Below are 68,036 nucleotides of genomic sequence, written 5' to 3' on the forward strand. Positions count from 1 at the left end.
CAAATAGTACAAAACTGACAGAACATCTAAAATTTGGTAAACTTCAAGAATTATTATAAGTCTTTATATTTTTCTCATTCAAATCTCCAAATTCACATTAAATTTGCCAACACTTAATGATTAACTTTCAGTTGTATTTTAAGCCAATGAGAGCCTATAACACCCCTAACCCTTTGTCTTAAAATAAATTAAACAGTGTTGATAACGATTTTAATACCTATGTCTATGATTTTCTGTTGTTTTTTTTTTATTTTTGTTTTATTTTTGTTGTTTTTTTGTGTACAGATATACACTAAAAATGGTGTAGGTTATAAACTAATTACATCAAAAACAGGCCTATAACTTTCATTTAATTCTTTTTAAATATGTTTTTTTTTTTGCTGTCATGTATTCCTTAATTGGCAGTAAATGAAGAGTATCATACCTCAAGTATCAATTATTTAAAGTTGGTTTTGACGATAATCTTCCACTAGATGATCAACGTGGTATGTGGTATCATTATACTTCACTTCGTACAATGCCCCACTTTTTCATCTTTTCCCTTCACAAGGGAAATGACTTCACTGGAATGCAATCGGTAAAAGTGGGAAATCTTTTTCCTAACAAGTGAAACATTCCTGGGCAATCGTCGCTTACTACAATATGAAAATAAAAAAATTATGAAAAAAATCATGTAGCATTAGGGCATTCATGGAACTAAAGTATTGGTGAAAGATAAGCCATTAGTGGAACGACCTTAAAACTTGTCCACGGGAAAAGAATTGAAAGAATGATCAGTTTTTTGAACTATCATTTTCATGTCCAAATGATTAATCTGTCAGGTATACAATGTCATCCCTTCTAAATCTTCTTGGCATAAAATTTCTTTGTGTCTATTTTTAAAGTTTACAGAAAATTACAAATACCAATACAATTAAGATTATGACTAGTATCGTTGGAGTTTCGTGTTATTTCCATCTTTAGCACATTCTAAACCAATTACCTCCCTTGATAAAGGTATAAAATGACATGCTTGGTAAATTCAGTTGTTTATTAAAAAAATTAGGCTGTGGCTATTTTGCCGGATCCGGCCAAACAGCCTCTGAGACTATTTAGCCGGATCCGGCAAAATACCTTATATAATGTTATTTGGCTATTTTGCCGTCAAAATTCAACAAAAATACAAGACTACGTACATACAAAACTCACTTTCCTTTAAAAACATAAAAGCGGTTATAAAATTTGAGATGTGATGTAGAATGAATTTTTATAATAATTCATAAAATTTTAAATGAAAAGTATTAAAAATTTACACATAAATAATAGTATAATATGAATTCTTATCATTAGAAATTAAAAAAAAATTCTGTCATAAAAATAACTAAATACGTTGAAATTTTGCATAAAAATTTCTAAAATTTTACACATAAATTAAATTGAAATGGAAATTTTAATATTCAAAAATTGACACAAATTTCTTTACATAAAAATATAAATTTTCAATAAGTTGACGTTGAGATTGAGATTGATTGTTGGGGTTTAATGCCCGAGCAGCAATATTTCAGCTATAACCAGGCGATGAACATAAAATCGATGATAAGATGAACATGAAATGATGATGAAATGAAAAAGGGATGGGACACAAGGGTAATGTGGTCGACAAATTTTGATTGCCACTAGAAATAAGAAGTGGGTAGGGTCGGACAATTTAGCTTCCTATGGTACAAATGTAAGTTTACCGTATTATGGCCTGACGACCTTCAGCATGTAAAATACCAGTAATACCCCATTCCACCACGGAGCCGTCAAAGTTCGGAATAAAAATGGATAAAATTTAACACAAAAATTAAAATACAATTAGAATTTCAAATTTTTAAATTCAATACAGATATATTTATGTTTTGTATATCAAAACTGAACTGCAGTTAAAAATGTTACAAGTTATCTGCAATTGATTTAGAACCAATATATTACGCTTTGGGCGTTTGCTTAATACATATACATGTAAGTGTACAGGAAAATGCTGCCATTCTAAGCATGAACTGCACTTTATGCTGTTTCTAGATTATCTGCATATTTTCGTCGCTAATTTGCCGGATCCGGCAAAATAGTCTCCCAGGCTGTTTTACCGGGTCCGGCAAAATAGCAACTACAATGTAACAAAATATTATTGCGCTGATTTGAAAAGATATCGGGTACTTTTTCTGCACGACACTATGTAGTTAAGGTTATTATTACTTTACAGATCTAGAGCACATGTAGGTTTTAATTTCCCATTCTCATTACCTTGAATTTGATTCATTGATGAAAGATTACTGTATGTGCATTTCATGAGTGTTTTTAATTTCATAAAATAATTTTCAGCTATTGCAAAACTTGACACTTCACCAAAATTATTTCACATATTTATCACATTTTACTTGATTAAAACTTGATTATAACAGAATAACGTTGGGTATGGTGTTGCATTCATTTTTGGACTTAATGTCTTGCATGTACATGTATATATGAAGGTAAATACACTGATGTTTTAGAGTTCCAGGAAGCCAGTATTTGGCATGTAAAATTGAATCATTTTTAAGTCCTAATATAGTTGGTGACTTCTTCCACTTATGATTTCAGTACTGTACAGTCGTATATGATTTGCAATATAGAATGTACTACACCACCTTATGTTGAAGATACATATTGTTGGTGCCATATAACCGTCATTTCTAGCTTAATACGAGATCAAAATAGACCTCTTAAATACCATAAAAGGTCACATGTGTTCTATATGACTGTGTTTTTTACTTGTATACGAGAGGGAAGTTTACAACAAATGAAATGATCGGTTAGCATAGAACTTTCTGTAATGTAGCTGTGAAATGCCTGGTGACGGATTCAGTGGTTGTCAGTTGTACTAGTTTATTGAGGTCACGGTTACAAAGTTACCTGATTTTAGAGCATGTCGCAACTTCGCTTGAGTTGGTACCATTTCGGACTCCCTCAAATTTTGCCTAACATATCACATAACAATCGAAAAAAGACCTATAACTGAAGAAATAAGAAACGTGTATCCATAAAAATATCATGCGGTGGAGGAGATTCCTTGACCTTTCCACTTACATGTACTAATAAAACTACTTTTTCCCCTTTGACGAAATGAACTGAAATTGTAGCAAACACCTGGAAGACATAAAAATAGTAAACTGAAGATTTTATTTATATAATTATCATTAAAGTGAAAATAATGAATTTTATTTTGAATTATTTTTATTTTTAGTAAAAGCAAAAGGGTTAGGTAATTTGTTTTCAATACTTACAATGCATCGATAGAGTATAAGGCGGGGAGCGTCGGGATGCTGGGATATCGCATTCTGTTACAGACAGAAATTTGTAAGGGGGGGTCTTTAGACTGGCATCGTGAGGTGCTATTGACTTTAATAAAGATCAAACAAAACTTCAACTTCGTTTATTCGCGCTTATTCGTTTTTTAGGTGAGGTCTTAAAAACGAAGTACTATTACTGTACTATTTAATGTCGAAAAACAAATTAATTTAACTTGAAACTTCTTTCCTATTATATGACTGGTTGATTTTAAGATTTTAATGTATAATTTGTAAAAATCGAATTGAAAGTAAATAGCACTGTACTGTTTGTAATGTAGAGGTATCAATAAAATAGCTAGAGTGACTGGTATGGCTAGCCAAAGTGGACAAAAATATTTTTTCAATATCAAAAATTTCTTTTCTAATATTACAAATTAGATTTATTATATCAAAAAATATTTAAAGTTAAATTGATTTTCTAATATCAGAAAATGGATTTGTTGTATTTAATTACGATGTTTTAATATTAGAAAATCATTTTGTAATATTAAAAAATTGAATGATTTTGCAATATTGCAAATTGATTTTCTAATATTACCAATTCATTTTCTAATATTACAAATGCATTTTCTGATATTACAAATTTAATTTGTAACATTACAAAAATTGTGATGTTTTTAATATTACTAAATCAGGAATTTGTAATATTAGAAAATGAAGTTTTAATATTACAAAATGAATTTCTAATATTAAAAAATGATTTTGTAATATTGAAAATTCATTTTCTAATATCATAAAATGTTGATTTATGTCCACTTTGGCTTGCCATAGACTGGAATAATTTGTACTGCTTATACACAAAAGCACATAGTTAATAGCCTGCAAACATGTGTTTGAACAGCTTATTTCAGTCGGCTTAAAATCCATTCCGAACACTATAATTGATTAGTACCTATATCCTTAAAAATTTCTGGTACAATGTAACTGCTTTCGACTTCAGTAGATTGACAGGTGTACGGACTGATGCGATATGATATGATGCTTTAGCATTCGGCCTTATATGCATGTATGCTCTCGGATGCCGGCCGGAGTATTCATACTCGGTTGACATTACAAAATACTCGAAAAGGAGCAAACATGTCCTAGCTGGCTTAATACCAAAACAATTACAAGTAATTTTTAACATAATTATATACTCAAATACTAGGGGCGGATGCCGGTGGGAATATTCATACTCGGTTGACATTTCAAAATACTCGAAAAGGAGCAAACATGTCCTAGCCGGCTTAATACCAAAACAATTACAAGTATGAATGAAACCTTCATTTAAATTTTCCCGGCATAAAACTTTGAATAAAATTAACTAATAACGTATGGGTGACCTAATCACAATTTTACCTAAAAAAAGGGAATTGACTCTACAAATTAAAGCTATCACATAAATAATTTTAAAACTATTACATTTTAACTAATTTAAAAATGTGAAACGTGTCTGTTTCTTAATGAAAATAGAGGTAATCTAAAAATAAAACTTCCGGTTAGATCTATACCAGCGTGCCGACAAATTGAAAGTAGTCAACGATTTCTCTTTTAAAGTAAGTGCAAAAATGAGCAAGAAAATTATTAAGCTGCAAATAGCTTGAGTCTTTCAAAAGGTAAACTTTCATCTCTAGACACACGGAATTCCTAAATATCAATAAATAACCGATATTACTTAATCCCGTAAATCTTTTTACTTCTGTTTTTGCACGGGGGTAACTTAAATTCAACGGGTAGGTACAGATGTGCGGCCCATATCGGTGTACTTTTATAATAAGTGATATATGAAAAGGGTAGACATTTTCATTTTCAGAATATATGAATGGGGTGGATAATTTGTTTTTGTCGCTGCACACCAGTACCCATTTTACCTGTAAAGTTACCCCCACCCCCCGTGTGCTTTTGAAAATTTCTCAGACGAAATCTTTCCCAAAATATGATCTGAATAAAAACACTTTAAGCTTTTGATAATGAAGTACTGAAGGTAGGCTTCCTTGTGGCTATTACTATATGGTCATTGTGGTGTGCTTCGTAAATCATAGGTAGATGTATATCAGGTCTATTCACCTCATGTAAGCAACAGTAACTGTTACATATTGGCCTTAGTGTTAACTTTAACATTATTATATACTCAAATACTAGGGGCAGATACAGGCGCGAGTGCTATGCTCGTTGGAATTTTAACTGCATCCAACCTAATCTAAACTCCTGGATCCGCCCCTGAATACCTAGTAAATACATGTACACGTAAGTCTAAGCATTTTACAACAAAAAAGAATGTGTAAAAATAAATAAATGTATTTATTTTTGTGACAGTTATTACTATCATAATATATGAAACTCAGTTAGTCTAAATCATAGACCAGGAAAAAATACATAAGGCAATGGACTAAAAAATGATAAATATATCACAATACGAATATGAACTTTGTACTCATTAACATATACATGAATATATGCATAGTTTGTCATCTCTTGAAATATTATAAATGTTAAATATTCAATGTGTTAAATAAACCATGCATGTATGATTGTACATCATCTGTTAAGAACTATATATTGATAGTAATATCAAATCATATTAATCAGCTAGTTTAGTTGGCTGCAAAAGTTGTTTATCTGGTTTGATTATTGGCGTAAATAACACAGAATTAAACCATAAATACCTACAAAGGGACCTAACTATCTGCATTGAACCTTAACAGGGTATGTTAATGGAACCGTTTTCCTGCCAATCCTTTTCACAAAGAAATCTTATGATAGATTTTACTCTTAAGTGAAAACTTAAGAATTTGATGCTTTTCACAAAATAATCTAGGAGAAAAAACTATCTTAACTTAACGAGTGGTAATACCCTGGTTTAAGTGTAATATTAAGAGAGCACAGCAATCTTAAGACAGAACACAAACTATGGAAAACAACGGACATGCAGGCAAAAAACAAATATGTGCGTGTAATATACTGTACAATTATTTCCTATTATTTATAACCATGGGTTCTTTTTTTCAATTTATTATTATTTGCCTTGCACATCATCAAACACCTCATCATGTGGATGTTAAACATACAACAGGTTATTATTAATTGTTCTTTTGTTCGTCCTTATCTATTGACGATTCTCAAATGTTAGGAGAAACACAGAAGGCACCAACCACCCATTTTTATTTCTTGAGAGGATAAAAAAGTATTACTACATTTTTTAAAATTCAAGCTCCCAGTAGGACAACCGGAAGTGCATTTTAGGCCGAAAAATGTGATCTGCCCTAATCAGGGACCTTCGGCAATGTTTGGACTATTTTGTATGTATTGGCTGTTCGAAAATGATGTTGAAAATGACAATGTCACATTTAAGCCATTACTGTGTTGCATCCACTTGACGGAAATCTATGATCGTTCCTATTTAAATTAGTATTTCTACTTTTCTTGTCCAGAAAATAATTTACGCGAATTAGGTACAAAAAAGTGTTACCTCCTGGATTTTCTTGATGTCATGTTGAAAAAAGTTTGACTTTGATCTCTCTCGTATGAAAATTTTCTTACTCAACACTCAGCAAAAATCCTATGCCCCTTTGAGAATTAAAGACACTATGATCCGTACCTAAAAATATTGCAATACACACTAAATGAATGTATAAGTGTATTTTTACTTTTTTACCTTTATTAAAAAGGGGTAACCGTCATTTTAGATAAGAAACTCTCATGATTTATACAACTAGGATTACTATGATAATCTGTTCATACGCAACATTAATGAAAATTCAGGGTTGCTAAAATGATAAGCATTATTATTTCTTTAAGTACTTGGCATTTGGTACTAAGGACCTGTATACATGGTACATGACAAAAAAAGAAGATGTTTAGCATGTCATGATAATAGTTCTGTCCTCAATTTGTTGACCGTTTTAAATAGAAGCCAATTGCTCTTAACATGTAAATACACTAATTTTTGTTCATCTGAAGTCTTTGTGAAATTTACATCATCTATTTCCGGTATATGTTTAAACAAAGATTCTCTCAAATTCTGGTTGACTTTGCATTTTGTATAAAATGAACTTTATCTTATGATCAATCACTGCACAGTTTTTGAATAGTCTCCCAGCATGTGAAGTTTTATCATAGCGACCTAATTAACAAAAACAAAAATGCTTTTGAGGTCCTGAAATCTCTAAATTCACAAGGATTTTACTCTTCGTACACACCTGTAAAAAATATTGGCAGAGAATTTTTGTGTTACAGGCATTTATGTGGTGCACTCTTTTAATTAAAAGCCTCATATGACGTAAAAAGCACGACTGATTTTCAGGCAATGAAAAAGTTGGTTATAATTTAAGTCAGTTAGAATATGATAAATAGGTGGTCGCTCACTTATTTTCGGTTCGGCCCTTCTTATACATTAACATTTTACTCAATATACTCTAACTTATACTCAGATTTTACTCAATATGCTCTAACTCAGATTTTACTTTCAGTTGATATTTCATGAAATTGGGACTACAGTTTTGACAGTGTGAATTTATTCATGTGCAATTTTTTTTTATCCACTGCCTTTCCTTTAGTTTTTTTTTCTGATTTAATTTTTTTCTTATTTCTTTATTTCTATTTCAGTGAGTGAAACCACAAGTAACTTTCCATTTCAACTCATAACAATAAAACATCACTTAACAGCCTAGCTGTTTTAAGCGACACCATTAAATACTGAAGATGACTTGTAATGTTGGCAGAAATGTTTTAGTAAGTACTGTACATGTTGTTCAGGGTCATTAAAATACTAATCAGGCGATTATAACATGCCAACTTAGCGAGTGCTCAATATTAAACACTTGCCAAATGCAATTTGTACTTTCCTTTGATGGGTTGTACAGGGATTTCACACACTGCATTTAAACAGCTGAATACAAACATTCCAATGATTTGTAAGAGTTGTGTCCGTTACCATAGGTCTACCTCTTTAAGGCAAAAAAGGTTAACATTTAGCTGTATTATAGTCATAACTATTGCGTAATTTGTATTTGTTGCGTATTATTGTTGACTTTGAGATACTTCACTTTGAAGAGCTTCAACTTAAATTGATGTTGATTGCATTTAAAAATTAGAGTTGTCTTTCTTTGTATGTGTCTTTGTCTTATTATGTGTTGTTATCAATTTAGATCGAAGATCAGAACTGATATAGCAGTCACCAGAGCCTTCAGATTTGTAAAGCCTGGTAGCATCTGTAATTTTCTTACACTACCGCAAGAAAATAGTCCCATTGGCATGCCCCATTAAGGTTCACATGCAGATAGTTAGGTTCACTTCTAGGTATTTCTAATATAATATGTTCATTTCAATTCTAGGTTATGACAACAATAAACAAACCCAATAAGCAACTTTTACTGCGAACTTAATATGCTGATTAATTTAGTTTGTAATTTAAAATAGATGACCTCTTGTCAGTACCTGTTTATTTATATGCATTTACCCGAATAAACAAGTTGCTCAGTGTCGATATATTCAAGTTGCCTATTTAATTTTAAACGCGTAATAAACCATTTGATGTTTAGCTAGAAATAAAAACCCTGCAAGTATATAAATACTACTCTTCAATCATAGAATTGGAATATGAAGAGGAATGCTGAGTACCAATTGGAAGAACTATTTTCAGATATCTCATGCAGGCCCTGACGGATAAAAAGGGCAGTTGTTCCGACCAAGAAACTTGTATAAAGAAAAGGATTTCATGCTATTATTTGCCGCTCATGTTTTGGCCTTTTTTGTTACAAAAGGGTAGCACAACCCTAGAAACCATCCTGATGTATCATTCACTGTATCGTGTATTTTATTAAGGTAACCGCCTCGTGACATCGGAAGCCCGGAGATGGCAAACACAAATGAAACTTTGCATAGACAATGGCATAGGAATTTAGATAATGCAATTCTCGGGAATAGTGTCATTTTGTTTTGGTCTGGTGTTATTGCTTTTTGCAATAATCATTCTATTAAGCTATTTTGGCCATGTGTAAGCTATTAAAATTGAGCTGTAGGTGCTCCAGGGCTTTAAAAGTGCACGTCTAATGTTTTCTGCTCCTGGCATGATTGGTGAAGATGTATCACAGGGGCTTGCTCCCACTATCATATATGCAACCCGTCTGTATATAATGAGAAGTATTTGATGGTGATACCTCTGTTTATTTATTAAATTGGTTGTAGAGCAGTATATAGTAATGTTCGATTTTATTAGCGGGAAATGAGTTGAAGCGAGTTACTCCCAAATCTGGAATCCCCCTTTTCGTGTTATAGACTAGTTGGGCTGTATATTTGATATTTGGAGCAAGCCCCTGTGATTATATCGTTTATGTTAATGTACGTGTATCTGGATAAGGTGCCCAGAAACTCAGCGCTTTTACATGACGCATAGGTGTCTATGACTAGTAGCATTTGAGCTATAAAGAAATATATCCAGTTGAGAGGAACATAATATGATTTTAATAATTGTGGCTTAAGTTTGAATAATTTAACAGACACTTTCGACCTGGAGGTCGATGAATTGAATTTCAACCTGAAAATAATAATAAAAAAAAACTGGTAATGGCTAATTAGTAGTTTGTAGTTCAATTATGCACTATGCCGGAGAGTTTTGTGTTCATTCATCTAGGTGTTCCATGTAAACTGATATCGAATCTGAATATTACACAAAATGGCGCATTGCTACGATGCAATATGAATTTTGATGTTTGTGTTTTTAAAATGTCTTTCGTAATCAAGTGATGACATCAAAAATAAAACAAAGAGTTCAGTATTAACCATTAATAGAAATAATCTTATTTCCAGTAATTAAAGTTTGAATTCGATTCCCGTACTTTCCTTTTATCCCATATTTTTGTAATATGACGATTATTTGAGGCGTTAAAACTCAAACGATCGATATAAATTGATTCAGTACATGAGTACTTTGATTTTAATCGTAACAGGGTTATATTTGTTGACATGCAACAATAAACTAAGAACCTTATAATTGTTTGATGGTTTCTACAGTATTTGCAATAATCAGTAAGTGTAACAAAGGATTAAGTAGTCAGTAGTCGGTATTCAGTAAGCAGTTAATAAGACTAAAGATGAAGTAATAATCAGTAAGTATGTATTACTTACTTTTAACTTCCCATACAGAGTTTCCGGCTGATTTCGGAAAATTTGCCTCGATGCTAATGCAAGGTTTTGAAAAAAAAATCTGAAACTTGATGTTTTCAACATTTACGATTTAATGACTTTAATAACTTGTGATTGTTAGGCGACCAAACAAAATAAAAATTAGCCTCCCAAGACGAAATCATTATTTGGGCTAGGCCAGGAAAGCTTTGATGCACTGATGTATTTTTTTTGAGACGCATTTTGCAGACTTTCAGTTTTATACTAATATCAGAAAGGTGGTAGGAGGTTCAGTGGTAATTTTTTAAAAAGTTTTTGTTGTTTTTTTTTACATAATTGATTGATAACCTGTAATCAAAACATGCGATTTACCACATTTTTTATATTGAGCGGGTTGAGTCCCTTGCAATAACTACAATAAGTGACACCTAACCAGGCTCCAGGAAACTTAAAAGAATTGACAGGATATAAAGTTCGTAAAAAGTAACTTTAATACAGCATAGAAATCGTGCCATTCTCAATTAAGTACTCCATTTTCACAGAGGTTTAAGCTTGTGTATTTAGCTGCATACATCATGTTAAAGGCAGAGTTTTGAGATATGACGAATGCAGATAAATATGTTTTTATATGATTGAAGACTGCCTGATTGTTATACTTCTGCCACAATTGTGTCCCCGTGCAGGTCCGGTTGTTTAAAAGAATGGGCCTGCAGCAGCGCTAAGCTTGTCGTAAAAGGCGACTAAATAGTGCTCAGAAACCTAGCCGGGGGTTAGGCGCTCTGCCCACAGAGCAACTGGGATGTGTGCCCCAGGTGGTGGAATGGGGTACCCCTTGTATGTTACATGCTGGGGTTGTCAGGCTATAATACGGAAAACCTGACTGCAAACCATAGTGGTGCACCGTGTTGGGAAAGATGCCACGTTCCTCGCACGTTAAAGAACCCTGCTGTGGTATTCGATAGGAGTAGGAACCTTTGCGATCCGCCACAGGAGGCTAAATTGCCCGACCTTACCCATCCCCCTTTTTCTAGTGGCAATCAAAATTTGTCGACCCTGTTGTCCTTGTGACCCATCCTTTTTTTATCATTTCATGTTCATTTTATCATCCATTTCATGTTCATTGTCTGAATATAGCTGAGATATTGCTGCTCGGACGTTATTCATGTATTTTTATGAAACTTTCAGAGAATGCTAACAAGGCAATACATCATTGTGTGCCTTCTACTTTTATTTTTATTTTTGATTCGAATGGGTTTTTTTATCCTATTATTGTAACTAGGACAGAAATTTTAATGGGGGTATTTTTTTTTTTTTTGGGGGGGGTCCCGAATTTATTTATGGTTGCTTTATGAATTTTAATGAAAAAAAAAATAAAAATGATGTTTGCTTTGATTTATGAGTTGTGTGTAGTTTTAAGGACCCGGTATTTTGTTCACTAAAACGTACTAACATGTAAATGATATAATTAGGCATTTAAATACGCCAAGAATCGAAGATATATTTTGTTGATTTGAAAACACCTGGAAAATAAGACAATTTAACTATTGCCATTAACTCCGATGAGGTACTCTATCATGAGTTTGGAAATTTTTTTCTTTTATATGAAGTTTAGATATTTCAAGGATGTGGTGATATGTCCTTTTGTGAAGCTACGCCCAGTCACTGTCGTCTTACATCTAGTGTAAAACATTCGATAATGTACGTTCAATTTTTTATTTTTCTCTTTGTTTTTAAACTAGCAAATGGGCCAGCGAATGTACACATTACATTATATGTGCATGTGAAAAAATGAGATATGGTAGATTGATTTTACTACAATAAATGGCTACCTACACATGTTTTGGGATAGCTTGCATTGTAAGTATAATTTATATTTATAGCCTGTGAATCAAAACAGATTTTTTAACTGACGGCAGTGACCCTTCTTACCTCATTGATTCTTTATTTGGAGGTAGAGATTATAAATACACACACACATAAATAGATAACTCAGTGTAAGAACAGTACATAAAAAGTGCATCATGTATGAATAATTATATTTAATAATGATAGAAAAAAAATTAAAAAAACTAATACTTGTAAATAATAAATAACAAAGAAAACAAGATATTAATAGATATGCATTAGACATGGAGTATTGTATAGCAGTACTAAGCAATATAAGAAAAAAACTCAAATGTACATGTATGGCACCATGTCTTTTTGACGACATCAATGGAAAGCAGTCTATCTGGCCTAAACATTTCTCTGGATTTCATTGAATGCCATGTGTACAACACCAGCTGTTAAACTCCAACAGTTCAAAATCACAAAAAAAACCAAAATTTTCTAACTAGTCAACATATACAAATGTAAATCATCACAAAGTTTACTCAACTATCTGACAAATAGATTGCAAAAATAACATTACATGTATTTGAACATGCATGTTAATTTAGTCCATTTTCATTTTATTTTTCATTTTTATTTATTCGTATTCATAAAATCAGAACCTTCTTTTGATTACCGTTATAACCTTGGTTCCCTTGATTACTCTTTCTAAAATACCACAATACTTTAAGATGGCTGCTTTGATAATGGCATTGCCAGAGGCTCGGAAGTTGGCCTCCGCTATCTTTAAAACAGAGTGTTGCATAACATCTAGGGAGCGATTCAGGGTCTTTAGAGCCTCTAGTTCTCTATAATTAAGATTAAACTTTCCAAATTGAATGTACAAATTGTTTTTGAGATGGCATGCACGTTTGGAACAATATGCTTTTTTGTCTTATTAAGCCTTTTTTTGTCTTAGTTAGCAATTTTCCACACACTGTCTGAAATATTGAATAACTTTTTTTTCAGATAGTGCAATTTTTATTGCCCTTTTTAAGTCTGGTGAAAGTAGTTTATGCGGAGTTTAGAAGAACCTGTCCAGAGAGAGCTCTCTGGGATTTAGTAGGAAATTCATTCTGTCCTTCTCCGACAAAATATGTCAAATATCATTGTTTAGAAATAGCAGGGGAGAAAAACTACACAGAGACATGTTTACCTTATCGACGAGTTGAAAAAGGTATTTATTGTTTGAACATTAGAATCGAAAAAAAGTAAATCTGAAATGATGTTCCAAATTCCGTGTTCAAGTTAGTGTGAACTAGGGTCGTATACATTTCTACTTCTACTTATGATCAAGTGTTAATCTCCATTCTGTGATATCTATACCAAATTTAATGATGAAATACCAAGTCCACCTATGAAACAAACCATTGATAGGTGATTTGTAAAACAGCGAATTATTCAAATCTTACCTTCCAACATTATGTGTCGATTACAATACAATACAAAATCTTACGGTTTTGGTCAGAATAATTTTTTTAACACTTACGGTCATTTACAGAAAATTGCAAACTTGAGCAAAACCGATGAATTAGGAGTGTTGGAAAATGAGTTTATAATGCAAGTTGATGTGTTTTATCAAGTAAAGCTTCACCAGCAACTATCGCGCGGAAACAGTTAATAGAAAGGAGGCATTAGGACCGTTCATGATTTATATTTTAAGTAAATTACATACAGCACTGATGGTATTGCTGCAACACCTCTGACGTCCCCAGCTGATGTCATCCTTCATCATGTGTTTTGACCCTTTGCTTGGTACACTCACAGGATAGCGGGGTCTACAGTGGTGATCAATCAGTGTGCATCGTTGGTGCGTTTCCAGCAGCTGATGTCCCTCTTCAACCAATTTAAGCAAGATGACTTTTCCACTGCTTTTGCCCAGTCTTCGAACTGCCTGTCTTCTAGATCGCTCTGTCACTCCTAGTTGCAGAAAACAATCGCCACAACGACTGAGCAAGAAATCCTCTACATTCAGTCTCCACTATGAAGTTACATGTTTTCCATTTTTTTTCTTTACAGTCTGCAAACATTTCATCATACCTTGTCCCCCTTCTTTCACTCTACTATAACTACCATAGCTGTGTTCCCATGGAAATGTCAAATCGATGACTATAATCTTCTTAGTCCTTGTTGACCTAATAATGTCTGGCCTAAGATTGGTTGGCACTATGTCAGGGAATTTCAAATTATTGTCCAAATCTATCGCTAACTGCCACCCTTTTCCCTGATCTAAAATTCCTAGGGTTCTTGGCCCTTATCTTCCCTTGTTGTTCGCCCTCTTTCACAAACTGTATATGTACAGGTTTTTGTTTGTCTTTTTTACTCCTTCCACTGTTCTTCAACCATGTGTGCTCACTCCCAGAGTATGTAGTTGTGTCTCCAAGTACACCTTCCCTGTGCTAAAGCCATGATACATGCTGTTAGGATGTAATGCAAAGTTCTTCTGTTACCACACGGGTGGATTCTGTTGTATCTGTTAAGTTCCATCTGTTTAGTTTTCCTGGTATTGGTAGCACGTCATAGACCGATCTAAGAAGGAATAGAAGTTGTAATTGTGAATTCTGTCATATTTCTCACGAAGTGAGTGAGCGTTTTCATGGTTCCCATCTTAACCACGTGCCTTGATTGCCAAATTCTACAGATTTTGCTGGCCTGTTTCCCTCTCCTCTTAACTTAATTTCTCACTGAAATATGCTTCATATCTCCGGTATGTTAGCTTTCTTCCAGTACAAGTTTTTTGATGTTCCTAAGCCTTTTCTGCTACGGTCCTTACGATGTCATTTTTCCTCAATCTGTTTTCAGCTTTAGAAGCTGATCAATTTTGTTCCGTCTTTACTTCCACTCCTTCCGCTCTAACTTTTTCATCTTTTGAGTCTTTCAAGTTCATAACAAGTCTTGCTTTTTTGGAACATCAATTTTTTGTGGTGGTTAAATTTCTATGTAAATTGTTTCACATGCTTCTTTAATATGTACATGGCTTGTTTAAGGTATACTGGGATTTGAGGTATGATTTTGCTATTTCTATGAAAGGAATGTAAAATTTTGGATAAATGAAACGGTTTGTAGGATAATAATAATAAAAAAAAATTAAAAAAATTAAAAATATACGTGTAATCTTTAACATGTATTGATTTTAACAAAAGAAATTTTGTACTTCGTTTATATTACTTGTATACAAAGATGTACGTGTAATGTATGCAGTACTACATTTATTGAAAAGAGGGCAAAGGCACATCATGAACATAGCCATCCCTTTAGTGAACAGCAGCAACCATGCTCTGCATAAAACAATTTTTTACAACAGTTTTCCGTGTTCCTTTAATTTAAACTGAAGCATCAAGCCAAAACGAAGGAAATTACCTGCGTCAATTAAAGCGAAGTCTGAAAATTGTTCGGGTAAAATCAATATGGATTTAAAATTTCATGCAATTTCTTTCCCGTACATCCTGTTTTTAGTGAGACCCATTTCATATTTAAAGCAATGATGCAAACGCCTTCAATAAATGAAAATATTCGTTTTTTAATACGAGCGCAAATATTGTTTTTCGGTGTTAAAATGTCATCATCCTGTCGTTGTCGCCTGTTCCTGTGAAAGTTATTTTATTCGTGGGTACAAATTTTCATGATTTACAAATTTCGTATTCAGTTCAAATATACAAAGAAATGGTTGATTTCCTTTTCATCGGGAACCAAATTGTGTTTTTACACCCAAACCACGAAAACATGCAATAATTTGTACCCCACGAATAATTGTAATACTTTCACATAAGTTTCTTTTATAAATTACGATTCTCGGTTTAAGACATGCCTGCGTTTTCTAAGTCAGAAACTAACTTTTGTCAAACTTTTAATCAAATGTTAAACTTTGATTGAGTAAATGATTTGTTGACAATTGCTCAAACTGTTTAGGACCAGATCATCGCAGCCATATCAAGCTGACACGATAGGGCTTTTAGTTTGTTTCAATTTCAGGAGTATATTCAGTCCTTGATCCATTATACAAATTAAATATCGATTCTCGACCATGTCCATCTGATAGATACCAGCCTAGTATTTCTGTTACCAATGTTGCAAACATTTGTCTTAATAAGAAGTCGGCTTGTGATGAGGAGGGTCAAGTGATCTTCAGTAATGGTTCTACAAAAGAGGACCGTAGCTGTAGATGTGATTACAACAGAGGTTATACATACGTAACACCTCCTAAGAATAGCTGTTCCTGTGTACCATCAGACGAAGATTGTTCCTGTTATTACAAGTTCTGTGGAGTGGATCAGGGCTTAAACCAAGGTTTGTATGTAGTACACATATAAATGATTGTTATAATTATTATACACAAGCTTTGCAGAAGGTTCATAGTGTCTCTCCCTTGTTCACTCTTCTATTTGTTCGTTCTTTCGCGCTCCTGCTACAGGAGGCTAAATTGTCCGACCCTAACCATCCGTCCCTTTTATCCTGTGGCAAAAACATTCGTCGACCCTGTTGTCCTTGTGTCCCATCTCTTTTTTCATTTCGTCGTTATCGTTTCATGTTCATTTTGTCAACCCTTTCATGTTCATCGCCTGAATGTAACTGAAATATTGCTGCTCGGGCGTTAAACTTCATTAATCAATCAATAATCAATCGAAAGTTTTTAATATGTACTTTATGGTGTAGTCCTGTTCAGGTTCAAGAGGATACGCAAAATTCCTAGTGTTTAAAAAGAAACATCCACCTTACAAACCTGTCCATACCAAACCAATTTTTGACTATAGAATATCTCCGGTAAGAAAGGTGTTCTGTTTACTCAATTTTTTATAGTATATTTAAACTGCAATGATAGGGCTTTTAAAAGTGCTGACCCTCTTTAGGTAGTTTATTGGGCAGTTAGAGATATTGAAATACCTCCTTGTTAATTAAAGGCCCGCTACGAAAAATAGTCGTCGCCTTAATAGTGATCACTCTGTTCGTCCGGTCATCCGTACTTGTGTCCGTTACAAACTCCGTCCGGGTTGTAACTTTTGATGTAGGCTTTCGAGTTTTTGCATGTGGGAAGATTACCTGAAGACAATGTGTTGCGTACATAGAGAGTAGCATATAACCTTGTACTTAGACCCCAAAGTCAAATTCCCTTTTTTCGGTGACAAACTTGTGTCAGTAATATATTCGATTCCATATTTCTTTCTCAACTGGTAAATATTTCTATTGAATATGAGTGCTGTATTAATAACTGAAAAAATGGTCAGCCTTTAACAAATTCATTTTGTGTATATATATGGTTTGAATACCACAGCGGGAACCACAGAGATGGATTCCATCTCAATGATTTCTGGTTATCCAATCAACTACGTAGGCAGGGCATATATTGTAGCAATTTTTGTTGATCTCCGATATCAACTTCCTTTTTCGTGGGACTTTGCCATTATTCCCTATATGAAATGATAGAGAAACTATCCGTCACAAAAATCTCGGCCCCCATATATGAATTGAATAGAAATTTTGTGAATGTCTGTGTTGACGAAATATATCTTGGAAGCAATATTTCTTGCTCTCTAGTATCAACTTCCTGTTTCAAGGGATTTGCCACTTGTCTCATAAGGAATAATAGAGAAAAGTTTTCTCACAAATATCTCGGCTTTCAAATTCGTGGTGTGGCTTCTTGTAAATAAGCCATCAATTATAAGTGATTTTGGTTCCTGTACGAGATGGGATGTGCATAGCATGACAACAAATGCAACTTCATGCTTAGACCGGGGTAGACTAACTCTATTCCCTGAAAACAATCTATATTACTCGCTGTAATATAATATCATGTGCAGTCAATTGTTGAATATGTTTTATTTCAGACTATGTTTGTGCAGACCAGAATGAAATTTTGTCTGAAAATAATACTTACAAATGTCCACAAATTGTGTAAGTATTTACATTGTTTTAAGAAGAAGTGATTTAGAGAAATAAATGTTTTCTACTTTCATCTGCTGAATAATGATAAATAAGATTGGAAAACATGTACATAACCATACTATGTTTTGATCACTAATGAAATATCAAGTGTACAGACATACTGACAAAAAAGACAGATTGGTTTGCTCATTTCCATTTCATAACCACACATTCTACTTAAGTATTGAAGCAATCCATCAAACAAGTTATATAGGAAAGATGATTTAACAATATTTTATAATGTTAAGTAATGTTGATATTAGTAAAAGTCCCATAACTCAAACATATTTGAATAAAAATGTTTCAGTAGTATGCACATCTACTCTTCTTAATAGTAGCTATCAAAAGTGGATGCAAGTTGCCTCGCAGTTCAGAGGTTATGCATCTAGAGAAAATTACATATATATGGTTACTTTTTCGGGAATCATGAAAGTCTGGCCGCATTTTATTCAACAGAAACTGAGACGTGAGTAGGTGTTTCAGTCCTTTGACCACAAATATGAATATTTTCAAATACTGATAGAAACTAATGAGCATTGTCCCAAGCAGATTTTACTGGCCTCAGTAACACTGTCACATTTCAAGGACTACGTTTTATAAGGTTTTTAAATGCTACGTTTCAACCAGGTTTTGATTAAAAATGTCCCGTTATTTTGAAAGTTAGGTTTTACTAGGTTTGTAGAACATTCTTTTTACCTTTTGCAACGTTGTGCTACGTATAAGAACATGTACCTATACTCACGTTCACATCACGAACTGTTAAGTTTCGATACCCTTTCCACAGTGGGACGAGGTGAGAGAAGGAGGGGAAGGCGAGGAAGAGGAGGAAGAGTAAATTAACCTATTCCAAGCCAGTTCCCCCGAAAGTTCGTTTGCCCCGATTTTGTCATACCAGCAGACAAAGCCCAAAACAACATTGTGTTTCTCTGTACAACGTATAACATCCAATGTTTTTTTTATTAGAGATATAAGTAATAAATAATAATAGTGATAATAAAGACGGTACACTTAACCACAAATAGGTATTTCTTGGCAGAGATTTCTCATACTTTGTTAAAAATAATTCAAAATCATCTTCCAAATATACCGAAAATTATGTTTTCAAAATGCTTGAATTTCTTCATTGACAGCATATTTATCCAGTGGACGAATTTTTCAACAAATTGTCGAGATTCCATAGGGACCAAATGTGCTCCTCTACTTACTGACCTATTCTTTCACTATTATGAGGCAGACTTAATAGCTGATCTGTTCCGAAAGAAGAAACATTGTTTAGCTAGATACTTTAATATCAGTTTCCGATATATACATGACGTATTAACGTTAAACAATACTAGTTTCTGGGATTTGATACATCGCATCTACCCCTAAAGAACTTGAGATGAAGGATTCTACAGACATTGTGAAGCCAGCCTAATATCTTGACATACACTTCGAGACCAATGGTAAAGGAAAAAAAAATTACCACATTTTACGATAAACGTAATGACTTTTCATGAAGTATTGTCAACTTTCTTTCATCTGTGGCAACATTCCTTCAGCACTTGCATAAGAAGTTTTCATATCACAACTCATACGTTATGCCAGAGCTTACCGTTGCTACACAGACTTTTTGTATTGCGCTAGACTTCTTACGATTATACTTTTGCAACAGGGATATGCTCCTGCAAGATTGAAGTCATCACTATAGAAATTTTATGATCGTCATCATGAACTTGTTGATCGTTACGAAGTATACATCTGCACCACGAGAACTGATTTACTCAACGTGTCATAGTTTTCCTTTACTCTTTCGTGTGCCGGACTTGACTTTTCTTGAGCAACTCGGCTGGTGTTTCCAAAGAAGCAGAGGATGCTTACATTACCGGTGCGCCTGGTCCACGCTCCAAGTTTTCGTGTTGCTCATTTACTTTTGCTACTCTGTATGTATTTTGTCTTTATTTACTTTGTGTTCTTTGTTGTGTTCGTCTTCTTTGCATGTCTGGTCTTTGTTTCTGGATTACATTCATTGGATTTCCGCTAGAATCTTGGTTCCCTTGATTACTCTTTACCGTAATATTATGACTAATTTAATGTAAGAATGACTAAATGTACTGTTTCATTTCATTTTTCATTTCATGTCTATTTTTTCGATAAGTTGATGTAGCTTTACATTTTGAAGACCTAGATAAAGAGTAATTTTGTTATCATTCGATGAATAACAAGGATATATTAAACAAACGTTTAATATCAAATGTTACTGAATAATGCTGTCCAGCTATGGCACACTTCTAGCTGGTGAAGAATAGAAATGTTTCAGGTATATTCTTTGCTCTTTGGAAGCTTTTGTCTGAAATATACTACCTCGAATATGCACATCGTCTAGGTTGGTTTCACCCGGCCAGACTCCTGTAATTAATTCATGATCTTCATTTTCGTTGTCCAGTAGTACATTCTGATCATCAGGGTATCGAATACGCATTTGGGTGTGGAAACATACATATGTTAGTAAGATAAAGTCTACGTGGGTTCGAGTTTGTTTAAGTGTACTTATTAAACACTGATTGATGAAAATCCCGAAGACATCCCTGCGGGCCCTAAAATACAATTCAGCATGATCCATATTTTTCGGCAAAAACGGTTTCATCAACCATGCAGCTTTTAAGTGCAACGGCTTTATCACCTGTGATGAAATTAGAAAAAAGTCTTGTCATCCCCAGGAATAGGTTCGGCTGGTGGTATGTGGATGTTGTCTTCAACATGGTCAATGATCAATTGCCTTAAATCACTTTGATTCCATGTTTGATCATCGGAACGTGCACCTAGTGCCGCGTCATCCAATCCAAGGGAATTGGTAGAATGAAATCCCCTGTAGTTTTAATACTGTGAACCACCACCTGAAGGAGGTCATCTTATGGCCACATGTTTAAAGCGCCAATGGCATGATGGAACTGCAATCTCGAACCAAATAAATCAGCAACATCACGCTATTCATTTTCCTCTACTGGTGTCTGGAGTACTTCTTTTGAGTATTGTGCTATGATAGCATTGCAAACATTTACTTCAATATAGTAAAAGTATAATGAGGTACCCTGATGGAGTACACTAATGATTGGTAATTATCACCGTTGGCAAGATGACGTAAGGTGGTGGCAACCCGTAGCTCAACTGGATGCGCCTTTCTAAACCAACTGTCCATCTTCTCTAAACTCGGTGTGGCGTGTCAACTAGTTCATGGAAGGTTGCTGGATCAACTTTGAGAAAGTTCTGAAACGATGTCATGTGCTTGAATCGTTGTTTCTCTAACAATTTTTTAAACACGCCAAACTGAGATCGACGCCTGTTCCATTTTCTGATCTAAATAGGTCGGACAGTGTACAGCTTTTTGAGACGTAACACGTTCTGATGAAGTGAAACTCCCAAAGAAAAAAGCTCCAGTGTGCCCCTGATATTTTTTTCGCTGGGTGGTGGAAATCGAATAACCATCAGAACACAAAATGATTCGTCCCAGTTTTTCCCCTTTTGATTGATATTGAACGTAGTCACTTGTTGAGACTCATATAAGAACGAAACTAAACTTAATATAATGAAATGTACAAAATCGTAGCGAAACCTGAATACGTCTGGTAACTAAAGCATAAAAAACGTACTAGAAACGAAGTAATACGTACACGATACTTAAACTTGATCAATGGATATTTTTCTTTCAATTTTATTTTAATTAGCCTTCAAGTCTTAAATTACTGTTCATTGACATGAATGTCATCTACTTAATATCCATCTTACAGGTACAACCACAAAAAAATGTTTTTTGGAATGATCGGTATCCGCCATTTTGTGTTTACATTAACAAACAATGCAATATTATCAGTCAAATTCATAACACTTCAATTATTTTCCAAAAATTAAGATTAAGCTTTCATTCAAATACCTGGTAGAAGTTTTTTTCTCACAATTTTCTGTTGATTTAACACTTAATATTTACAAGATAAATGTAAATGCTTCTGTATAAAATGTATTAATATGGAATATAGCAATGACATATCCAAATATTCTAATTACAAAAATGGGGTTCACCCCAGCTACTTTTTTTTTAAAATTTCAATTACATAATCAAATTTAGAAAAGCTTAACATCACCCCTTTTTACAGTGTAGAGAAAGAAGTTGTTCAAACAAATTACACCCAGAAGGATGAAGGAAGAATGTTGTATATAGCAAAGTTAGGTATGCAAATTTAGTTATGAAAAATATTTAAAACAAGAGGCTCTCGAAGAGCCTATATCGCTCATCTTGCAAACCATGCCCTATGAACTAAGTAAGTAAATGGATTATGCATAACAATGGTGAAAAAGGGTCTATATTAATAAATGTTTTCAGTTCAGAAGAGTATCTATGGCACAGTAAAATGTGGAAGTGCATTCCAAGTGTTTTAAGAACCTCTGGAAAAAAATTGGCAGAGGTCCCCTTTGCCCTTTTATTCTATCGGGTCTAAGGTTGCATTAGCGCAGTGCACATTTGCCAAAAAAAGAACACAAGTTAAACCATGAGTGTTCAACATTTTCATTATTACCATTCATATCAGGAGACCATGTTTACTGTATAAACAAGTTATCGTTTAAATCAAAGCAGGTATAAAAATTAGTAAGAAAATGGCCGTCCAGAACCATTCAACTTAAAACACATAGTGGAGTTTGAGGAACCTATTTTCACAAATACACTGGGTCGCTGGTGATATAATCATATTTGTAAACCCGCTATCGAAAGAATTTATGATTATTTAACCCTATTTATTAACTAACCTTTTCATATTTAATAAAGTACTTACCATACAGTTTTACCAAAATTCTTAGTATGAGTTAGGCAGAGCCTACAACCGAACATTGCACTTATTTTACACCTTTCTTGCGTTTGTAAAGGCATTGAAAAGGGAACGATGAGATAGAATAGGTAAACCGTAGTCTATTTTTGTCTATAATTCTCTGTTCCGGATCTGAAAGTCTATCGTTAGCCTCACAAGCGATGCTTGGTCTTTGTTTATGCCATCTCTTCGTGTACTTTTTCATCTCTAAACTTACACCCCATTTATAATTACTAGTACTATGATCCATTTTTTTTGTCCTCGGTTAAGCAGTTTAGCTGTCCACAATGTGACCCGTTACTTGTGTAGCGCCTCATGAGTTTTTGGGTGAAAGCAATCACTAAAATAACTAACATTGAGCTCGAGTCAATTTCTTCAGGATTTTGACGGAAGACCAAGTTCAAAAACTGTTTTCACTTTTATTTTTAATGAAAAACTGTGTACAAACAAGCTTTTTAAATCAACATGTTCTATATGCACTAATCAATACTACAATATGCTTTTTATAATGATGATAGTGACAGTTTATAAAGGTAACATTAGTTTTAGTAATAGGGTTTTAAATTGTTTTAGAGGCAAATTGAAAATATAACAGTAGTCACCGGTCAGTCGGTGGTAGTTTTCTACTGTTTCTTAACACTACACAACAATATTGTCAATATATATGCACTTCATTTTTATATTAAATGATAATCAGTATTCTTTACAGAATTTGTATAATGTTTCAGGTATTTATTGAGCTTAATAATAATTCATGACTACGTATTAAACTAATAGCTAGTATGCTAGTCAATTGAAGATTTGAGAGACTTTTTTATTTGCCTTGAACGCTTTGCCTTTTGGTTTGCTGTCTGTAAGAGTTTCTTGACTTGTAAATCTGCACCGTGAAAACAGATTTGTTCATCGTGTCATAGTTTTCCTTTCGTTTTCGTGTACCCAGGACTTGAATTTGTATGATCAACTTGGCTTGTGTTTCTATAAAAGCAGAGGACGCTTACCCTGACGGAGAATCTGGTCCATGCTCCCAGTTTTTAATGGAGTCCGAATGGCTCAGTTGCTTTTGTTAATTTGTATGTATTATTTTAGTTACTTAATGTTCTTTGTTATGTATGTCTGTTTTCCATGTTTGATTTTTGTCCCTGGATAACTTTCTATTGATTTCCACTAGCACTAGAATCCTGGTTTCTTTGATTACTCCTTCAGTCTTTGCAGGGTAAAGTCCCTTTGACGCCACTGGAAATACTCGGTAGGATTGCCATGGTTGGAAATTCCTGTAGCACACCGACTTATTTAAACGCATTTTATACCATAAATACTTAATCTCTATCTGGAACGATGGATCGTAGGAACCTAAACCTATGTTAGCCACTTGCATGCGCCGTTGACTGCAAAAAATTAGGAGCACTTAGGTTCTCCTCCAATTTATAAGAATTTATTATGATTTATAACAATAACTAACGAGTTATAACGTCTGTAACGTTAACCTTTTTCGACTAGAAGCTCTTTGGTTTGATGTCAATAAATTCAACATTTGGCTTTGAGTTCAACTATCAAAAACTAGGAATATAGCTCACTGCTATGGGTAAGTTGTCCTATGAAATATCAATTAAAAATGCAAATATTTTTTAATAGAATTAAAAGAAATATATAAAGTACAAGTAGTTAATAAAAACGCCATCGAAGTTTAAGGAAGAGTCTTTTTACAAGCAATGATACGAGTTAAAACAGGGAATATATGTTCCATTTGTTGTAGCCACTCTGTAATAAAAAAAGGCATGTGGGTTAACCAGTTATAGGACACATTAATCATTTGAACTGAAAAAAATGCATAATGTTTAAAGTTCCATATGTAAAGCAATCTACTGAACAATTTGTCCTTGATAAAAATATACGTTTCGAAATGAAATGACCTGAAATATAAATTGTATTTTAATTAAAATAACATCAATTTGGGTCTGTCCAATGTAATTTCATTGAAAACGCTAATTAGTTAAAATCTTCATCATTAACAGGAAGTAAAATTGGCGAGAAAATTCAAATTCATAAATCGTCTGTTTTGATAAATCTAATGTGCATCTTGGAAAGTTTTTGAATGAACTTGCATTTAAATTTTGGACAGGTTTAAAAACTTGTGAAACAGGTGTATATAGTGAAATCACTATTCAGTTAAAACTTTAAGGAAAAAGAACGGTTCCAAATTATATTTGTAATGCAAGTTAATCATTACAGTGTTATTTTACATTGCACTATATATAACTTTGCAATTAAATGTGTATGCTTGCTACTACTATTATTTCACTATAACCAAAAAACTTACAGTGCTAACAGCACTTTGATTTGAATACCCTCTTATGGCTGGACTTTTAATATATTTTAGATAGCATTATATGTGAAAATGTTTATGTTTTTATCAATGTGTGACACTATAATAAAATAAATATGTTATTAATATTTGAAATTTTACAATTTGATACTTTACTTTAACCTTGTGTATACTTTTCCAGACAACCGAAATAGAGTTAATGCTGTTATCAGTATCATACTGGCATCAGTTGTATTTTGTGAGTATTTCCTCTATATAGCTGAAATGTTGCTGCTCGGTCGTTAAACCCCTACAATCTATCTTACTATAAAGAAGTTTAAACTTGTATGTTCAATTTTTCAAAATACATCCTTAGTTACGTGTATATCTAGAAACATGAAAGTAAATAATAATATTGCGAAAACATCGAAATAAATATACTGCATTTTCTTGGTAAAATATATTTAATGCTGACCATTCCCTCCGTCAGAGATAAAACGTCAGCTGTGTCATTCTGTTTGAAATGACATATTCCAGATATTACATATGCAGTTTGGAAGTGATTGTAGCACAAACGCACAGCGTGTTTTTTATGAAGTCTCGCATATTCCATATTGTCACGACATCAGCGATATAATAAACGTTATCAAAAAGTCAAATGTTATTTTATTGCAAATAACTCCGTTTACTATAGAAAAAACCATATTAATCACCGTTTAACTTTTTCTTTCTTTTATAGGCTTGATTTGCCCGATAGCATATTTTTTCAGACATAGGTGCAAAAAGAAAGGTGAGTTTCAGCATAATTGCGATTGGGTGTAACACTGAACACATCTTCAGTTACTCATATTATAACATTTTGTGTTTTACTGTTTCCATTTTACAACTTGTTTTTGACACTCCTGTACTTTGTGATATTGCACGCTTATCGTTTTGTGCCCCCTCCCGGCCACAAATTAGTTATAACCTTGTTTGCCCTTCCGTCATTGCGGAACAAACAGTTTTCTAGAATTTCTTTCAAAAAGCCTTGAGATTTTGAAGTCAACCTCTTGAATTCTGGACCATGGTATGAACGTTTTTTTCAGAAAAAAAAAACGTAAAGGCAGACAGGGTTTTGTTTTAATGGAGGGGATTAGTGATGAAATAAAAGTTTGTGCATAATGCAATTTATATCATACAATGTTCTTGTTACCAACTCAATTTAACAAAAAAAATATAATATTATTTCGCTTTACATTTGAATGTCGATCAACTTGTTCTCTGTTTATCTTAACTAACATACGCTAACTTAACTATCAGGAAATTGTGACCTTGAAGCCATGAAGCAGTTTGCTTAAAAATACCACCACCTCTTTTCTTCAAATTAGCAGATTTACTTACGGTTATGGCAAGGTAGGCTTTATTTACTGCGTAAATCACGCCCTTGAGCGGCGGTTCATTTTAGATTTTATAATGAAGAAATGTTGATTGAGAAATGCTATGAAACGATGCATTGCCGAGTCGGATCGTATACAAAATAGAAATTCCGGACAGTTTCATGGTAAAAAGGCAATTTTAAATGCAAAATCAACAGTTTTAAATGCGAATGTCAAGTTATCAACAAATATATTAACATTATATACGTTTATTTCTTAATTTTAGGCTGTATTTTGCGGTATCATTTTCTATTTTGTTTGTTTTTAAGACATAACTACTGTATAATTGAACTTGCATTTTGTACAAACTTTTTTTTACCACGAACTCCCTCTATAGTTTTGTTTTTTGGTTTTTTTTTTTGCATACATATCCAGAACCGTGGTCAATTTTCTGTGAAAATTTGTATACTAATATTAGAATAAAACTTTTTTTGGCGTCTTTTACTGCTATTATTGATCTCACGTGAAACTTTTTATCAGAGTGGTAGGGACCAATATATACTATTTCTCAAAAACATTTACATATGCTTACCATTGAAATGACTTGAAATGAGCTTGAAGGGCTCCACAAAATATTTATCTTAATATTTACATTATCTTTAACAAAACTAGTAACGAATCATTTTCGAATTATTTGCCATTTACACTGTTTAACAAAACATCCTAAAAATTTATAATGAATATTGACAAATAAATTTCGATTAATTACAATTACAGGGCTTTCCTACATGGTATTATTAGGTTTGTACTTTTTAAATAATCGGACGGTTTGGTTCGGATAACAGTAACAAGTTATAACAAACCTTCGGTGAAAAGATTTTAAGTGTAGGTCTCATTAAAGTATCTGTGTTGAACAATTTATATCACTGTAGCTAATACTCATTTTATTTTCCAAAAATGACTGGCTCTGTATTGCTTGTTCTCCATTTTAAAATGGAAAAAATCTACAAGACAGACCAAAGGCACTTTATTATAAATTACGATTACCCGATCCGGTAATTACGATAATCATTGAAAGGGGAGGAGGCTTGCAATTACGAGTATGAACTCGTTTATTACGGCGATTTTTGTATTATTGCATGCATGTATATGACATGTTTCTAAGAAATTAAGTTTAATATATTTTCAATGACCAACCACGAGAAAACTATATATCATTTAAAAATATGGAAGTTTTGGTACAAATTTTAAGGATATTTTGGAAAGGTATAGGTACAAATATGATTTAATACCATCATAAGGATTTCAAGTCGAGGTTTAAATCACTGTGTCATTTTTTGAAGTTTTTAGCTCATTTGGTCATAGAAGAGTAATCAAGGGAACCAAGGTGATAGCGGTAATCAAAAGAATGTAATTCAGGGACAAAGACCAGACATGGAAAACAGACATACACAACAAAGAACATAAAGTAACTAAAATCATACATACAAAGTAACAAAAGTAAATGAGCAACTCGGACTCCACTAAAAACAGGAAGCATGGACCGGAAGGGTAAGCGTCCTCTGCTTTTTTAGAAACACCCGCCGAGTTGCTCATAAAAAGTCAAGTCCGGGGTAGACAAACGAGGGAAGGAAAACTATGACCCGTTGAATAAATCAGTTTTTTCATGGTGCTGTTGGGTACACAATAACGATCCACGAGTTCATGATAACGGCCATAAAACTTTTGTAGTGATGACTTCAATCTTGTAGCAACATAACTCTGTTCCAGAAGCCTATTTGTTAGAGTTCTAGCGCGATACAAAAAGACTGCGTAGTTTCGGCAAGCTCTGGCATAACGTATGAGTTGTGATATGAACACTCCATACGCAGGAGCCGAAGGGATGTTGCCACAGATGAAAGGGAAGTTGACAATACTGAATGAAAAGTCATCACGTTTGTCGTAAAGTTTGGTCAATAGTTTTCCTTTACCATCGATTTCTAAGTGTAGGTCAAGAACATATTGGCTATTTCAATCATTTGGCTTCCGTTGCGATGTCGTCGTTGTCATTGAGGTAAATATGCAATTAATTTGGCTAACATCCTCCATCTAATAAACGTCACGAACAAAACTTCCTCGTATATCAAAGATAGATCAATACCCATTATTTTATATTCCTATACTTCACCTATTGCATCCACAATTTTCAGTTATAAAAGCTAATGCAGGACCTCGAGATTTCAGACTTCTAGGCTAAACCACCTAACTGTTCTTGCAAAGACTCTCAATCCAAATGTTGTCCTTCCGGTCAAGTTAAAACAGGAGATTTAAACATCATGGAAAACGAATCTCTACGTAAAGTCCTTTCTAAAGTCATAAATACCGTGAAGCACGCTCCATAAATTGGAGTTATAAAAACAATTCTTATGGATGCCGTGTGGAGGACAATCGAAGAAAATTGATAGAACAAGAAGATGTAGATGTACTGTCAGATATGGTAAAGGCTGTGAGGTTTTTAATTTTGAAACATGAAAGTTTTAAACCTGAATGAGTGTCGTCGAAAGTCCCGATGTAGCAAAAAACATTGTCTGCTATACATGACAAATGTGTTGTACCAGCAGACAAAGCATGAAACAGCACTGTTTTTGTCTGCTAAACATATTACATCTAATGGTAATTATCAAAGATAGACACAGAAAACAGTAGCAGTAATATGACTTATACTTTCCTCTCAAATTAAGAGATGGTGGAAAACCATACATCTACGTGTGTATGTGTGTGTGTGTGTGTGTTTGTGTTGCTTTGCCTTCTGTTAAAATGCATGCTATTCAAACTAATGCGAAATGATAATAGTGAAAACCTTTTTCTTGACATTTTTTTAGCTGAAAAAAATAATTTAAAATTGTTATGGTAAAAGTAAAATTTGGTTTAAAATATAATAATAACCAGGAGACATTGACAATTGTCAAACTTCTATTAATGCTAAACAAGTAATGTCTTTTAAAAAAAAGATAGCCGACGCAGTAAAATTCGTTCTTTATACTTATAATTTTCTACATTTCATTAAGGAAATAACCATGGCACATAATTTCCAATTGCGATAATTTTTTAAAGTTATTAATATTTGGTAAATTGGGAAACAGAATGAATCGCGATCAGGTGACGTGTGTTTCAGAAAACGCGAAACTATACCGGCTGCGTGGGAAAAAAATGTTGGTTTGTAAACACTGTGTTTCACATTTCAAATTTATATTTACCACATAACTTATATTCTACATACACCACATCGGAATCTATTTTATGTCTGGTCTGATTACAATAAAATTTACATAAGCTTTTATTCAAAAATGTGCCGCAGTTGCTCTTTCACACGTGCAAAATAAGAAAGGAGAAAAACGGAGGAAAACTTTATCATTTATCATTAATAAAATCTAGAAAGTTAAATGTCAAAGGAGTAATTCTAATAACGCGCCGTTCGCAAAAAAGGACATATCACTTCAATTTAGTTCAATACCATTCATTGTAATCATCATTTTTATAGGTTCTTTCACATTCTAATAACGGTTCCATTGACAAAATTTTAGGTGATGATGGTTTATCTGAACACGGAAAGCCTAAAGTACAGCATGAAGCTGCACCAGTTCCAGTTGAAGATGAATTAAATAAGAAGAATGTAAATAAAACAAAACAGCAGGATAAAGAAGGTGAATCATCTGAGGGTAAAACCATTTACTATGAAACCTGTCTCAACTGAACCTTAAATAATCTATAAACCTATCGAAACCAGGCACTGTTTTAAAGTTTTTGTTATCAATATATATCAATTTCGATACTTAGTAGACAAAATATCTGTCTAACCAAACCAATTTTAAAGTTAAAATGCGGTTCATTTTGAAACAAGCTTCTCTGCAAAATAGGTGTTTTAACATTAACATAATGCCTATGTTATTCTTTTGATTGTAAGCGAAGTAATTTGTTTTTAATATTTTCGATAGGAATATTTCTATTTTAAACAAATTTAATTTATCCCCTCAAGGGACACGAAAATTTATATTTTAAGCTGAGTAACTGGCCTTGAAACAGATTACAATTACTTTCCAATAAAAGGTTTGTTCAATAAAATGGTCTCAGAACAGTCATGTCATACGCCTGAAAAGTTTATAATATGCGGCATAAATAACCCGTTAGAGGCTCGGGTTACCCTTGTAATTATTTTGTCACTCGGTTGTGTTGTTAGGAGAGGATTATATCTAATACTATATTGCTTTACATATGTTTTGAAATAGTACTACGATTGATATCATGTGACAAATAACAGCACAGTGGCATTAAATTTTTGAAATAACAAGATCACGATGAATTCACTAATGACTTCAAAACCTTGTAAGAGGAACTTAATATAGAAAAAAATATAATGTTATCGATTGAAATGGGAAAGAGGTGTAATGATATACATTGAAAGAGTTAGAAAAAAACAAAAATATGGTATATTCATGGGCGTATGCTGTAAAGGCTACTAACATAAGGCCAAAGAAATGCCTTGTACAACATAATGCAAAACTCAGTGGTGTTTGATAATAATTTTACATGCAGGTAAGATTTATGTATAAACCATGGCTATATCTTTGTAGTCAATATTATTAACATAGTGCTAATATAAACATAATCCAAATTTATGCAACTGGTTTTGTGAATATATATTCATTATTGCAGTCATCCTCGGATAGGATTGCAATGTTCTAAAAAAATATTGGAGGTTCAAATTGTATCCGTAGACTCTTTTTTATTCACTTTTTCTGGTTTGCAACCACAACTTGGGAGGGCATATTGTTATACCCTCGTCCTTCCCCCATGGTTTCACATAAGAACTCAAAAACACATGTTCAATTTAAATTGAAACCTTATACAAGTGTATTATTAGTTACATAGTCATTTAGTGACCGGGTACGGCATTTACCATCTGGAAATCCTTAACTTAGCAAGGCGTAGCTAGGCTAGGTTTCAGTTTAAAATGCGCATGTGTTTTCAAGCACTGTGTGATTTCTTGACTAATTTCGTTTTAAAGAGTGTGAAATTCCGCAATCACTTTACAGTGTAACAAAATTAATACTTCATATTTTAAATAGAGTAAGGTTAAGAAAAAATATTTAACTATCATTCGAATAATGTAGTTGTTTGTAATTTCGAATAATTTTGGCCTTGGGACTAGAACAAAATGTTTAAGAGAATTGCCGCATAAAATTTCATGTTACACACTTTAAGTAGCGCACTTTAAAGGCAATTGGTATAGACAAATCATCTTTTTTTTTATTAATAAATAAAACAAATGCTCTATGAAATTTTGTGATAATGATTGATTTGTCACACTAATTAATCATTCAAGATGTGAAGTCAATGAATTTTGTCATTAAATTATTTTGTAATGAAAACAACAATGAACGGTAATGTCGATTATCTCCACTTTACATACACTCGTCACCGAAACTTAACCCCATGGTACTATACCTATTTTCAGACAAGATGTGATATATTTCGGAAGAAACTTTTTCTTTTAGTTCTTTAAGGAGTAAATATCAATCATTGCTTTCAACGTAAGTATCATTTCAAATAAAGTATACCTATTCCAATGACTTTTTTCGGCAATTTACAGACTTTTGAAAAAACAAATATTAGATAACAGATGGTATATAGATACCAGTGTTGTGAAGTCCATTTTCCCCTATATATATATATATAAGCCTCTAAAGGCTGGTTGGTAAAAACATATATTTAGTGTCATGACTGTATGAATGTGATGTGATATTTATATATGCCAAGCTGCACTTAAAAATAAAATATCTATCTATTTATATATTACGCGTTTGGTCGCAATACGCGTACTAACCTGTCTAGAATAAGTGTAAACAATATGAGTTACTGAAAAAAGGTTTAAATCCACCTAATGTTCCCTTTATGGATACATTGATAACAATAATCCCCTAACTTCAAAAAAAGCTATCTTTAGCCACCCACCTGCAAATGAGTGATATGGATGTCCGTTCGTTCGTTACACAGAGGGGTACTTTTTTCTTAGGTGTAACTTCTCATATACCACTGAATTAAGGAAATATCTGCAAAATATAAATCAGATTTTGAGAACAAACATCATTTTATCCATTTTTTTATTTAATTTAATTGTCACATATCTAAGCATAACATAGAATTTGCCATCGACATGGTTGGACAGGGGATATTTTGTGTTCATTGTTCATAGATTTTCTTTATCAAATTAGATCAAAATTCGAAATTAATATACATTGTGGCTGTCGCTAGAACCAACTAGATAGTTTAAAACCTGTAATTTTCTCTTACACCGCCACAGGATAATAGTTCCATTAGCATATCCTGTTAAGGTTTAACTTCATGTACTATATGCTTAGGCCACCTTTATATGTATTTCTAAAACATAAAAGTTATTCCATGTGATGTATGCCGATAAACAAACCCAATAAACCACGTTTTTCTTACCGAGCTAAAGGTATACTTATTAAAAAGGTTTGATTTAATAACGATCTTTAAATTATCTGTATCTCTTTTTCCTTTCTTTGCATTAACCTGAGTAAATCAGCCTTTCATTGTCGATCTCGAGCTTTCTACAAATGTTTTAACGCATTAAACCATTTACTGTTTAGCTAGGAATGAAAATAGTCAAAATATTTGTCGCAGGAGCGGTTCCAAATTTATGAAAATGACGATACGGAACTTAATAAAGAAAAGGGTACACGGTTATTATTTGCTAATTTTTGCCTGATTTTACACAAAACCTTTAAAAATGGGGGATCCAAACCCAAAACCAACCTCTGGTATCGGTCACATTTCCGTTCTTTTCAAAACAGCACCATTTTTCTTTGTATTTTGCTATGCTACCAAAAGAAGACTGAGATAGATTCTTTGGATTGTTAAGACATAAAATATTTTGGAATGAGAGGCCAAAAAAGGTGCCAGAAAAAAAAGTGCATTTTGTTATGTACGGTCAATACAGTGTAACTTGAATAGATGTGAGTGGATCTGTTTTAAATTCTATCACAATATATTATTCCAAAAAGAGACCTGGAGTTAAATTTTTGGATTGTGACTTAAACTGTTAAAAATTGGTGGCCTATAAGGGACCAGAAAAACAAACGTTTTTTTAAGTTTAGGGAATGACTGTAGAAAAATTTATTTGATCTCTTTGAAATTGTACCACAACTTTTCACGCCACCAAAGAAAGGCCAGGATTATTTCTAAGGATGGCGCCTCCAACAATTTGAGAATGAGGGGCCCAAAAAGGGTCATAAACAAGCATTTTCCTGATGTCCCGACAATAATTTGAGATCTCCCTGAAAAGTGCAATAGCATAAGAGGAGTACATGGATTGATTTTGGGGGATATAACTTGTACAGATTGTAAGGGCTCAAAAAGGGGCCACAACATTTCTGGGCAAATTCATACCCTGTGTCTCAATCCTAATTCAGGATTTGTTTTAAATAAGCTTGAATGTTGTACTCATTATTGTTAGAATTTAAACATGTGTTCATTTTTTATCATATGTGTGTGATAATTATATCTTAATTTTTTTAATGAGATAAGTAAAACGTAATTGGTTGGAATTGCACAACACAAACATTATTCTACTTTCAGGTCTTACTCAATATAGTTTCATACTAACATTTTATTGATTTTAATCAGGTATGGTGAGGTCAGCATAATAGGGTTCATTAAATTTATTTAAGTTTATTAAATGATTTGATTATTGATTACTATGTTTTGAGAAACTTAATGATTTTTTTTTCAATTTCTATACCCAGCTGTGTCAACTTGCAAATTAACATAAATAAGAAAGGTTCAATGTAACAGTTGTTGGGAACTTTTGCTTGCTAATCTCTTTTTAACACTAGGTATATTTTCATATGTGGAACTGGGGGAAGGGGGATGGCATTAGCCCGCCTCTTATGAAATTGATCTTTAAGTGTTATATAGTTTAGGTCATAAGTTTAAAAAAAACTCAAAGGAAATGAATAGATTTATTCTATTTGTCCGTCAGTCTGTCGTACCGTCTGTCCGTCCGTTATGGCAGGTTTCTTAGCGTTTATTTGAGGGAATGCCTAGATATTTGGTATGTTACTTTTACATGATGACTTGTACAATGTCTCCCCTTTCCAGGTTCCTCGCTCATCTACTTCTTGTTTACCGATTGACTTTTCCATTTTTCAGGCGGTACATAATTGAAATTATCTTCACAGATTTCTCAGCTTCCATATGAGGGAATGCTTACGTATATTGTACATTGCTTTGCATAATGACTGGTACAATGTCTCCTCTTTTCTGGTTCCTTGTTTATTTACTTTCTGTTTACCGATCGCCACAGTGTCCCCAGGTTGCGTGGGGGTATTCTTGGCATGATATAACGTGAAACATATTGTAAAAATTTTAGTTATGGAAATCGGGTCAAATTAAAGACATGTTTAAGTGAAAATATTAGGTTCCCGTAACAGGTTCATTCTATATCCGAATCTTATTCTGTGTCAAACATTACAATTTAAACTCTGATCTGTATTATTACATTTTGCATTTTGTATGGTTAAATAAGCCCTGTAACAACAAATTTTCATTTCATTTTAGTTTTGACAATGCAGTTTAGTTACAAATGATGTCGGTAATGATCTTGTGTTGTTTCTTTTAGTCATTCTTTTTTGGCTATTTTGTTTTTGTTTTTTTTGTTTGTTTGGTTTTTTTTTGGTCATTTATTTCTATTATTGCAATACTGCACATCCCCACTGTTGTACCATTAACATTAAAGTGTGTTTTCTTTACAAAATGTTGATGTTTATACATAATGACACTAAACTGGACTCTTAATGTGTACCTTAGGATTTAATAAATATATTAATATTTATTCATCCATATTTTCTGGAAAATTTGCATTATTTCATTCTACATAATTAAACAAAATAGAGATTCTTTCAAATTCTTGTATATTTACAATTTGATAAGGAATTTTCACAATATTTGCATACGTATGGAAAGTTTATTATCTATGTAGCTATGAAAGGTTTTAATTTTTCTCTTTTCAGATATATTAGATGCAATTTTGATTTACGTAGATAAAGAGAGGGAAAAAGCCAAAGACTTTAAGAATCACCTTACATACATCGTGCCTGATATAAAAGTTGCATTGATAGAGGAAAGATTAAAAAGTGGAGAGACTTTCATTAGAGCCACGGACAAATTGTTTAGTGTATCGAGGTATGTTTTAATTCTGATCACGAACAATTTCAAGCTGAATAAGATAAAACGATTTGAAACAGAAAAATTACTGATAGAGTCGCTAAATGATCCAGAGAAGATATCACGTTTTGTTCCAGTGACAGTCGCAGACCCAAAAGATATTCCTGAATAGTTAGTTCCCCTAGTAGATATTAAGTACTATCATTACCTGGCTGCCAAAGAAAAAGGAATGGAGGATACCGTCTTTATCAGCACAATTGAGAGGCTGTTCGAAGTTGGGAGGAAAAATTATCTAGTCTAGTCCATACTTAGTGCATCAAAATGACGGAGGATCACGTTCTGCACATGTTTCATATTCGGCTGTATAGTCATGTTGATTATTAAGCACATTGTGTTATTTCATTCCTCCATTAATACTCCATGTTCAGACTGTTGTCCATAGCATGGAGTTAAGTGTAAAACTAGTCATAGTGACAAAACTCTTATTATATTATTAATATTCGTGTTATTTTTTTTGTAATCTTTGAACATATTGGAAAATGAATGCACTTATTATTCATATTATTCTGAACTATCCTTTAATTTTGGTTTCCACTCGATTGATGATGTGTTGTTTTTAAACAGTCCAAGTTTCGAAAATCGTAACACGCACCTACCTTAAGAATATTTGTGATAAAGAATACTACAGATACTGTCAGGTCAGCCTCATCTTGACCTACACTTAAAGATCGATGGTAAAGGAAAAATTTTAACATAACTATACGACAAACGCAATGATTTGCCCTTCCGCATTGTCAACTTTCCTTTCGTCTGTGGCAACATTCCTTCAACACCTTCATATGAAGTTTTCATATCAGAACTCATACGTTATGCCAGAGCTTGCCATAACTACGCATATTTTTAGTACCGCGCTAGACTTCTTACAAAAAGGCTTCTGGAACTGGACTGTGTTGCAACATGATTGAAGTCATCGCAACAGAAGTTTATGAACTTGTGGATCATTACGGTTTATCCATCTTCACCATGATATTCAATTTGTAAACGTGTCATAGTTCTCCTTTCCTCTATCGACTACCCCGGTCTTGACGTTTTATGAGCAACTCGGCTGGTATTTGTTGAAAAGCAGAGGAGGCTTGCCCTACTGGTGTACCTGGTCCATGTTCCCAGTTTTTAATTAGGTCCGAGTTGCTCATTGACTTTTGTTACTTTGTACGTACATTTTTGGTTATTTGATGTTTTTTTGTTGTTTGTGTGTCTTAGTCCCCGTCTGGCCTTTGCCATTTAATTTCCGTTAAAGTCTTGGTTCCCTTTGATTACTCTTTCAGAGAAACATGTCATGTATGGTTTGCTTGAAATTTTGTATTCCATAGTTTCATTCTTAGATTTCAAATAGTTATTCGGTTCCAACTTCTGCGATCCAAGAGCACTGGTTTTAAATTCAGGTACTTACCCAATCGAATTAAAACTAAACCTGTCAATTGTTCCATTCTGTCATTGCAAATGGGATCTGACAACATGCCATTCTTCTTTCTGTTCAGATAACCTTTTCAGAATCCTCGGGGTTTTCCCTTTGACTACTGCTTTCAAAATCTTGAAAGATGAAATATGAATGGCAGATGAGAAAGGTCATCAAGCTCCATCGACACAAAATTTTAAAGATTACTTAAGAGTGAAAAAAATCTAAACTGTTTGACGTCATGAATTTTAAAGACTTATATGGGAGAAACCATAGAAAAAATATTCTCAGATTTCGGTGGTTTTTTTGTACTTTTGTGGCGCTGGAAACTGAACATAAAAGTAGAATGGAGTGTTATTAGATCTAACATATAGTGACTGGATGGAACACTTGATATACATTCTTGAAGTTAGATGGATACTTGACTAACTTTCATTGGTATTATCGAAGTGACATAATGTTTGTATATTGGTAAACAATTTTTAAGATATTAAAATTTGAATAAAAATGTCGAAATGAGACAATGTATTGTTGATTGCAATGTGATTTATTCTTTTATATAGTTTACTCTAAAATAATTAATTTGCGTTTTGGTACAGATCTAGAGAATTATTTATAATAAATGAATGAGAAAGTACTCACCATCAGCCACATACAATTTAAGCGCATACATTTATTATATGCATGTTAATACCGTGTATGACCACCCCTGGTATTAATGACCGCATGACACTTTCGTCACATTGAATCGATTTAACGTCTGATATCGTTTTAAGGGCAGTGTTGCCATTCTTTCAAAACTACTGTTTTTAGCTGGCGACTTTTTCCGATAGATTTTTGGCAACTTCTCACACGTTGTCCTAGTTCGTCACAAAGATGTTCGATGGGATAAATCTGAAGTTATTGTTTGTCATGAATGTGATTTTATTGAAATGCGTGGCACCAAATATCGAACATTGCTCTGTTGGGAAAACAGGGTTAAAACGGTGCCTTCTTTTAAACAGGAGAAGAAAATGTTGCCAGAATTTCGTCCGTTCATGCATTTTTGTAACCATCAACAATTTCGGCGTCAGTTCGTGGTAGCCTATTCCGCCTTATAACGGGGCTAAAACGAGGCACGATGAACGTTTTTCTAAGGCCTGCGTAATGAAAAAAGATCAGTTTGGTGGTAGAAGGCTACAAGGAACCGACGTCAAAATTGTTGACGGTTACAAAAATGCATGAACGAACGAAATTCTGACCTATTCCTTTACTCTTATGAGGCTGACTTTATGGCTGATCTGATCCGAAAGAAAGAATATCGTTTGGCTAGATCCTTTAATCTCAGCTTCTGCTATATAGATGACGTATTATCTTTAAACAAGCCTAATTTCGGGGATTTGATACATTGCATCTACCCCAAAAGAACTTGAGACAAAGGATACTACAGACACTGTGAAGTCAGCCTCATATCTTGACCTATACTTAGAAATCGATGGTAAAGGAAAACTATTGACCAAACTTTACGACAAACTTGATGACTTTTCATTCAAAATTGTCAACTTTCCTTTCATCTGTGGCAACATTCCTTCAGCACCTGCGTATGGAATGTTAATATCACAACTCACAGCTTGCCGAAACTACGCAGACTTTTTGTATCGCGCTAGAACTTTAACAAATAGGCTTCTGGAACAGGGTTATGTTGCTACAATATTGGAGTCATAACTACAGAAGTTTTATGGTCGTCATCATGAACTCGTGGATCGTTATGGTGTATCCATCTGATTTATTCAACGGGTCATAGTTTTCCTATCCTAGTTTGTCTACCCTGGACTTCACTTTTTATGATCAACTCGGCGGGTGTTTCTAGAAAAGCAGAGGACCCTTACCCTACCGCTGCACCTGGTCCATACTCCCAGTTTTTAGTTGCTCATTTTCTTTTGTTACTTTGTATGTATGATTTTAGATACTTTATGTTCTTCGTTGTGTATGTTTCTTTTCCATGTCTGGTCTTTGTTCCTGGATTGCATTCTTTTGATTACCGTTATAACCTTGGTTCCCTTGATTACTCTCTTACTCTGCCGTAATTAGATTTCAACTTGAATTTTGATACATCTGTAACAAGAACCTAACTCCATGTTAGTTCAAATTGCGTCAGTCTGTGATGTTGCTGAAGGATATGTCATTTCAAGTGTCAATGTGCACCCATAACAACTTTACGAAATAGGTTACCAACTGTTCGGACAGATATTTTGTTATTTCTTCCGTGGATTTGTTGTGCTGTTTATGATGTATTTATAAATCGATAGCTGTAGCTTGGACCAAGAAAATTGTATAAAGAAAGGGGTTTCAGGCAATTATCTGCTCACATTTTACACAAAACAAAAGATAGTTCAACCCTGAACCTATCTGACAGAATCCAACACATTAACTTTTGTACTCTTTCTTAACGGTAAATTAAACCTTGGTTTGCATTAGACCAACATGCCGAGATAATACATTTTGGTAAGTTGAAACAAAATGGTGCTATGATAATTATGCTTGCGGCATTGTAGTACTTTTATCGCATAACGACATCGGAATCTGACAACAAATTTACATAAAATTTTATTTAGACTTTTGCACTTTTGTTTCTTCCCAAGTTCATAAAAATTAGTATCTACTTTTACAGTAGACGGTAGGGTCATTATGATCAGTCCTGTTTTATTCATGGCAGGCAAAAATGAGTTCCAGGAGAGCAATTCAACCACTCTAGGGTTTCTGCTTGTAAACCCATAGCATAAATTAAAGTGTACCACATTATTTATCTGTACTACAAGGTTCCGTAAAGAACAATCTGTTGACATCATGAAAATCCATCATATAAACAAAGTTAATCAGAAACAGAATTTGACTCAATATGATCTGGATACCGAAGATCTTTTTAAGCAGTGTAAGAGACGTGTTGTGTAACCCTTGTCCAAAATCCTACTGGCCCTTAGTCATTAATGGCTTATTGAAATGTCCGGTATACCTTAACAACTAAGAAATAAAAACTCCATATACCTAGCATTTTACTGCACAGGAGTGATAAATCATCATTTTTAAACCAGAATCATCTTGTTTGTGACATATTTCTATACTTTGAAGGTTACTTTCGTCACTTTCGCGGTTAAGTTCTGAAAATGACGCAGTGGAAGCTGTTTCAGTTGTCCTCATTATTTATAGTTCTTTGGGATGAATAAACGGAAGCCATTCCCAAAATTAATGATTATTAAAAGATAGAACATCGTCAGATATATATAAATATGTGATATCAAATGATCAAACTCCAATTCATATGAATGAAAAAAATCAAGAAGAGGGACACACTTAGAGTCTATTTGTGTGTCGATAATTTATTGAAAAATTGTCCCTCCAAAAGGGACAAAGGAAAGGTGTTGCCGCTTGAAAAACTCTAGCATATGGATCACCTAATGCTTGATGTGGCAACCTTGGTCTTTTTGCTCTGTAGTGGTAAAATATGAATAGAATAGTAGCATTATGGTTATTGCAAATTTCGGTATGCTTTACACGTGTTTCAATGAGAAAACTCAGTCTTATCAGCAGCATTAAGAAACAAATAGTTGGAAGTATAAGATAGTGTATACATGTACAAGAAGACAAAAAAATCTGAAAAGGAAGCCAATCCCACCACCGATAAGTTCTTCCGTGAATTTGGGAATGGGCGTAAGGACAATGAAGAATGGTGAAAGAGGAAATTAATCCCACGGCGGAGCTGTTTTTACATGATATATGTATATTTTTTAAATTAAAATCATTTCGGTTTTTCCAAAATGGAAAAAGTACAAAACTCAAAATAATAAACAATATCTGAAAAAAATCCAGATCAATTGTTTAATAAATTTCCGACCATTTCAATCGAATAAAAGCAAATTTATCAAAATCTAAATTAAAGTTAATTTCCCTGTAGTGATACATAATAAGGTTTCCTGCACAAAATATTTTATCATATTTACATCCGCAATCACTTATTTTAACATAAGATAAAATCATTGTTCATTTTGTGCGTATGACTACGAATGATAATGAATGCAATTTTTTTATTCACCATATACTGGTTTCCAGATTTTGCAATAGGAATTGGGAATGGCACGTGTCATCATAGACGGTAAAGTTAAAGAAAACGTTTTACACCAAATAATCTGAAAGAAAACCGCTTTGATCATTTTCGGATTCAACCAAAACTATAATTTCTTTCTATTTTCTGTTTCCGCAGAAGAGTACATTCTTATGCTTGCACAATTTTATTCCTGTACAAATTTTCACGCCATGTATTATTTATTATGTATTTTTAAAATTAAATATACATAAAAAATATAAAAAAAATGTAATTTCATGAAACCAAATGGTCATTGTTTTTTTTTTAATTGATAAGAAAATAATTCGGTGACCAACTTTAAAAAAAATAACTCCCAGAATGACGAAGTTCCATTTCACCTCTTAACGTACACGCGAGAGACTAATGGATTGATTTGACAGTAATTATGACAAATCTTTATAGATTATTTTTTACCTATCAGAAAATGAACTTGAAAATCAAAAGTTGTATTTTTGTGTGATTATCTTTGAGCTCAATTTATGAAAATGCCCAGGCGCATAGCTCCCTATACGCCAACACGCATATGCGTGCACATGGGAGAAATTTAAACGTCAACATCAGTTTTGTGTTGTGGCGTCAAATAAACATGACGTCGGAACGTGAGAAATCAGAAAAACCTAAATGGAAAATAATAGACATTCTCTTTGCTACGTAGGCGAAAAGTTCTGATACCACAAAAGGTGTTACACAGGAACCAATTTTAACGAAGATCTTGTGAGAGTCACAGAGAAATAAAGACGTTGCTCAGTGCTCTATAGCAGCTGCATAATCTAGCAAAGCTGTTGTCCCTGAAAATAATTGAAACCTTGTCGCTTTGCGCGGACATATACCCGAGCTCAGAAATTTCATGTCCATCTTACATTCTAAGGCACGCGGCGATGATATTCTGACAGACCATTTGGAGAGTAATAGTAGTTGGGCTAAGTACACATCGCCTGATATCCAAAATGAACTTATTAACATTATTGGAGATCAAATTCGCACATGGATAGTGGAAACTTGCAACAAAAGTAAGTTCTTTACATTAATTGCAGATGAAACCCGTGAACAGGTTTCAGTCTGTCTCCGCTACTTGGTTGGGGACGATATCGACCATAAAATATCGATCAAGGAAGATTTTCTTGACTTTGTAATGGCAAAGAGTGCTACTGGTGAACATTTGGCTGAACTCTTGATTCAAACCCTTAACAATGCTGGTATCGATACTATGAAAATGGGAGCACAGGGCTACGACGGCGTCGCGAATATGTCTGTAAAATATAACGGAGTTTAGGCTAGAATTCAGTAAACAGTTCCAGCTGCTGTGTATGTCCACTGTAAATTGCATTGCCTCAGTCTGGCAGTAGTTCATAGTTGTAAGGATGCCTCAGTGAGACATGTTATGTCTACCGTTCTGGACGTTGCATTTACATTCGATTATTCTACGAAGAAACTTCAAGCATTTTACGAAGAATTGGATGCAGATGCTGCTACGAAAAACAACATGGACAAACGAACCAAATTACGCACATTATGCGAAACACGTTGCGCGAGTCGGGCCGACGCACTCTATACTTTCAAGGCATCATTCTCAGTGGTCGTTCATACACTGGAAAACCTACAAAGCCTAGATGATAAGGCAGGTCAATACTTGGCATCGATATCAAGGTTCAAATTTTGTGATTGCTCTTGGTGTGTCGGAGCATATTTTGCAGAGCATCGTCTACTTGTCTAAATTTTTGCAAGGCGTAGAATGTGACTTGCTAGAGTTAACAAATGAGAGCAAAACCGTTATTGAGCTATTACGAGGAGAACGTATGGATGACACAGTTTGGGACGCATTGTACCAGACGGCTCTGGATATGTCTGAACTCCTGGACATAGAAAAGGGTATGCCGAGGCGATGTGGACGGCAGACAACAAGGGCCATTCACCATGCAAATACACCGAAATAGTACTGGAAAGTGTCTTTGTACTACCCATTTATCGATCATATGATCACGGAATAAGAGTCTCGTCTTAATAAATCCGAAAATTGCTTCCATGCTCAATATCTTCTTCCGTGTTGTGTAAACAACATTACAGGTGAGCAAATTATGACATTGTTCGAGACCTATCAAGTGGACCTTACTTGTGACTTGGATCAATTTAAGAGAGAAGTCGCCTGTTGGCGTACGGGCTGGTCAATAATACATCGGAACCAGATCCCCAATACACTTTATGAAACACAGTTGATTCTGTCCTGTATCCTTCCATTGAAACAATGTTATGTATAATGCTTACAATGCCTGTAAGAAGCGCTACAGCTGAACGACCGTTTAGCGTACTTCGAAGACTGAAGACATGCATAAGATCTACTATGAACAATGTCAAATTAGCAGCACTTGGGATGATGCATATTCACCGCGAATTTCCAGTCGATTTAGACAAAGTGATGGAAAAGTTTGAGAATAGAGAAAAATAGAGAAATTTCTTTTAAAAAAATGTTACTCCAGCAGTAGTTTTTAGGTCCCAGGAAATGGCGAGAAGGCAGGATTTTGCGTCATTTACCCCAGAGTTTGTGGGGGCCTTGAGCTACCCCCAAACTCCCTGCCGTTCCCGACCCTACGTGCATATCATTTATATCTAGCTACGCTCCTGAATGCTCACTAATATATACAACATATGGCTAAATGGGTGATAGGGCAGTTGTCCTACCCGAAACAGTTATTGTCATCCCGGTTCGTAGCCGCCGGTGACCTTGTATTTTCAAGGGGTAACAAATCCTTAATTACCCTTTAATCTATGTTATTTATTTTCTTATACTGAAGGTTCCATTGTCATTCTTTTCAAATAAGGCCCTCACAATCACTTTTTGTATAATTTTCTCTTCTCTTTATATTCTTCATTATTATTGTGTTTTTTTCTTTAAATTTTGCATTAATTTAAAGCTTTAAACATTAACTGTGGATCACACCCCTTTTTGTAAATGTCCCTTTTCCCTGTTCGAAAGCAGAAATGTCGAAAGGATTTTTTTTGTTTACCTTACTGTTTTCCTGTTTTTGTTTTTGGTTTTGTTTCATTTGTTTTCTTGTTTTTATGTAGTTATTAAGTTCAACTGTTACTGAAGGTCTTTAACAACAACAACAAAGAAAACAAAAAAAGTCAATTATTTTCACAATAATAACATGAATTCTCAATTGATCACCTTCTTTTCCAGTCCAAACCTCAGTCACTTTTTAATTTGACAATACAATTACAAAATCTTTGGGAACTAAATCGTAGCAGATTTGGTATCATAACTTTAATAGTATATACGTCTGCTGAATTTCATCTATTGATCGATTTTATATTAGTTATTGATATTCAAACGGTGATCTGACTAAGATTGAACTGGTGCCTGATATTTACCGGTACCAGCTTACATTTTCACGAGAGGGTAATACACAAGGAATATATCTCCTTCTAAGACATTAGTTAGAGTAGAATATTATCCTCGCATTGAACCAATCAAAATTCAGCAAATTGACAAGTATGATAATACTATTTGTCGTTTAAAAGACGACAATCAACAGGAATCGATTTATGTGCGATATCTCCGTATGAAATTTATGAAGATTACATTTTCTACAACATGGTTTTAAATATCAGGCTAAACAAGTAATCTTTATTTTCCCAGATTATTTTATTTTGTTTGAAGTGTATTGTTAATTTCATCGTTTTCTCCTTGTCCTACTGACTTAGCTAGAAATTACGATACTAATACCAATCTTTTACATACAAATATAAGGCTCAGAGTCATAGATGTACATAACTATTCTATATTATACATGGTCATTTCCGTCATTCAATAGACTGGTATAGAGTGAGAATCTTTTCTAATATGACCAACAACTGCCATTTGTCATTCTTTAATTTTTCTTCTTTCATTGGACTTCGAAATGCAGCACAGTGGGGTCTTGCAAGACACACAAACTGCGCACTCTTATGCTTTACTTGCGTTTGTGCTATAGTTTATTTTTTGTGTTTTTTACTCTTGTTTGTGTGATTTGTTTTTAGTTCTCTGTCCTTTTCTGTTCTCTTCAATACGTTTTATCTACGAAATATTATGTGTTTACTCCTTCGGTATTGCTACTTTTCCGTATTTTAAGCATCGCAAAACTTTCTGTGATTCACTTTGATTCCAGAAGTAAGTATTCCTCTCAAACATTTACAAACAATTTGGCCCTTTGTGGAATTAGATTCGGCTTATCTTTATACAATATATTGCAGGGACGAGGAATCTGGTGTTTTAATGAAAGTTTGCTGTACCGACTTCATTTACAATGCGACGACGGACCAATGTCAAGGTATCACTGTAGCTCGATAGATTGCGAAACTATAAATAAGATAAACAACTGTTTTAATTGTAAGTCTTTGAAAGAATCAAGTAGTAAGGGGAAAATCAGAAAGATGCAGGTCACAAATTCACTAATCTGACAACGTACTTTCACTAAAGGATGATTTCTCTTTTTGGAAAGACCACTTTGTGATTCCTGCATCACTGATTTGTTCCGAAATTTTTCAATATGATTTATGACAGAATTATCTGCACTTGACGCCTTCATTCCAGTGCATGCATTTCAGTAAAATATAAACTCAATTTACCAGAATGATTTCAAATCGGGACTTTTTTCTTTGATTCTGGTGTTACAAATTACTCAAATTACACTTTCAAACGGTGTTTTTGTATCATATTTCACCTATTACCTGATTCTTACAGAGCAGAAACTGACACCTAATTATAATAAAAATGTTCATCGGCGCTCAAATATAGATGTAATGATACTTCCAAGCAGATAGAAAAATAGCTACATTAATGAAAACGAATGTAAAAAGTGTTCATGACTTTGTATGGTTCCGGCTTCATTACTACTTTTTAACCCGTGTGAAATATTGATATCATCGTAAACATTGTTTAAGAATTTGTTTTCGCTGGTAAATATGTTTACAAAATAAATCATATTTGACATGGCACTTAACTTATTTGCAATAATTACAAGTTACGACCGCAAATAAATTGCAGTCGTATAATTGTATCATGATGTTGTCGTTGTCGTCCGTAGACTTTTGGTGTACGGACAACCACATGAGTTATTATTTACTTTATGAAATTATACCACAAGGTACTTTACTTCAACACGAATGCTGTGGATGTGACCTCGGCCGTTTATGAATAAGGGACAAAAATAAGCCAGAAATAAGCATCTTCATTGTGACTGAGAAATAATTTATAGCAATTATCTTATAAGTACATCAACTGCCTTGAACTTGAATTAATGTCCCATAACATACCATGCCAAGAAAAGGTGACTGATTGATTTTGCAATTTGCACTGTGTAAGAATAAGAGGGCGAAAATGGGACCTGAAACAAGTATTTTCATACTGTCTAGACATAAACTTGATTTAATAAATGTATCTCCATGAAATTGTGTAACAAGTTTCCATACTTCTACAGGACTATTGGAAGGACTTGAATCGTTTTCGAGTTCGGGGCCAAAAATAAGTATGTTCATGATACACACACACACACACACACACACACACACACACACACACACACACACACACACACACATATATATATATATATATATATATATATATATATATATATATATATATATATATATATATATATATATATATATATATATATATATTTGTCATTAAAAATCCAACACGATCAGATTTTCACGATGTATTTATATATTCACATCACTAGCGCTTTCATGGCTGTTCGTTTGTACCGAGTTATATACGGGATGATGTGGACTTTTTATCTCATCTACCTAGAACAGTCAGGGAAGAGGCAATAATGGTTAACTTCGATGTTACCAGCCTATACACAAATATACCCCATAACCTAGGTATTTATGCCGTAAAATATTGGATAGAAAAGCATCCTGCAACAATTGATAATCGTTTTACCGCTTACTTAATATTGGAATCAGTTAGTTTTATTTTGGAGAATAACTCCTTTTATTTCGATAGAAAACATTTTTTTACAAATTCGTGGTACAGCTATGGGTACAAAATTCGCGCCCACTTACGCAACACTAGTAATGGGGTTCCTTGAACAAAAATTGCACCAACAAGTGGAAAACGAATTTGGACTGGAATTTGCTAATGAAATAGAAACGTCATGGATGCTGTTTTTGGATGACTGCTTTATAATCTGGAATAAATCTACTGAAAACTTAGATAAATTCACGGACATTCTGAACAATTTGCACAATAATATCAAATTCACAAGAGAATTGCCGTTCCTAGACATTTTAGTACTGAAAAACAATGGAAATATTTCAAGCGACATTTTTTACAAGAGTACAGACACGCATCAACATTTAAGTTTCAAATCGTGTCATCCATCCCACACGAGGAGAAACATCCCGTACTGTCTCGCGCGTAAAATATGTACTGTGATAAGCGAGGAAAACAACACTAGAAATGAACGCTTAAAGGAATTAAATATATTCTTACTTAAACAGAAATTTTCCGAACAATTCATTAAACATGGAATCGAACGCGCAAAGGGAATTCCAAGAAACGAATTTCTAACAGTCAACGCTAGAAATGAACCAGACAACTCCGTAATACCCTTTGTAATAACCCACAACCCGTGTAATGCGAATATTTTTGAAATAGCAAGAGCCAACTTACCAACTACAGCACAAAGCGAATCGCTAACTGAAAGTCCATATCAACAAAGAAAAAATAATACAAAGCAAACGTCAACCGAAAAACCTTAAACGAATACTTACAAGTGCCCGTTTTGACCCTACCGAAAACGCTTCACTGTATCGAAATGCAAAGACAAACGTTGCAACACATGCGACTACATACACAAAGGACACTCGATCACTACAAGGGATGGAACCACTATTGACGCAAACGAGGACATGAACTGTAAAACTGCAAATTTAATTTATTGCATAAAATGTAGCAAATGTGAAGAAATATATATTGGTCAAACAGGCGACAGGGTCATTGTTCGAACGAGAGTCCATCGACAACAGGTCCGAGATCCAAATTACAGATTTTGACCCGTCTGTGAGCATTTAGACAAATGCAACGATGGACGATTTAAAATTTTCCCATTTTACAAACTGAGTGACAATGATAAAGATTTACGTGAAACCAAAGAAATGATGTTTATTCGTGAATTTAAATCGAAATTGAATGGACGTTAACATTTTTTATGTCCTCTTATTTCTTTCTTTTATTTTAACATTTTTGACGTTAATATTTAACTCCCCTTATACTATTATAAGTCACTATATGTATAACGCTACAAATAACTAAGTTGTCGTATATATATATACACAACGTCTCAGAATGTGACGACTCTATTTGCTACACTGCTCCATCGGATCAAATTGATACAGGGAAGATATTATAAACGTATAGAAAGGTCTGAAAAATTCCCAACGATGTTAAAACTGTCAAATTTGCGATGCAAATTTTTTGTCGTTCCCTCCGCGGGACTCGAACTCGTACTGCTGTGACATCTATGGCAACACCACCTGCACTAAGTCCAGCGCCCTAGACCACTCGGCCAGCTAGGCTATATTAAAATATAGCTTTCGCTGGCCGGGTAATTCCTCCTCGTAGGATAAATCTAGGGCTGTAACTTAGTACACGATGTATGGTGGTACAGGACAGTTCATTTAGATGTTAATATGTAGGATAAAGGATTAAATTAATGATGCATGTCACAACACAGGGAAGATATTATAAACGTATAGAAAGGTCTGAAAATATATATAGTAACATGAGTGTTAAAGAATTGATCTCTTTTAAATTGTACTTTAAGTTGCGATTCAACAAGAGATTCGCCGGGATTTGTTAGGGACCTTGAAGTTGTGACGTGGATTAATTATGAATAAGGGATCAACAAGAGACCAGAAAAAAACATTTTCCTGCCCGCGATACGGATAATAACTTCAATAAATGATAAGTGATATTTTTGTTTTATTGTATAACAAGGTGCCATACCCGAAAGGAATGCTTGAAGGAAGATTTTGAAGGTTGTGACTTTTTCGATTTTTTTCAGACTTTTATCTGGTTTGAATGAAATATTTTATCGAATTCAAAATTTAGAGCTGTATAATGTTTGAATGAGGGGTCCATACTTGTTCAAATTAATTTGGATTGGACCTCTGCGATAGTTCTATACTTCGCGTTGAAAAGTATTTTCGCATTTTATTTTATAGAAGATCCTTGAAAAATAGGCATTGTCTAAAATCACCTTAAGCTCCTTGATAAGCAATACTGACTATTTCATGTTAAAATGATGTCTGGAAAAAACACTGAAAACATATCTTTTCTACAGAGTGTTCAAGCGGTTACCATGGACAAAACTGCAGAAATAAATGCTCAGGAGGATATTACGGTATATTATGCAGAGATGAATGCACATGTAAAGATAATCAAAGGTACAAATATCATTTTTACCAATTAAACGCATATGGATCATTCCAGGTCCAGGTTCAAGGAGAATGTCTCCTTGACCACATAGTTATGGTTGAATGTTACAAACAAGCTAGTTAGTTGTTTATTTACGTATGTTTATGCTTTTTTGGTGATGGTTTGATTCTGCTAAAACAAAGTTTAGTTAAGTTTAGAGATAGTTTTATACGAAAGAAGGGAAGTCTTCAACAAAACTATTTTTACTTGTACACAAATTGACATAGAAATTTTGGGAAATAACAGGATAACAATAACGAATAAAAGACATAATTCTTGTTCAATAAATTTACAATTTTAAGGAGGGATGATTAAACAAAAGAGTAATCAATGTTGCAGGTTCAGCTAGGATTAACGGCACAGTTATTTACCATTTGCAAAAGGACGATTTTTTCGACTTAATCCAATTATTTTACATCACACTCCTTACAAATCGAATTTTTTAAAACACATACAAGGCATTTAAGTACAAAATAATTAATAATGCATTTTATATTAATTCTATAACAAATATTAGACTGTCTTTCTCTTTGTAACCAGTCATACCCGACTCATTTCCTGATTTCTATATATATAGACTGTTCCGTATCTCCCGGAGTAGGAACCATAGGGCTCCGAAACAGGAGACTAAATTGCCCGACCCTACCCACCTCTCCCTATTTCTTGTGGCAATCAAAATTTGTCGACCCCATCGTCCTTGTGTCCAATTCCTTTTTTATTTCATCATCATTTCATGTTTATTTTATCAACAATTTCATGTTCATGTGCATATTTTGAGTTTTATCTGAAAATAAATATTGCGTGTTTAGACTTATAATTCTGAAAATAGCATACGGGGTCTACTAGAGGTATACTACCTTGTTCCACGGTACCAGTATGCCGATTGCGGTTCCCAGAAGTGAATGAAGTAAAAACAGCGTTCAGTTTTATTATTTACCATTCTTTTGAATACAGGTGTCATTATATATATGGATGCATTAGTGAAACAACAATTACAGTAGGTAAGTGTGGAACAAATATGTAAATTCCATCTTTGTGAACGATTTCATATTGGTACTTTAGGTAAAAATTAAGATTTTTTTTGTCTAATAAGCCGATTTTTACCGCAAATTTGAATTTTACAAAAAATCAGTATGATAGTGGATGATTCAATTATAATTGATTCCAATAAAGCATGTTAAACGCTATTTTCAATGAATGCACCATTACTTTTTCATAACTTTATCAAAGTAATCAAGGGAACCAAGGTAAAAGCGGTAATCAAAAGAATATAATCCAGGGAAAAAGACCAGACATGGAAAACAGACACATACAACAAAAACATAAAGTAACTAAAATCATACATACAAAGTAACAAAAGTAAATGAGCAACTCGGACTCCACTAAAAACTGGGAGCATGGACCAGGTGCACCGGTAGGGTAAGCGTCCTCTGCTTTTCTAGAAACACCCGCCGAATTGCTCATAAAAGAAAGGCATTCATTAAATAACATAAGTAATTTAGAATATATTCAAGTGCTTTTTTTAATGCACCATCATTAAAATAGAATAAAGTGTTGATTGCTACCTATTCTAAAGCATCATTCTTTAAAGTTTTCAACTGATTTCAACTTCATTCATATGAGACTGATTTTATAGATGATCTTACCCAAAATTCTTTCGCTCATATGAAGCTGATTTTATAACTTATCTTTCATTTCTAGCCAGATCCTTTGCTTTCAGTTTCCGCTATATTAATAACGTGTTGTCTTTAAACAATCCTAAACTCTGAGATTTTATACACTGCTTTTACGCTTAAGGACTGGAAATAAAAGATACAACAGGCACTATTAGGTCGGACTCATATCTCGACCAACTCTCAGAAATGGATGAAAAAGGAAAACTCATGACCAAATTATGCGACAAATGCGACGACATTTCATTCTGTAATGTCAACTTTTATCTGATGCAAGAGCTTGCCGAACTTGGTTGAACCGCGCTAGACTTCTTAAAACTAGACTATTGAAACAGGGATATGTTGCATTAACATAAAAGTATTATGGTCGTCATCATGTATTCGATGATCATTATAATGTATCCATCTTCATCATAAGAACCGGTTTATTTATATCGTCCTTGTTTTCTTTTCTCAATTATCGACCCGAGACGGGACATTTTATGAGCAACGATGGCGTTTCTAGAAAAGCAAAGAACAGTTGACCTTACTGGACATCTGGTCCTTACTCCTAGTTTTAAGACGGGTCCGAGTTTCTCATTTTCTTCTCTTTCTGTGTACGTGTTATTTTGGTTATTTTGGTTTACATTCGGACCTTGGTTCCATTGAACACTCATTCAAGGGTTAATTATATCATATTCTTAAAAAAAAACATATATATTAAGAATTTCTTGTTATTCAAATTATTCTCTGAAAAGTTTCTTGAAAACTCTTGGAAATGGGGTTGTATTTGTGCATTACTTCATTAAATCACCGAAAACTCACTTTCATTTGTAATGATATCATTTCTGATATTTATTTATGTCAATTGAAAATATCGATGTTGGGCTGAATCTTGAAATTTATTGTGAAATTGTGCAAATTGTTACATGTAATATTACTAACTTTGTTTTGTTTTAATATTTTCATTCCAAAAAAATGTTATTTGTACCTGACTAGTAGCTTACTATACAATTCACATGATGTTAGAACTCAGTAAAATCAGTAGAAATATATCGCTTTAACTCATTTAAAAAATGAGATAATTAAGAAAATCACTTTGAAAATCTGAATTAAATATTGTATTCAAGTGTGGACACAGACTGGTACTGCTCGTTTTGACTTGAATGTGTTTGCATTAATATCACGGTATCAACAGAAACTGATGCTGCAATTATATGCAATATTCATGTTGAAAACATTATGATCACTTGTCCACGGCAGTAAATTTTTTAATAATGTGGTCTACATTAGCAACTACTGTGTTTATTTCATTAAAGAGTATGAAGCAGGCATTATTTAACATGTATTAATGAATACTACATTACCATATGGCTTAATCAATAAGAATGGATCATTCTGAGCTGACATGAAATAATCGTGTTTTGTGCATGTAATGTAATCACGTGAATGCAAAATATCCAATTTTCGCATTTAAATGAAAGTCTCAATAAATTCCCTCTAATGGTGTAGGAGGAGTAATATTAAAATATGGGAACTGGACGGAAGGATTGACACATCTTTCACTATAAACTCACAATGAAATTAGGGGGTGAAATGATTGAAGATATTTTCTCTGCTATACATAGAAGAAATGGAAGGCACTTGGTTTTCTCAGAACTAAGCATTAGATTTATTTATCAAAGACTGCAAAATTGTTAATTAAATTAGTGTAAAATAATATGTTGTTCTGTAACAAATGAATGTATAAACTTTTGGACCACCAATGGGTCATCACAATCAATTTCAGTATGTTGTAGTTTTGTGTTGAGATTTTAAGAGGTTTTCCATTATTAATTTCCCAAACATTCGATGCCAATTGGACTAGCAAAACTATGCAAATAAACTAAAAAATATTTTGAAATAAATACATGATATATAATTAAAGAGTAATCAAGGGAACCAATGTTATAGCGGTAATCAAAAGAATGTAATCCAGGGACAAAGACCAGACATGGAAAACAGACATACACAACAAACATAAAGTAAATAAAATCATACATACAAAGTAACAAAAGTAAATGAGCAACTCGGACTCCACTATAAACTGGGAGCATGGACCAGATGCACCGGTAGGGTAAGCGTCCTCTGCTTTTCTAGAAACACCCGCCGAGTTGCTCAAAAAGTCAAGTCCGGGGTAGACAAACAAGGAAAGGAAAACTGTGATGCTGATGGATACACCATAACGATCCACGAAGGCAATGAGGACTCTATGTCAGAATTAAGTTCTACTCAAACGACCTGGTAACAAAATAATTACTACACTGTAAAAAAAACATATCTACATAGAGTATGTCACACAGTTAAATACTTGTACTTAAAAAATGTAAACTCCCATAAGCCGATAAAATGCGTTCAGCTGAACAGCTTCATATTAATGTAGGGTTAAACCTTGTAAGGAAGTATTGAAACATTATTCAAGGTTGATAAGGCTTTGAATTTTAATTGCATTCAGACAGGATGAGAATTTCATCGTAATCAATGCGGCCTTTCTGGGCCCGCATTTGCTTTATATCAACATGAACTTTCCATTTGAGAAAAAGAATTTCGCCAAAATAAATGTGGCGTTTTTACCCCTATTTGGTTCAAATAAGTCTCAAATTTCCTTTTAAAACAGGCACATTGTGGTACAATTTCAAGGAGGTCAGTTCTGCTTTACTCAAGATATCTTCCAGACATCAGAAAAATGCTTGTTTTTGACCCCTAGTCCTTAATCAGACTAAGTCGCAAACTCCAAGATGTCACCTTGTAGTACAAATCTAAAACAAACCCAATTTACTTGTCTATAGTACAATTCTATGAAATGGTTGCTTTCTTGCTTTTGGCCCTTAATTCCCTAAAAGCCATATCTTCCAAATCAATACCATCCTTTCTTATGGCTTTGAAAACTTGAGCAACCAAGACCGCCTGCACAGTCATGCGTCTTAGACCACTCAGCTAGCTAGGCTATATATATGAATGTGTTTGTGTATGTATTTTTACAGAGGATAAATCCAATTTCCAAGACACGACAAAACAGTTGGAAACAGTTCGTGAGGATTCTGGTTAGTTTGTTTAGAAACAAAGGCCCCATTTTGTGGGATGCTTTAGTTACATGTATACAACAAGTGTACAAACCAGAAAAATGCCTTGTACGTCACTACATAATGTAAGAAAGCTTTTCAGCAGTAAAACATCATTCCGTCTGAACATCAAAGATGAAATTAATGACTAAAGTTTTGTTTATCTTTTGTTTTATGCTCTATGATTTCGAACATTTTATAATCAGATGAGGAAATGGTTATATTCCAGTAATAAAAACTGTTAACAATTTCTCCTGTTTTCACCCAGCGCACACTACCATTAACATTAACAACATACTGACTTCGACGAAAATAAAAAGAATCAAAGTATTGTCGGTCTGCTGATATAAAATATTCTCAAGATTGATAATATATTAATAAGAAATATATATTACTCGATAATGTTACAAGTAGAGTATTTAACTATTTCAATTTCAGAAACAAACGGTTTGTAAACCTACATATATTCTTTTTTACAGACACAACGGCATATTTTCAATTTACTACAACGGCAGGAACTATAAAAAAGAGTCCAGGTTAGTTTGCATAAAACATTTTTTATCAATTTGTAACTATGTGTTGATTAATATTTTTGGTGTGTAAACGTAGCCAGAAACACAAAAATATCAGAAAAAAAACCAATAATGTAGCGTCATCAATGGGACAATTCAAATCCATCAAAATCCAAGTATGTTCACTGTACAAAACAGGAAGCAGAGATGACATACAAACACAATGTGTCACACTGTATAAAATAAATTACACAATTAAACTGAATATGTAGAAAACATGACGACGTCGCACAAAAAAAAAACTAAATCACTAGCAATACGAGCTACCAAAAAACGGGAGTTTCATTGTATATTCAATTAGAGTATATTTTGATCCCCAAGCGGTATCCGTCATATCGTAAGAGAGTATAATTCGGGTAAAGCTTTTCAAGAATATTGCATCTTCCTGTCAGTAATCACAAAGCCGTAATATCAAAAAACAATCAACTCCTGGGTGATATCATTCAATTTAACAAAATATAATTATGTAAACAGAGAAAACGATGCTAAAATGTAGGACATATCCCACATATATACAAATTATATACAAATAAAATTAATATGATAAAAAATTTTCGTAAAACAATTTAACAATTCCACCAGCGTATTTAAATCGCCGGAGTATTTGATCTTGAAAAAGATTATAACATAGCGAATAATCATGCGAAAAAAAATAACATCATGAAAATAATATACTTTAAGATATGAAATGAAATATATAGGTAATTTTAACGACCTCATACGATGGTAGTATGAATTATGACAGTAACTGATAAAATATCTAAATAATTCATATTGCTTAGTTCCTTTGACTTGCATATCAAAGGAGCTACACCATTGCAGCTGATATGTGTCAAATTCGGCTGGTTTTCAATCTGGTCCCTTAAGACGTTGAATCTAAGAGTAATCAGGGAAACCAATATTGTAGTTGAAATTAACAGAACATAATCCAGGGACAAAGATCAGACATGGAAAACAGACAAACACAACAAAGAACATAAAGTTAATAAAATAGTACGGTCCAAGTAAGAAAAATAAATGATCAACTCGGACTCCAATAAAAACTAGGAGCACCTGAAGGGTAGCGTCCTCTGCTTTTCTGGAAAAGCACAGGACGCTAAATTGAAAAAAAAAATATTGTTTCATCTGTAAGATAGAAATTAAATGTCGGTATGACGACCTTAAAAGCTCTGTATTAATATATATACAAAGACGGAACGTATCCCTTATCAAGAAATTTATTAAATATAGCCATGATCTACAGAGATCAGGATTCCCGTTTACAATTCACAGCCCCCCCCCCAAAAAAAACGGGTCAACTCTTAAATGAATACTTCATAGGTTGAAGATATTGGTATATTGCTAAGACAGGGGACGTGTACTCATTGTTTCATCAATTTCATGTTGTTGTGGGTAAATCAGATGTACCTAACCATTAAAACTAAGATTTCGCAGAATAAATTTATATAATGGAAACTGAAATTGACTGGCTGGACTACTTGCTTCTCTTTTTGCCAATAGTAGTTCTTGCAAAAATTTTGCTTCATACAAACGAAGGAGAGGTTCGGCAAAGAGTTGCACACAATTAATTTCCATAGGTATACCGACGGGTCGCATAAAACGACTAGAGCTTGTGAGGTGGCAGTGTGGTGTACAATGTAGAACTATCAAGGGTCTGTATGTTGTTTACAACTGCAAGGCTAATAGGAAAAGGCACATTTAGGTCTTTTGAATTCTTGAAAATCTACTAACTCACGCCACTAGTATAGAAAGTTTTATCACAGTAACTTTAAGTTTTTCACTACCGAAAGTGAAGTTGTAAGGAGTTTATTTGTGAATTTGGCAGACTCAGCAATATACCTCTGTATTACATGACACTTGTGAAGTTTCGAATGATGTATGGATGCTTTCATTATTGTGTTTATTAATGAATAAAGAACAAATCACATGAATTAGAAACTTGAACTTAAAATTCTGGTAAAGGGTTTCAAATTTTGCACTAGTACTAAAGCTTCTTTATGGCCGTATTGCTTGAGCTCAATATCCAACCAACTTCGAATTCTTCTTTCATGTTTTCGAATATTTTAGTGACGGCTTGAGGATTTTTTCCTCGTTCGATTCCGATTCGTTTTCGGTTGTCATATGCAACGAACTATTGGCTTATGTCATGGTAGTTTAGAGTTCGTTAATCAATATTAGATCAACAGTTCGGCCATTAAAGCTGATGTTGTCTCTTTTAATAATGGCGTATGCCACGTAAACAGGAATATGTCTGAATTTGCAATTTTAGTCCTTTCGGTTACGGGGTCAATTTTTTTCGAGTAAAAAGAATTTCAAGATTGTTTTAATATTTCCCGTTTTGTAGGGGCTTTTCTGATGTTATGACTTGTTTTTACGTTCAATTGTAGTTTAGTACTTTGATATCTGTAACTTTTATTCATACACCATTCCTTTATTTGACGTGTAAAATCATAGATTCAATTCTTCTCTAGCTAGGTTATTTCCCGAATCCCGGTAAAATCGAAGCATTTCTATCGCCCACTAAAGGCTCGATTAAACATTATTTACGAACAGGTCGCAATTGAGATCTTTTGGTGGTGGATTGTGGAGTATTTAGTTTTATTGTTCCTTGAGCGTGAAATTCAAAATGAGCGGAAGGCAAATAATTCGATAAGTAACCAGCTGGTTTTCTAGGTCATATGGACGACAACCAATACAATCTCGTGACGTCTCTTACTTTCTTGTTTAATAAGACGTTCAGAAAAGCTTTTACTTTGTATAAACGATATTTGAATTACATGTATTACGAACCTGATGATGATATCTGTCCAGTTGTTTAATATTCAAGAAACAGGCATCAGACAATCGTTCAAGCTTGTCGTGGCAACTAAAATCATAAACTGTGCGTATGCATAGGAATGTGTGCCGTTACAGTCTATTCGCACTAATCAGATTCCATTTTTGTTTTGTATTGGTTAGAAGAAAAACATAAAATCATATTTATCGTAAAAGCGTTATTTATCATTTTGTTTATTCTGAAGTCAAACGAATGTTGTTCGTATGGTTGCGCTGGTACAGCAACACACAAAAAAATGGGAACTACAACCAATACAGTAACGTCAGTTTGGGTGGGCAATCATTAACATTATTTATCGGAGGTGTGCCACTCTTAACTGATCTGTTTCTTTATTCTATGAAACCACATTCTTATGAAACCAATTACCAAAAACTAAGGAAAGGATACTACCTGCATATTATAGATGATGTAATAGGTCTGACTTGTATTTGGTAAAATTTTGCTCTTATTTCGCTGAATCTCTTTCTCGACATAATATCTTTTCGTACAACAATCTGGTACTTCTTTTGGGTTTAAATTTTAAATTCGTTTTTTTATACATGCTTGTCTTACTACAGTTATGATGCGTTTAAAAATACATTTCGGGAAAGGTAGAGGAGGGAAGGACAGCGTAACGAAATGCAAAGTAACTAAATTGTTTCATGATGTTAACCTATGACTTTATAAAAAGAAATCGTTAGTTGAATATCTGAATACATTGTAACAAACTACTGAATAAGAGATAGATACTTAATGGTTATACATGTGTCTAAAACATGTGTTTCCATTAAATAAACACTTAATAAAGACAATTAGTATATTTCACTTAACTAGATTTATTTTCGTTTCAGATAATATTTTCCTGATAACAACTATATGTGTATTAACCGTTCTGCTATTAATATGTTCGATAATAAACTATACGAGATCTAGATGTGGAAATACTACGTCTTCTGTTAAACATGGAATAGAAGTGGGCAATGCTGACAATATTGATGTGTATGGATACCATGAAATAAATGAAGATAATATAATTGAAATAGATAGTAAAGAAATTTGCCCTCCGACACTCCCAAATAGAGCAGAGACTGATACACTCGGAACGAATAATATGAGACTAAATACAGAAACAACAATCAGCCAGTCTAACGAAAACGCACACCTTGACCCACACCAGTCTAATAGGGAAATAGACCACCATGTCAAGAAAAGAACAACGGATCAAACAGAAGACGAATATCTGCAACCTTATGTAGGATGTGAAGAAGAAGAAAGCAAAATTAATGAACATAATGGGACTGGCGAACTGGAAAAACAATATTATCTTAATCCTTATCAACCAGTTTTACAAGAAAACATTGAAGTTCATGAGTATGAATCTACTAGCGAAATGAAGAAAAAAGATTATATGAATCCTTACCAACAAGTTTTACAAGAGAACATTGAAGTTCATGAGTATAAATCTACTAGCGAAATAAAGAAAAAAGATTATATGAATCCTTATCAACCAGTTTTACAAGAGGCCATTGACGTTCATGAATATAAATCCATTGGCAAAATGAGGAAAAAAGATTATATGAATCCTTATCAACCAGTTTTAGACAAGAATATTGAAGTTCACGAGTATCAGTCTATTAGTGAAAGGAAAGAAGAAGATTTTTTGAATCCATTTCAACCTGTTTTACGAGAAAACTTTGACGTTCATGAGTATAAATCCACTGGCGAACGGAAAAAAGAAGTTAATTTGAATCCCTATCAATTAGATTTACAAGAAAACATTGACGTTCATGAGTACAAATCTACCAGCGAAATGAAAAAAAAATGATTATTTGAATCCTGATCAACCAGTTCTACACAAGAACATTGAAGTTCACGAGTATCAGTCTACTAACGACATGAAAAAAAAATAGGAATTTTTTTAAACCTAATTTACAAGAGAATATTGAAGTTTATTAGGCTAAATCCCCTGACGAAATGATATGGGAAGATTATTCGAATTGGTTAAACCAATATTTCGTCACAACAACTTAAAAACTGCATGAACACATTTAGATGAGAGAGAAATTAAAATGAAACACCGGTGTTTTTTTTAATACTAGTTATTAATTACAAAATTTACAGACGAACAATCGGTACCTGGAAATACTACTTTACACTGTACATTTAATATTATATATTAGAGAGAAGACAGTAATAAAATGTTGTAGGATCAATTGAAAATGTACCTATAAGTTATATTTAAACTAAAGTAAACAAACAATAATAACGCATTCCGGTATCGCATTGACCTTATTGGGTGGTAATTACTGGTCAGTTTTTATACGTGAATGCCTATTTAGTAGAACTCTCGATCTGATTAAGAATCACACATATTTATTTTCATTTATAAGTTCTCCTTCGATAATAAATGAAAAAAATAATTTAAATCATGTATAGGGCGAAGGAGTACAGAACTTATAGTTAAATCTGAATATATGATGATAAATGTCGAAAACTTTATTAATCTAAAATGCTTTTCTGTCAAATCTGTACAAAAATATTTGTGGAATACCATAGGGTCGTTCAATTTTATACCCGTAATCCGTCCTGACTGCCACAGAATACATGCTATTATACCAAAACCTCTTAATACCTTTCTGTTGAATTACTTATCAAACCAAATTTTTATGCAAATGTTATACCGTGAGTGTTCAATAGCCAGGAACATTTAATTTACAATATGCACACGAATGGGAATCATACAAAGTATATGTTTTTAGTACAGTTCGTTTAAAACATTATTGTTGATTCAAGCCAACAAAATTTAACTGATTATACAGAATTTCGGAATTCTCAGCAGTCGAATTAATTTAGTTTCCGATTTCCAAAATTACATTTTCAATAACTGTTCTACGTTCGGCATTCCAATGGGAACAAATTGTGCTCCACTTCTTCTTGCTTATTTTTTCCTTTACTGTTATCAGGTTGACGTCCAAAAAAGGGAAAATCGTTTAGCTAGATCCTTTAATATCTCAGTTTCCGCTATATAGATGACGTATTATCATTAAACAATCCTAGTTTCGGGGATTTTAAACACTGTAAAGTGAGCCTCATATCTTGACCTACACTTTGAGATCAAAGGTACAGAAAAACAATACGGAAACTATTCGACAAATGCGATGCCTTTTCATTCCGTAGTGACAATTCTGTGACAACAGCCCTTTGGCACCTGCGTATGAGATTGTGGAAAACCATAAATCTATGCTATCCTCTTTTGGTCTCAATTATTGTGATTTACCGTCTATGTACTGGATTCCTAAAATTCATAAGAATCCATACAAACAACGTTTCTTAGCTGGATCTGCAAAATGTAACACCAAACCTCTTTCAAAACTTTTAACTTCTATACTGACAACTGTCAAAAAGGGTCTACAGTCCTACCACAACACTTGTTACCCCCGTAGTGGTATTAATTCAATGTGGATCATACAAAAATTCGAAAGATCTTTTAGAGACAATCAGTTCAAGACTATTATCTGAATATAATAGCATTAAAACCTATGATTTAACACTGTATACTAATGTTCCCCATACTCAGTTAAAATCCTGACTTAAAAACATTATACATCGTTGTTTTTTCCAAAACAAATGGTACACGTAGATACAAATATATAGTTCTTGGTAGAGATTCCTCATACTTTGTAAGAAATAATTCCAAATCATCTTCCTAATATACAGAGGAAGCTGTTTACAAAATGCGTTTATTTTTATTCGACAACATATTTGTCCAGTGTGGTGGACGTGTTTTTTCAACAAACGGTCGGCATTCCAGTGGGAACAAATTGTGTGTCTTTATTTGCTGACCTTTTCCTTCACTCTTATGAGGCTGACTTTATAGCCCGGACAAGACTTGTATGAGCAACTCGACGGGTGTTTTTTGAAGAGCAGAGGATGTTACCCTATCGGTGCACCTGGTCCATGCTCCCAGGTTTTGAATCTTCTTCACGTTTTAGATGTTTGGACAAAATAGATATCCAATCAGAAAGCGTGTTACATTTGAAAGTAAATAATAAAGGTTTGACCACAACTCTTTTAAATACCGAGATAATTATTTTAATGTTTAAAAGACGTTACATGAGGTACTTGAATGTTGTTTGTAATATTAATGCAAATTTCCAATGCACCTAACAAAAACCGTTCAAAAGTCTATTTGATGCGTAAAGGTCAACATAATTTCAATTATTTAAATAGGATTTTTTTTTCGAAAACGGGATAGAAGATTTTAGTAGCATATAAGCCCTTTTGAACTAAAAAAGACTTATTGAATGGAAAATTCAGACAGTTACAATACTCTGTCAGTATCTACACCTACATTTTTTTCCATAAATATCAAGTTCATGGAGACAAAGAATGATAACTTGACGTTTTATTAGTATTATGTAACAGTAATCGAAGGAACTAAGATTCTAGCAAAAACTAAAACCGGTGTAAATGAATTAACAATTAAGTGTCAGTCCATGAAAGAATCAGGCAGTTGGTAAAACATGGTATGAAAAACCAATCATTTTGATAGTGTTACTTGACTATTAGCTATATCAGAATCAAGAAAGGCAGACAAGATTTTCCATATCATGCTTGACCATTGAGTCACAGTTCCATTGTAATGTAATGAAAATGAACATTTCAAGGGCAGATTACTCTATCAAAAACCTATTTTTTACATTCTATTTCTATTTCTGAGTGACGCAGTGAGCAATTAATGGTCATTTATTATAGAGAAAGCATCCTTGAGTAATATTTAATTATCAGATCGGTGGGGTTTTGACATGCATGTTTCTGATTTTTCCCAATTTGTCTGATTCTTACATTTACTTACACGTAAGTAGGCACGTCAAAACTCCGATATTCATGATATGTTTACAAGATATCCACAACGTTCCGGATGATAAAACGGAAATATCGAAGTGTATCTAATAAACCTATATTCAAAACATTAAATACCTAAAGAAGTCACCATAAAGTCTCCATAAACCCTCCTTTACGCAAGCTCTGAAAGTCCAGGCAATAAAAGTAAAAAAACATCATGGGAAGATTTAAGCATGACAAAAACATGAGACATTTCTCATCAGATTGACCGATATGAAGATTCAATCTCATATATGAGACAACATTTCTTTAATTTGATTCCACATTTTTACCGGATTGACAACTTACAAAACTTGACACTTACAAGTTCCAGTGGTGTAACTCCTTTGACTTAAAAAACAAGGAAGCTAGTTCATATGATTCTCTATGGCATTTTCTCAATTTGATGTTTTATAAATACACCGGAGATGTTGCCAAAATGCTTCACGCGTTGTTCAACACACGTTAAACCAGAGTTTGCCGTAACTACACAAAGTTTTTGTACCGGTCTAGACTTTTTACATTAGTATTAACCCATGTTTTATGATTATCATAATTTAATGTGTCTATTTCGGATATTTTTACATCATTCAGCATTATTTACCTTATTTACATCCCGATACTTTGTTAATTGTAAAACAGTTTGAACTGTTTTTGATGGAACCTATTTGTGACTCGTGCCAGGTAGCTACATCATTGTTGCCAGACTATAACCATATTTACTTCAAATGCAATAGGACGGACGGCGAAGCAGTGCATGCTCATCTTCTTGGAGCACCCGATGTCAGTTCAGTTTTTTTTTGGGTTTTTTTTGCGGGAGTTCTTTTTTCTAGTGCTTTATTTTTTGTGTTATGTCTTTTGTTTTATCTTCAGATTTTATATGTAATCTGTTTTATTATTTTGTTCATTGGTTTTACTGATCATTTCTCAATTCGGCAAACGTTAGACACGAAAATAGGGGATATTGATTTACATTCTGATCAATGTACGGATTTTGATCAATTTATTTACAAAAAATGATATAATGTGTATGAATTTAGTGTTTCAAAACATTTTGACTTCAATCTTTTTTCATTCCATGCAAATTGTAGAAAACTCAAGAAGAAACGAATTTGCTTACGAAGTCACAAACTAATTAAGTATTGTTGAACGACTTATAACAGACGATTTAACAGTTAGTTTCTATATGAAACTATGATAGTTTATGTTTTGTTCGTAAAAAAAAATTGAATATGTTAGCTTACGAACCAAGGGGCTGCAACTTGTGATTTCAATCTATGTGAACATTTTTGAACAACCACCTTGTATATCTTGTTATGACCCGACATGATTCATGTGATAGGAAAGAAATTACATCGCATGACATTAAAAAAAAAACACACTTGGACACGCTTATAGTACTTGACCTATACAAAGTATGTGGGGTGAAGGAATGTTCTAGAGGTACTTGATTCAAGCTTAAAAAGCATGTAGCTTGAATAAATCGGTACATTGTTTGGTAGATGCTTGAATCACTGTAACTTTCTATAGTTTACAAAACGTTCAGGAAATAAATTACAACGAATATGGGGAAGTTAACAAGAATATTTCTCATATGTGATCATATGAAATGAATAAAAGGACGAGGGATATTGGCACTTTAGCATAATACTGTTTGATATGATTTCCTGTCATTCGTTCTCGAATTAAATCTAAATATATAAAGTACAATGTAACGCATGTACTAAATCCCTTTTTGTTGATGAGCTAAACTTATCTTTGAATAGTTTTTATAAAATGGTTTTTATTAAATCGTTTGTGTACGCCCCATGCAGGTCCGGGTGTTAAAAGAATAGGCCTGCAGCAGCGCTATGCTTGTCGTATAAGGCGACTAAATAGTGCTCAGAACCCTAGCCGGGGGCTAGGACACTCTGCCCACAGAGCCCTAGGTGGTAGAATCGGGGTACCCCTGGCTATAATACGGAAAACTTGACCGCAAACCATAGTGGTGCACCGTGTTGGGAAAGATGCCACGTTCCTCGCAACGTTAAAGAACCCTGCTGTGGTATTCGATAGGAGTAGGAACCTTTGCGCTCCGCCACAGGAGGCTAAATTGCCCGACTTTACCCATCCCTCTTTTTCCAGAGGCAATCAAACTTTGTCGACCCTATTATCCTTGTGACCCATCCTTTCTTTTTTTCATTTCATGTTCATTTTATCATCCATTTCATGTTCATTGTCTGAATATAGCTGAAATATTGCTGCTCAGACGTTAAACCCCAACAAACAAACAGACAATATAAAATGGCATGTTTTCCAATGTTTTAATAATTTCTCTGCACTTGTCATCATTTTAATTTTAAATGCATAACAAAACTAAAGATATTTATGCCCCTTAAATTAAGCGAATTAAAATCAATTATGTTTCTAATTCAGCATTTTTCATAGGTTTTCATAATTATTCTATACATGTTTTTATAAGAGACATAGAAACCATATACATCTTGTATCTGGTAAATTTGGAAATATTTTTTTTAAACTTCATCAGTTTTTCATTGTGCAGATGGATACTCCGTAACGATCCACGAGTAAGAAGTCTAGCGCGGTACAAATAATCTGTGTAGATACGGCATGTCGTATGAGTTGTGATGTAAAAACGCCATACGCAGGTGTTGTAGGGATGTTTCCAAATATATAAGGAAAGTTTACAATACAGAATAAAATTCCATCGCGTTTGTCGTTTACTTTGGTCAAAAATTTTTCCTTTACCATCGATCTCTAAGTGTAGGTCGAGATATGTGGCTGCCTTCACGGTTTTGTAGTATCCTGTATCCCAAGTTCTTTCGGGTACACTGCCTCATATGCCACATTATCATCTGATATTTAACATATGATAGATATATGATTATTATATGCTTCTCATATGTTCATTTTGACTTGAAAAAAAAAAACATATGATAGTTATATGATTAGTATGATTCTTATATATTAATTTTGGCTTGAAAGCATATGATTATCATATGACAATCATGCAATAATCATATTTTAACTGAACATATGATTATCATATGGTGCTCAATTCATATGATAATTATATGATGCAAACCAAATGACTCTCATGTGCAGCACATTTGCCAGTGTAAGTGCGACGTATAAAACGAAAAATGGAGATCAAGTTGAAACTTTGATCAAGGCCGTTGATATTTTGTCAAGTTATGGCCCTAGGACATATGTCATGAAATACTTGCAGCACGCTTGTTAGTATTTAAAAGTATTATACACTGTATCTAAAATATACACATGCAATTATATACACCTCAACATTAGCCTTTACGTTCTAAATACAATAAAGCAAAGCAAAGTTTGGATACTGAATGGCGCAGTGACCAACTAAAATTTTATTTTCTTAATACAATATGCATCTGATCGGGTTAAAAATCCATCAAACTATAAACATAAAGTCCATCAAAAACACAATAATCACTGCCTGGCAGAATCTTTTACATTATCACGTTCTCTAACAAAATAATCAGATTTAAATACTGAACTACATGTATATAAAAACTTGAAAATTATATATGTATGTATATAGAGGAAGGTTTGAAAAATTCCCAACGATGTTAGAACTGTCAAATTTGCGATGCAACTTTTTGGTCGTTCCCTCCGTGGGACTCGAACTCGTACCGCTGTGACATCTATGGCAACACCGCCTGCACGAAGTCCAGCGCCCTAGGCCACTCGGCCAGCTAGGCTATATAAAAATATAGCTTTGCTGGCCGGGTCATTCCTCCTCTTAGGATTAATCTAGGGTTGTAACTTAGTACACGATGTATGGTAGCATGGGACAGTTCCTTTTAGATGTTATTATGTAGGATAGAGGATCCTTAATTAATGATACATGTCACAATTGAGCGAATAGTGTCGTCACATTCTGAGACGTTGTATAATATTGATTTGTCATGACATGCATCATTAATTTGATCCTCTATTCGGACATATTTGTCAGTTATGGAGGAAGATTGTTCAGCAAATTATGGGCACTAGAATGTGCCCCTCTCCTACTCGAATTGTTAATATAAATTGGCAGCTTCTTAAAAATAGTTTTTCTACACCTAATTTAAAAAAAAAACATTTACCTCGTTCACGATGTAAGTTGCCATCACAGAACTATAATAATGACGAAATTACTTTGATTTTGAAATTATTAAAATCAATTTGGTGTGAAAATATACCAACTTCCTGTGATAGTTCTTGCTTGATAAGCTATGCCATAGTTAGTATCTAGTCACGACAACTGAATTTTAGTGCGCTATGATTGCTTGAGTGTCAGATTTTTTTATCAACTTTAAAAAACATATGTCTCTTATGATGCCCAAAAAAGTTTAATTCATAATATCCAGATCGTATTGCGAATTATTGTTTTTGACAAAATTATAATAGACGATGGGGTTTCATAACATCAATATAATTATCTTCCGTGCTGTTTTGACTTCCGACTTTACAAACTTTGTTTTATGTCTGTTTTTACTGCAATAAACCATAAACAGTTAACCGTAGTGCCAGAGGGCGGTTTGTCGCTATAAAACCTGGTTTAACCTACCATTCCCCTTTGAAATGGTTCTAACAAGTCAGGACTATTTGTAGAAGCTTTTAACATTCCGTATTTTTTTTGTCATTTGTTTTATGGACGTTGCATCTCTTATTATTGCCTGGAGCTTTTGATATTGCCTATTGATACAGTTCGCTCGTTATAATAGTATTACCGGAATATTATTGTCAAATGGTAAGTTATTAGACTTTAACATCCATTTCATATATAAACACATGAGATTCAAACTTGAAATTGCTATATATGTGTGTGTGTGTGTGTGTGTGAAATAACTGGCTTATTTACATAGCATTCGTATATATCCTTTAAAAAGAATACTCATAGTTACAAGGTACGAAATTGTACATTTTCCTCACTTTTTTTCAGATTAAAAATTCATAATAACAGCTGCCAGCATATTAACTATTGTGGTTTTGATATGT

General features: G+C 33.6%; 2 protein-coding genes across 6 annotated transcripts; both read left to right on the forward strand.

Moving 5' to 3' along the window:
- Positions 1-4,821: 4,821 nt before the first annotated feature.
- LOC148625987 (uncharacterized) lies at positions 4,822-37,939 on the forward strand. 4 transcript variants are annotated; one of them, XM_088569498.1, is made up of 12 exons: positions 4,822-4,885; positions 7,935-8,060; positions 8,477-8,627; positions 12,191-12,308; positions 13,290-13,497; positions 16,293-16,607; positions 18,143-18,209; positions 22,370-22,443; positions 25,582-25,638; positions 26,119-26,169; positions 30,298-30,432; positions 35,806-37,939. In XM_088569498.1, the coding sequence occupies exons 4-12, from the start codon at positions 12,273-12,275 to the stop codon at positions 36,129-36,131; spliced, it is 1,269 nt and encodes a 422-aa protein (XP_088425624.1). In that variant the 5' UTR covers positions 4,822-4,885; positions 7,935-8,060; positions 8,477-8,627; positions 12,191-12,272; the 3' UTR covers positions 36,132-37,939. The 4 variants fall into 4 exon arrangements, with proteins under 4 accessions (XP_088425624.1, XP_088425626.1, XP_088425623.1 ...); XM_088569500.1 differs by having other exon boundaries at positions 30,298-30,417; XM_088569497.1 differs by lacking the exon at positions 8,477-8,627 and adding an exon at positions 27,512-27,535 and having other exon boundaries at positions 4,836-4,945.
- Positions 37,940-41,400: 3,461 nt separating this feature from the next.
- On the forward strand, positions 41,401-60,233 carry LOC148625988 (uncharacterized). 2 transcript variants are annotated; one of them, XM_088569501.1, is made up of 7 exons: positions 41,405-41,544; positions 45,766-45,842; positions 49,869-49,971; positions 50,957-51,003; positions 54,678-54,737; positions 55,235-55,291; positions 58,994-60,233. In XM_088569501.1, exons 1-7 carry the CDS (start codon positions 41,456-41,458, stop codon positions 59,965-59,967), a joined length of 1,407 nt encoding a protein of 468 aa, XP_088425627.1. In that variant the 5' UTR covers positions 41,405-41,455; the 3' UTR covers positions 59,968-60,233. The 2 variants fall into 2 exon arrangements, with proteins under 2 accessions (XP_088425628.1, XP_088425627.1); XM_088569502.1 differs by lacking the exon at positions 45,766-45,842 and having other exon boundaries at positions 41,401-41,544.
- The last annotated feature ends 7,803 nt before the right edge of the window (positions 60,234-68,036 follow it).

The sequence above is a fragment of the Perna viridis genome, chromosome 2 (assembly GCF_037379345.1).
Source record: "Perna viridis isolate PV_CMFRI_1.1 ecotype Kerala chromosome 2, ASM3737934v1, whole genome shotgun sequence".
NCBI lineage: Eukaryota > Metazoa > Mollusca > Bivalvia > Mytilida > Mytilidae > Perna > Perna viridis.

Coding starts and splice junctions, on each gene's coding strand:
- LOC148625987 (XM_088569497.1), top strand. CDS start 12,273: ATGGCTACCTACACATGTTTTGGGATAGCTTGCATT. Junction 22,444..25,581: donor GTTGTATATAGCAAAGTTAG/GTATGCAAATTT, acceptor ATACTTTTCCAG/ACAACCGAAATAGAGTTAAT. Junction 30,433..35,805: donor AGAAGGTGAATCATCTGAGG/GTAAAACCATTT, acceptor TTCTCTTTTCAG/ATATATTAGATGCAATTTTG.
- LOC148625988 (XM_088569501.1), top strand. CDS start 41,456: ATGATAATGAATGCAATTTTTTTATTCACCATATACTGGTTTCCAGAT. Junction 45,843..49,868: donor GACGACGGACCAATGTCAAG/GTATCACTGTAG, acceptor TCTTTTCTACAG/AGTGTTCAAGCGGTTACCAT. Junction 49,972..50,956: donor ACATGTAAAGATAATCAAAG/GTACAAATATCA, acceptor TTTTGAATACAG/GTGTCATTATATATATGGAT.